Source organism: Alexandromys fortis, unplaced genomic scaffold, assembly GCF_014885135.2.
Source record: "Alexandromys fortis isolate MF-2015 unplaced genomic scaffold, M_Fortis_MF-2015_v1.1 scaffold_129, whole genome shotgun sequence".
Taxonomy (NCBI): domain Eukaryota; kingdom Metazoa; phylum Chordata; class Mammalia; order Rodentia; family Cricetidae; genus Alexandromys; species Alexandromys fortis.
In genome coordinates, this window is record NW_026068022.1 from 4070763 (window position 1) to 4132019 (window position 61257).

Here is a 61257-nt window from a genome sequence, read left to right on the forward strand (position 1 = left end):
CCACCCCTTCAGCCTTGAAAAACTATGGTATGTTAAAATAAATTAAAACTATACATTTTAGATATTTTTGTTGTACTTTGAGACAGGAACTCAAAATGATCCTCCTGTCTCAACCTCTTGAGTGCTATCACCACCAGTCAGAGGAAAGGATTATTTTTAAAAGTTGAATAGCAGTGTGCCTGGTCTCCCCCCCCCCTTTTTTTTTTTTTAACTTTTCTCTTTCCCCAGGGATGATCACGTTCAGGTCCTTTAGTTGGAAATTCTGGTGCTTTTTATAGCTTTTAAAGTTGAGCTTGAACTGGTGTTTCTCAATGCTTCCTTTTAACTCTTTTGTGGAAAGTATTTGCCCCTCTTCTCACCTTCCACTATATGCATACACTCATTTTCTATTAATCCACACTTCTCTTTTACATTTCTACTCTTCATTATAGGTAAAATCAACATTTAACCTTCATGGCAAAATTTGTAATCATACATAACTGAAATGTATAGTTTTCATGTGAGTCAAGTTAGCAGAGCAACTTTCTATATATGCATACACTTATATGTATATAGACATCTATATGCGTGTATGCACTCACAGTTAATTGTAGGAAATGACATTAATAGTTTAGTTGCAGATTATCTTCTAGCTGACTAAAAATTTTCACCAGACATTATTCACACCAGCTATCCTATGAGCTTCCTCATTTTGGAGAAGTTCCTCCAGGGGCTTTCTTCTCTTTCCACCCTCATTTGTCTGAGATGGACCTACTGTTGTGGAATAACCCTTTGTACACTGTGAAGATGCACTAAGGCTCCTTCTGATTGGTTTAATAAAGAGATGAGTGCCCAAAGGTAGTCAGGCAGAGGTTAGGTGGGACCTCCAGGAAGAGAGAAAAGAAGAGGAAATGAATCTAGGCACAGGGGAGATGCCAGAAAAGAGGGAGAGGAGGCAGGACTTGCAGGAGGAGAGGCAAAAGCCACAAGTCATGTGACAGATCATAAATGAACAGAAATGGGCTAATTTCAGTTGTAAGAGTTAGTTAGAAACAAGCCTAAACTACTGAGGCCGAGCTTTTATAATTAATAAGTCTTGGGAATGTTCTCTCCATTAGATTCATGTTTCCTGCATCTTCTGTCTTTGTCTATTGTGGTTTGCTTTCTCATTTCAGTGGACATTTTAATTTGGCTTTCTGAAAAAGGTGGTGTGAAGAGTAGAAGTTTAGAAGTTTCCAAGTACTAATTGCTTGAAAAATGTCTGCATTCTACCTTGACGTTTGGATAATTATGAAATTTCAGGTTGAAAACAGCTTTTGATTTGAATTATTCCTTGTTTTTAGTTTTCTGTGGAGTTATTTGGAGGTGTGAGATAATTATAATTACTAATAAATTGTGTTCTCATTACTTCTTAAGAATTTTACAAAATCTGTATCATGTCTTTTGTGTAGGATGAAGCAACATCATAAACCTTGATGTACTTCTGTTCTGGTCTAGACCATTGAGCACATCCTTGCCCTTTCAGTGTGACATGTATCTCTGGATATATTTCAGAAAGATAGATTGAGGATAGATTTTGGCGTTTGTGTAGCAAAAATGGATTTTAAAGCAAGTGTATTGCCTTTCTAGTTTTCATAGTTGAAAGATAATAACTGGGGCCTAGATCAACAAATCAGGATGATAATTAATGTTAGAGGTGTTGTGGTAGGCAGTAGAAATATTCAAAGGGGTGCTTATAATTTTCTTCTCTATTGTATTTCTGGAACTTCGTTATGTATGCAATTAGGGTTGGAGATAGCTCAAATGCAGCGTATTTGTCTAGCATGTGAAAGGTCTATCCCCGAGTTTAATTTCCAGAAAACTGCATGTACCCCACCCCCACAGGGGTGGTGAAGAGTAGAAGAAGAAAGAAAGAAAACAATAAAGCAAGAAAATAAGTCCTGAAAAATGACAACTCCAACTGACATCCCAATATGCCTATGAAACTTACACAAGGCTCCACCCACAATAGTTACAGGTTTTGAGAGAGAGAGAGAGACGTCTTCTCTAGGCATGAGTTCCCTGATTGATAGGTCCTCTAATCCCAGGAGTTTATCCCTAGATAGTTATGGGCAACACTAAATGAACTTAGCCGTTGTACTTAGAAATTCATATGTATGTGGCAAATATTAATTATTATTATAGGAGGCCATGAATTTGAAAAATATCAGGGGTGGCAGAGGAGAAGTTGGAGGGAGGAAAGAGAGGGGGAATGAGGCAAATGCAGTACTGATATATGAAATTCTTAATTAATAAAAAATGTACTTATAAAAAGGCAGAAAAATGTATGCATGTATATATATGATGACTATATAAATCTACATATATAGATTACATTAGTTATAATATAAAAATATATTAAATTGTATATCATATATATGTACAAAGTATAGAAGAGTTTTAGAAATATAAAACTTGGAGAACTTTTTCTATAGAGCAAATGATATGGATGAGAATTTTAAAATTTTATCCAAATGCATTAGGATATTTTAGTTTTAATATCAATGCATTTATTAATGTAAATGAAACAATTTGATAACTAAAATTGAGAAAAGTACAAGAAATATCAGTGATTGTTATTTCTTGAATAATGTCATTTTAGGACTCTTTATGCTTGTTTACTTTTCATATTTAAAGCAATAATTTTGTATGTCCTGTTATACCTCCCCAAACACTGAGAAAGCTACTGTTCTCATGCCAGGCAATAAACGGCCTCACCTGAACTGAGCTGATTGACAGCTGAGGTAGCCCTTCCTGTTTCTTACACTCTGAGAATGATTCCATTTAAATTCTGAAATTATCGTGATTTCTATGTTCTTAATTAATTAGTTATATGAACATTCTTATGCATACTTGATCTTATTTGGTGTGGATTGGGCTGTTGAATAATTACTGAATTCAAATGGCACAAAACAAACTGGAGACTTTTGTCTTTGTGTTCAAGTTCAGTGTCTACTGTATCCCTTTCCTATATCTAACATTGTGCTTTTAGATGCTGTTTTCCTCCATTAAATATTTTTGGTAAATTTCCTATTTATTGAATAATAAAACACACCAAAGTCTTTATGATTATTTATATGTTCCACCATTTTTTTTTATTTTCTAGCTAGGTATTTTCTCGTAGTTTAACTTCCTATGTGTATTTTTCTCCTTTGAGAATGAGTCTTTCTGGGTGTCTCTGGCTGGCCTGCTGTTCCCTATGTAGCCTTGAACTCGTGGCAATTCTTCTGCCTCAGCTTCCCAAGTGCCAGGCTTACAGGTATACACCACACCTGGTTATAACAGCCCATATTTGATTGTGTTTTCTAAATTTTCTGGTGGAATGTATAAGGCTTTTTATTTTATAGGTTTTGAAATAAATACGTAAGATAATAATGGCACTAACAATCATGAGGTTTTCCTGATGACACTTCTGGTGAGAGGTGTTTGTTTGTTGTTTCCTATTTCTATAATATGACTGTCTTTGCTCCAGTAGGGACTAGTAAGGGCAGAAAAGTTCAAATGCAACTTGCTTGACTTTTGTATTCATGGTAGAATTATTCTATTCTATGTGTAGTAACGTCCCATTTTGAAAAACAGCAGTAGGCATGGAGAAAGAGGAATTCGAGTTTTGTGTATTTCTTAAACATATTCTTTGAGCTAACATAAGTTTCCTCTCTTCTCATATGCTTCTACCTGGAACACTTTGAATACATGGTGGCTGCCATTAATATTATTGAGCCTTACCTGCCTCATAGCTTGCTCTCCTGTTCCCAGGGGTTTTCAAAGGAAGTCTGGATTGGACAGTAATATTTAGCATGACCCACTAAGTAGAGCTGCAAGAACAGAAACAGTTTCACACAGTATTTCTGTGTCCACCATCAAAGATGAAGTAACATGAAGCTGATTTTTTATAAGAAAATAAAAATTCCACCAGCAAAATGTGACATTTAGTCTAAAAACCTGCTAAGTAAAAGACAAATAGAAAAATGTCAGTAAAATAATCTAAAAAATTAAACATTTATTTTGTATTCAAGAAAGTGAAGGATAAGAAGTGCTGGCTATGCAAACATATGAGACTCTTCCATACGGCAGAATGTAACAAGGAAGTAACAGCAATGAGAGACAGAGGTGAGGAAAGGTGAGGAGCAAGAGTCCTGCAACCCAGCACACTCAGGAGTGGCTCCGAGGAGACAGTCATCTTCTGAGAAATCCGAACCCTGTCTTAGAGATTAAGGAAAATCCTGAGGACTGGTACAGAGCTCAACAGCAGAGCACTTGGGGCCGTATGTTCAATCCTTAGCACAACAAAGACGCTAACAAACAACCCCACAAACAGCTAATGACAACAACGACAAGAAAGAAAATCTACAAATTGAAATGATAGAATTGTGCAGAATTGACTGTTTTCTGCATTCCAGAAAATTCATGAGAAGAGACTCACATGGAGACAGACTGTAAACTTTAACAATATCCCAAGAGATAAAAATTGTCGTTCCAAAAAGTTTAGATAACTTTCTAGGAAGTGTTCATGAGCAAAGATTCAAATGATAGAGAAGAGATATGCTCTCATACACACTTCATTAAAATTATGCAGAACAGGGCCACTTGATAGCTCAGTGGGAAAAGATGCTTGCTGTCAAGCCTCAAACTTAAGTTCAATTGTTATAACTCACATGGTGGAAGGAGAGACTATTCCAGGGTTGTCCTCTGACCCGTATGCTTCCTATGGGATGCATGGCTCCCCAGTAAATAAGCAAATATAAAAGATATCCAAAGCATATTTCTTTTGATGAAGAACAGAATCTGATAGTAACTGCTTAAGCATGTAGGAATCAGTTTGGAAACCTGGATTTGAATACTGGTATTTAAGAATCTCATGCTGCACTGATTGAGCTAACCAGATGTCCCATGGCCAATAGTATTTAAACATACTATGATCACTTAGGCAGTAAACATCGGCACGATTACACTATAGTGCATGGGATTTGGAAACCATATGTATCTATTTTTCCACAACCTTTACTTTTCACAAGTACAAAGGAACTAAACAAAGAATAACAAACAAACTGTAGCACAAATTCCAACTGTTCTTAATAATAAAAACTCGGAGTCAGCTATCAGAGGATGAAAGCTGAGGGATCAGAGAAGCAGAATGGTCAGGCACTAGAGTCTTTACCCTGCCAGTACTCAGACCAAAAGAGGGATCCAACCCGTAGACTGCCTCCTCAGACTGACTGTGCTGAAGGGATGGGTCAAAGGTTCGGAGTAGCACTCCACTCTTGCAGAGGACCTCAGTTGGATGGCTCACAACCATTTGTAATTCCAGCTTCAGGTGATCCCACATCCTCTTCCAGTCTCTACAGGAATCACACTCATGGCCACAGACCCCCCCCCCCACAACACACAGTTAAAAATATAAAATCAAAGAAACCAAAATAATGGGACAGTGGTCTCTGGAACATCATAGGACAATGCCTTCACATTTCTGAGGGAAGATAATTTTTTTTAATCTATAACCGATTTTCTCCCCAAACTGTCAATAAAGAATAACATAATAGTAATGTCACTTTAAAATGTATTAGAACTCATTCGTAAGCATGGAGCTTTCGTCACGTTCAAGGGACCTGAAGAAACGCTAGAGGGAAACTGGAACTACAGGTGAGCACATTGTCCCTCATGGAAATTAGGCTTTGTGTATTCTTCTTTGTGATTCTTAAAGTCAGAAATCTATTTCAACCATATTTATTGATTATCTAACTAGGAGTCATGGAAAGAGCAAAAGAGAACACTGTGGGACAGTGGACGTAGTGGCTCAAGGAGCCAGTCTGGGAGTTCATCATTGTCCAGTGATCTGGTTTTCAGTGTTCCGTGCAGAGAGAGTTTTAGTCTTGATCTCAGAGCTGTTGTTCAGGCATTCCAAAGTACCCTGATAAAACTCACAACTGATTAATAGTTAAGGCCCGACAATTAGTCAGTTACAATATGAAATAATAGAAGTTTAAGTTCAAATGACCTTGAAACGCCTACCCACCCACTCAGTCAGGCTCTCCAGGAGTGATGTAAGCTGAACGGCAGCTGGTGCTTGCATCTTGGTGTATCCCTTTATCATGCCAATGGGGAGGGTTTGCATGTTTGGGTTGGACCCATAGGCTCCCTTTTCCATGAAGAATTCCAGGTAAAACTGAGTGCTACCTCTGCTGATCTCCTGCTTCCTCTGTTCACATGTACCTGGTCTGAATGATACTCAGATTCTGAAGATGGCATCTCTGTATACCAGGGATATAGCATGTGAGAAGAGAAAGAACTCAATACCAAGAAAAATAGGCAAAGTGGAGCATCCAGAGGATGAAGGTGCCCTTATGCCCTCAAGGAACTTAGCATATAAACAACACAGGCTGCGGGGACAGCGGGGAAGGCCTGGGAAGGACACTGTAACTTCCTTTTCTCTTGACTTAGCATCTTATTTTTGTGTTTTTTTTTTTTCCTGCTGAGTTAGTAATTTCAGGAGGACATTGTATTTAGGACTAAGAAAGATGTGCAAATGAAACTATTGGTTAGAATAAAAAGAATGGGCGAGTCATGCAGAGTTTGCACAGGAGAGGAAAGGCTGAACTGCATGTGCATGCAATGCTCCTGTGTTGTAGGGGCTGCACGTTCTGTGACTTTCCTAATAATATCCTTCCAATTTTCTCAATAGCAGGATTAGTATTAAACCCCGGGGGAAGGTCACAAGAACCCATTTTCTCAAGTTATTTAAAACCCAGACTCAACAAACTCCCCTCATTTGCAGCATGGTGCATACCTGGTAACAGACATTCGAGGTAGCAAGGACACGAGAGTAAGTGACTTTCAGCATGAACGTCTCTGGTTTCTAAAAACGTTATGTTAAGAGTAACTCTCAGGTATTGCATTCAACTTTAGTAAAACTTAACAAAATGAGACAAATACACCAGCATATGTAAGACATCTGGCAGTTTAGTTGAACTTGACCCGTTAAATGAATATTTTCCTATAATGTGCTTGAGTGTTCCAAACTTTTAACAGTATAGTAATTGAGAACTTAGCATGATGCTTTGAAGGGTCCTGATGAAAACATTCCTTCTGGATCCTGATGACGTGATGGGGATTTTATGGCATTTACAGCACCTCTACTAAGCATGCACAGGTTCGGAAGCCCGAGAGGCCTTTCTTCTCTATTTTTTATTTATATTTTATAATTTAAGCATTTATTAGGACCTCATATATCACATCTCAAAACTTAGTTTTCTCTGTAAAACTGAGAGATTCAGATGGGATTTAAATTGTCAAAAAAATTGGGTCCACTCTAATGCCTTTTAAACCATGGCAGTAACTCGATCCTGTGGCTTTAGAATATCGAGATGGAAATAAAGGAACTATAGGCTTCAGACATCCACTCTGAAGCGAATTATTCCACACACGGGAAGCAAGTTACCATTTGTCCTAAAATGCCTTAGTGTATGTTCTTTTGAGAAAAATCTAGGAAGGCTGCAGAAATATACAGAGCAGCTTTCTTTAGTTCCTTTGTATATTTTTTTTTATGGCCGAGAACAGCTTGGATAAAAGGAAGCCAGGCTTCCAGGTGCACAGGCAGGCTGTGTTTGACAGGTTCAGCTGTACTGTGACAACTCTGAGAGCAGCTGACATCTAGGTCAGCTATGCTTTCTCATGATAAAAACAACAGGAAATCAGTTCTGACCCCATGCGCACAGGAGTCAGATAAGTGGTTTGCGACCTCCACCCCCATCATAGACAGAGCTGGAAACCAAGGACTTGCACAGTATCAAGCCTCCATTCTAGCAACATGCTACTCAGGCCAATGCAATTCCTGTTCTTTCTTTTAGTCTTATTAAATATTTAACTGAAACTAGGATTTTAATGTAGCTGAGATGTGCGTATTGTTGATGTGAGTATGTATGTACCATACATAAAGTGAGGGAAAGGGAAGAGTTCATGTGAACCTGCACTTTTGGATGGAGTGACTTCACCTCTGTAAAGAAAGGCAGGGAGGCAATCCCTCCTTCTCCTTAGGTCTGAATCTGTCCTCTCTACTGCTGCACATTGCTTGGTTTAGGATATGTCACTTTAGTCTAAGTTCCGATTTGCTCATATGTTGTATAGTTAGTAATAATGATGTTTACTACTGTAAAGATTAAGGGAGATACATCCGAGGGTAAGGAGTGTTTAGTACAGCCCCAGAAGGGTCTGGAGAGCCCAAGCACACAAACTACAGAGCCTAAGACAGTTTAGAGAAGCCCAGACTGATATCTAGAAATACTTTGAGCAATTCCTTCCTGTATTCTGTATGCTAGGCAAGTCTAAAGCACAACAAAATAGTAAAAATCTGTGTGCAGCAGTCTCAGACAAGGGCAGAGACCTGCGGACTCCTGTGTACTAGCTGGATCCCTGCAATCAGAGCAGTCAGAACATTGGGCTTCTACTTCTCTCTTGTCTTGAGGCTGGGACTCATGGAAGACATTTCTGAGAATGTGATAGTCAAGTCCTTGTGCAGAGAATAAGCGGAAAGGTGAGGAACTTGCCCAGGAACTTACAGCAAGCCTAACACCACGTTGATTCTGGACTTCTCTTTACTGTTTCAAATTGCTTCTTTGGTGCCTTCTTGGAATACGTCTCACACATCTTGGGTAAGGCATGGGCACAGCTCACCTCACAGACCTTGTAGAACTTCACCTCCAGTTAAAAATTACTGAGCGATGCCTCTTCTCAGCGCGGTAAGAGGGTATTTAAAGGTCTAGGATCCTTCTGTTTTGCCTTGTTTCTTTTGGGTTTCCAGGAGAGGTAGGAAATATCAAGACTATCATCATCAGTCCTCTGCTGTCTTTTTCCCTCCTCTTCCCACAGCACTCACTCTTGATATGTCCCTAGCTCTGGCACTGGGTAGTGGGAAGAGAACTTGGAGTTGTTAGTGTGTGGTAACATTGTTGATACTGCTATGGGGTTGACTTCTTAGTTTTATTTCTAAAAATATCTGTGATACAGTCATCTAGAAATAATATATATTACCATTAAATCTATAATATTTCACCTATGTAATTAAAATAAAATGGTATCATTAGCAGAGTAGACAATTTTTGCGCATGTATTCTGAGCACTTTCAGGAAAATAAGATGTCCGTAGCATCATTTTATCTGTGACATTATATACTGCTATGTCATAAAAGTATTTTATTTAACCATTCCTTCACTGGTGCATATTTATTCCTGATGCTTTTTTAAAACTGCTGCAAAAACTATTGCAATACATTATTAAACACATAGATATTGTTACTTTCTTGGAGTATTATCATGAAATAAAGCCCTTACAAAGGAAATTACTGAATCAAATGACGTTTAACTGCAGGGCTTTAGTGACCATTATCAAATTAAACTTTGAAAATTTTATGCCAATGAACACTCCCAAAGCTTATCCACGGTGTCTCTTCTGCTTTGGTACTATCACCCCTCTGGTAAGTAATAACTGTTACTATCTTTGCCAATAAAATATGAAAAGCTGTCTCATTATTGTATTAATTTGATTACTAACAGTGTTGTACAAGTTTTACACATTTTAGGCCACTCATCTCTTTTATTTTTCACATTTGCATACTTATATCTTATTTCTATGCTTCTATTGTTAGCTGTTTTGTGACTATTAATTCTGTTGAGTATATGTTATTTTTCCACTGAATGTTTTTCTGGGTTTATAATGGAAACTTAAAACTTTGAGTTTATCAAATTTGTCACACGTTTTCTTTGCAGTTTCTGGCCTTAATGCTTCCCTTAAAATAGGCCAGAAAATATTCACATATATTCTTCTCAGATTCTTTGAGATTTCAGTTATTGCATTAAGATATGATCACTCTTGGATTTATGTGGATGTGAAGTATAAGATATGTATACATTTATATTAATATTTGTTGCTTAGTTAACTGTTAAATCCATCTTTAATTGATTTGAAATGCTGATATTATTTATTAGTGCAGATGTAACTCTACCATGTATCTTTTTGTCAGAGATTAAAAGCAGAGATGTGAGGGAGGGCCAGGCACAGAGTTACCACAGCACCATAGAAATGGAAGAGAAAAGGATTAATGTACGACTACATTATAACGTAGGTGAATAATTGAGTAATCTTGTTCTCTATTTTAAATGCCAGAGATAGAAAGAGAGGTGACTGGGGAAGGTGCGCTCCATGGAAATGGAGAGGGAAAAGCAGACTGCAAAGTAAGTGATTATCAATTATCGATTTCCATCACTTTAGCTTTTAAATTTTTGATTTTTTTTTTAAAAGGGGAGCTAGAAGGTTCAGCCAGTAAAAGCAGCTGTCTCCAAGTTTGATGATCTGAGTTCAATCCTCAGAATCTACATGGGGGAAGCAGAGAACTGACTTCCACATTGCTCTCTGACCTCCACATGTGTGGTCCCCTCCCCTTTCCTCACAGACACACACACACACACACACACAAACACACAAATAAATACATGTAAAATGAATGAATCAAAAAGTACAGCTTTGAGTTCATGGTTCCAGCAGAACATTGATATGGTGATGTGTATGAGGGAGAAAAGAGAAAGGGGCGAGGGGACACTATTTAGCTGTTTAGTTATTTTTTTCTTAAGCATCTTCTATATTTAAAAGAGAAAACTGCGTTTTCATGTATGACTCATCAACATGGGAGTTAAGCAGCGGCCAGTGCATTGGTGGAGTCACAGGGCCTATCAGATCCTCCCTGCTCCTCTCCCTGTCCTCTTACCTATTCTCTTTCCCAGCCTTGGGGCCTCACACCAGGCTCCCGTTACCCTCCTCCGAGCATCAGATGTGGGCTCGTTCTGGCTGAGGGGTGAGGGAGAGCACCGGAAGGGAAAGGCGGTGGTGGAGGGAGAGGCATTATTGACTCTTGTCAATGCTTCCAAGCCTATTGCCAGTCCCAGCGGAGATCGTGGAAAAGAAGCAGGAGAAGATGAGATGCCCTCTCTTGCTGACCTTCAAAACACCTGGACCCACCAGTGGCTCACCTCTCACTGTTCTCTCACAGGCTTGGGCGGAGCCAGCAGCTCAAAGCAGTCACAGATGGGGGAGGGGAAGGCGACCTCCCACAGCTAAGTGGCACACAGCACCTAGCGGCCCACTCTGGAACTATAGGATTTTGTCCCTGAGAACAAGTTGAGTCTTAGTGATTCAGGGTCAAAGAAAGGTCAGTAAAAAGGTATTATCGATTCATTGAGTGCAGAAAACAGTGGTGTTTCTAGGGCACAGGGTCCGTGTTGGAAATCACTGACTTAGGAACTTTGGTACAGGAGCTCCTGCGGGGAGATAAGGGGTTGCACTTCTTTCCCGAGACCCACAGGAATAAAGAAAGTCCATTAGTCAAGACATATGCAACTTCCATGCTTTGTCATACAGATAGGTATGAACTTTTTACAGACAGGGATTTTTCTGAGCAGTAGCCTCGAATCAGAGAACCTAAGGGTGCATCAGACTCCTGCAATCTGACTACCTAAAATGAAATTTTGTTCTAGTTCAGTGCTTGGGATGTAGTTTGGCGCTCTGTACCAGTTTAATCTTACCACAACTCTGTGAGATATTATTTACCTTACTTAGGCTCAGAGGGGTCAAGCAGCTTGACTGACACGGTGCAGAGCGAATCTAAGGCAGACTCTGACCACGAGGCTCTTGTACAGTCCCCTTCTTACTGCGCCATCACCGCTCCCACAGGCCTGTGCTTTAGAAGGCGGCTTTGCTAGGAAAACTATTACTCTCCTCAGCCATGCCTGGTTTTCAGGCCCACAATAATCTATTTTGCTTGTGTGGCCGCAAGTATCTATTAATGTACTCTCACACACACACTTCTCAAATGTGGATTCTCAGGAATCAGCGAGAGATCAGGTTATATAGACATAGACTTCTTTTTGATCAATGTAATGGTTGAATGTACAGAGAAATATGCATAGGAAACAAAAAACCTATTAGATAGTCTTTGGACAATTAATTTAAACAGAGAAAAGAACTGTACCCCTAGACTAAAGGTGATAGGGTCGCTAGCTTGTGCCTGTGGTCATTTCTGGATGCATTTGTGACTTGTATCAAATGTAAGAAGGAAAGATAACCTCACATTTTAAAAAGCGAACTTCAACCTTTCTCCATATAAATGACTGTTTCTCCACACAAATATCATTAACCAATTTCCTAATTGATGCATTATTATAACTGATGTTCGTTTAAACTCCACACCTGAAGGGTTTCCACAGAAAGCTAGTTGCTAGTTTTGGCAGGGAAAATGATGAATAAAATCTTATTTATCATAACAATAAAACAGAATGATGGAGACAAGAGAAAAGACACTAAGAGCAGAGTGAAAGGCTTCTATGGGGATTAGAAGATGGACCGGGCTCTTCCAGTTCCTCTTCAAAGCTGAGACACTTGAGGTGGTGGAACATCCTGAGCTTAGGTTTGCCTGAGGTCTGTAAACCGCCTGAGCCCGGCTGAGTCACAACACCCAGAACATCACCTGCAGTGAGGAGTGGAAACTGCAGGCCAGCAGGTGTCCAGGGCCAGTGGGCCACACACTCAACCGTGGAATGGAAGCTTGTGTGAACAAAATTTAATTTTTTCAGATCATACAGGTTTTTATTGGGAACTAGAGCTGCTTCAGAGGCATAAAACATACTCATGCGTTATATATACTTTTTCTCCAATTTATCCAATCTTATGTGAGATGGAAATTCTGATTATTCATAAAATGGTCACATGTTTATAGCAACCTAAATGGAAGAGCAGGCTAAGTCTGTCCCTTTCCCAGGAGCCTGAACTCGCTAAGTTCTGAGCTCCTTGGCTTCCTATCTCTGGTGGACGCACTGCTAATTGCAGGCAGAGCCACTGTCAGCACTGCGCTAGTCTTTCCTCGCTCTGCATGAGATATGCGTCCAGGGCCCAGATGACAATAGGAGCAGAGAAGCTCAAGGCGGAAGAGTGTTAGAATGTCCTCAGATCAACTGGTGTGAAGGGATGCAGAAAAGAGGAGTCGGTATTCTTGTGTTTCTTTTCGGTACTTGACTTAAAAGAAATAATTTGGACATATTTCCAGGCATGGAAACTCAATGGAGAAATAAGTGTTGATAAGTAAGAAAAATCTATCCTAACTGAAAAGTCTAGTGATTTGTGCTCAAAGGAGCAAGCATTCATATTTACGCGAGCAGATGTAACCCCTTGGTGACAGATTAGACCAGTTGGGGAAAGATGCTTGTGTGGTAAAAGGTGACAAATAAAAACCATTGGAGAATTCCCATGGGAAAAAATAAACTTCTGTTTTGTGTATATATATATATATATATATATATATATATATATATATATATATATGAGAACATTTTTATTTTCACTTTCAAGGAAACATTACACTCTTAAATCCAGGTGATTTCCATTATTTGGTCGCATTTCTATCTTCAGAAGACATTTTCTTAGGGCTTAGCACAGTCTGGGGAGGTTTCATGACCTGTCTTCAGTTTTATGAGAATTTGTTTATACAGAATATCACTTTGTAAAGCAGTGTATAATTAATTTTCTGAGAGGCATGTACTAAAACATGATAAATACTTCTTTTTTTGTAGGTTAAACTGATTTGAACATGGTTTGAGGGGAAAAATAAGTTAGGAAATAAATGTAGCTTTTGATTGAAAACACAAGTTTCCACCCAGCATTGGTACCTGTTCATCTTTATCTCAACGAGTCAGGTCCTTGTTCAGCAAAGGCCCCTTGTGTGTCATGGCCCATTGCTACAAGCAGCCCCTGGACCATCATCGTCAGCTTCTCAAGTGCTGCCCTCTCTGTGGCCAAGCTGTGTTGTTGACTCTTGTGCCTTTAATGTCTTTTTGATATTAGTCTTACTGGGGATATTGAAGACCAGTCTTCCTGACTGAACTCCAGGAACCTCCTCTTCCATCTCAATCCTCAATCATGGATTTTTTTTTAGAGTTAGGAATAAGAGCAGAACAGTTCAGGTGTAGCTCCTAGCCACGAGTGTGGTAGGCGTGAGGGTGAAAAGTAAAGATTGTCTGCTGCCTCTCTTCCAGGAGCTCCTAGCCTTCCACCCTGGCTCCCATCCCACTTTAGAACCACCAGGTGAGCCTTTCTCTCTCCTTGTCGGCCTCTGTGCTGCCTCTCATGTCTGTTTGTTTATGCCTTGCCCCTTCTCCTTGCTTTCTGTTATCATGCTAGTATTTTTTTGTAACTAGTCAACACTTTGTCTACACTTAGCAATGCAACGTGTAATTCAATTCTTCAGATAGACTTCTGAATTAAAGAAAAGCAATTTAAAATAATTAATTCTATTTTCTAAATTACTCAGGCACAAGTACAAGTGCAACAGAGATCACATATACACATTATTATCTGGGTGGTTAATTTGGGCACAACTAGGCCCCTTTGTTTCTTGATGGATTTAAAAAATTACTCATAACTAATTGGTGAGTTATTTTTAACTGTTTCACATCATAATCATCGTTGGAAACAGCTCAGGGGACCATCTACAGGTTTGTGACAGATTCATGTGTCTTAAGAATTATCTGAAACAAGTATTAGAGTTAAACTTAGAACCATCATTTTCTTGCCTAAGAAAAGACAAAATATGTCTTTTCACCTACCCCTAGACACACCAAGAGTTTACACAACTTAGCTGTAAGAAAGTGGAATTTCAGATCTGTGGAAACAAAGAATACATAAAATGTTATAAAACTATCATATTTTTCTAAATTAAGAAAATTATTTTCTCAGAAACGCGCATGCCATAATGCAGTTTCCTCAGGAAGCTTTTCTTTTCTCCTTTTTCATATACACCAACTCCCAAAGAAAGACAGAAATCTAGAAAGAAAGTGTGAAAAAAGGAAAGAGAAAGCCACTGTAGATATACTTTCCAGAGATAAGAAAAATTAAACCTTGCTTGTTAAATAATGACTACTTTCAGTATCTTTAAAAGTCTCCCGCTTTCCACCCTTATCTCCTCTAACTAGATTTTTTTTATTAAACACATTCCATATTCAGCTGAATCCCATTTTTCCTTTCCTTAGTACCACACTGATATTCATATTGTTTATTTAAAGCCCAGAAGATTACAACTACATTTGGGTTAGTAAGATTTTTGTGAGATGTTCTTTTGTAATCTAACCACGACCTACAGCAGTTTGTTGTGAAAGAGTATGTTTTAAGACTAACAAATAGCTTGTTCTGATATAGACTGCATCAAACTGGAAAATGCTTAATAACAAGATGCTCCTAAGGGCAGTTTATATCCATCATTGCTAACGCACAGCTCTGCTCAGAATATGGGCTTTGAGGATTTTCATGACTGTGGAGCTCAAATTGTTATGAAACAATAGTCAGCCACTTCATCTTTAACACACGAAGGACACACATAATTACTCACATATTTTTTCTAGCAAACAAATAAATTGTAATTAGTTCATGACAATTGCTTGGATTAAATATTACTCATGGCCATGAGGCAGTTCTTTACTTTGGGCCATGAAAATCCTCAATTGGATTAGCTCCTTCCTAACTGGGCAGCAGTTGACCTGCTCCGTTTTCATCAGCTTGGTGTGTACTGCTGTCCACAGTGCGGCATTGTAGTTCCCTACTCAGTGTGAAGCTTTGCCTTCTAGCATTCTTCTCAGGGTATCCTTTACCTCTGCATTTCTCAGGCTGTAGATGAGGGGGTTAAGCATGGGGATTACCAGGCTATAAAACACAGAGATCACTTTGCTATACCTCCATGAATTCCCTGTTTTTGGTTGCTGCAGGTACATGAAGAACAACGTCCCGTAGAAGATGGTGACCACGGTGAGGTGGGAGGCACAGGTGGAGAAGGCTTTACACCTGCCCTGGGAAGACTGGATTTTTATTATAGAGACCAGGATGCAGATGTAGGAGACGAGGACGGTCACGAGGGATCCAGTAAGATTCACTGCCGAGAAGATCAGGAGTTGCTTCTCTTTGTTGTGGGTGTTAGAGCAGGAGAGTGCGAGGAGAGGGGGGTCGGCACAGTAGAAGTGGTGGATCACGTTGGAGTTGCAGAAAGACAGCTGGAAAGTCAGTACTGTCTGTATAACAGAGTTCAGGAAACCGTAGGTGTAGACTCCTACCACCAGCTCCTTGCAGACCCTCTGTGTCATGATGGCTGTGTAGATCAGGGGGTTGCAGATGGCCATGTAGCGGTCATAGGCCATGGTAGCCAAGAGGAAGCATTCAGTAGTGGAAAAGGCACCGGAGAAGTACAGCTGAGCAAAACAGCCTGAAAAGGAGATGGTTTTTTTCTTCACCAATAAATTTTGCAGCATTTTGGGCCCAATGGAAGACGAATAACAGAGATCAATGAAAGCCAGGTGACCGAGGAAATAGTACATGGGCGTGTGAAGCCGCGAATCTGCCTTGATGAGCAGGATCATGCCAACGTTCCCCATCAGGGTGATTAGATAAATCACCAGGAACACCACAAAGAGGGGAAGCTGAAGCTCAGGGCGATCTGTGAATCCCATGAGGACAAATTCTGTCACGGTGGTGCGATTACCTCTTGCCATTTTGTTCTTCTACCTGGTGTGAAGAGAAGAAATATGACTTAAAATGATCAGATACATAAAAACACAATCTCCTTGTGTCTCCGTCCTAGCACCAGATGTTAAAAATCTGCCGTTTCATAAATACCCAAAGGGTTGGAGTTTGCTTCTTTTAAGAACCACAGCATGGAGCCGGGCGGTGGTGGCGCACGTCTTTAATCCCAGCACTTGGGAGGCAGAGGCAGGCGGATCGCTGTGAGTTCGAGACTAGCCTGGTCTACAAGAGCTAGTTCCAGGACAGGCTCCAAAACCACAGAAAAACCCTGTCTCGAAAAACCAAAAANAAAAAAAAAAAAAAAAAAAAAAAAAAAAAAAAAGAAAAGAACCACAGCATGAGTTTCCTCGGCTGTATTTTCAAGTTTACAGTGGGGATGCTTTCAGTTTAATTCTGGACTCCACCTAGGGCCAGACAGCGCATCTGATTCTGGGATGGAGAGTGAGTACCACGCCGCTCTTGCTTTTGTGGGTCTGCTGGAAGGGCTCACAAAGAAGAATGACCTACGGACAGGTAGAGGTTCACTGAGTACTTCGGACACCTGTGGAGAGACTGAGTGTGGAAGAAATGGATCACTCCTTATTGATTCTTACCCATGGGTCATATGCCCACTGCCCATCTTTGTTGTGCCAGACACTGGAAAATGAAGTGGCCATGAAGATGAAGAAAAGTATGTCTGCTGAGAGGGTGCCCACAGGCTGGTAGGAGAAACATGTATGTAAATAATTAGTTTCAATTCAGTGTGGACAGTGATTTCCTTCATTAGGATTTCTCTTGCTATCATAAAACACTATGACCAAAACAACTGGGGGAGGAAAGGGTTTATCTCATCTTACAGCCTGCAATTCATTGACAAGAGAAGTAAGGACAGTCACTCAAGGCAGGAACTCATGCAGAGGTCATGGAATAGTATTAGTCACGGACTTGCCCTCCATGGCTTGCTCAGTTTGCTTTCGTATACCGTCCAAAATCACCAGCCTAGGGATGGCACCACCCAGAGTGGGCTGGGCCCTCCACATTAATCATCAATCAAGAAAATGTCTGACAGTGCCATAAAGAGACTTATGTCTTACATCAACCTGCCTTCTGGCAGAGTGTTGTATATGGAGGGAGGATCAACAGCTTTTAAAGAGGGGATTCTGAATTGTCCCAGACATCAGGCTGAATATTAACACAACATAGCATTGAAACATTGGTGTATTCTTCATAGCAGAGAGGACTATAAATGAAACAAACAAACAGAAAAGTAAGCAAGCAAAAACCAGCCTGATTTCTGCTCTATTGTTAATATAACTGCTTAATGATGTTTATGTGTGAATCTGAACACAGATTCATCTCTGTGTATAAATGAGATCCCAGTCTTATGCTTTGCCTCTTCATAAACTCAGCAATCATGTCATGCCATTCCTTTTCATAGCCATGTTGTGGCTTATTAGTTCCCTCTTATTGGAAACATTTCACTCAATTCAGTAGATATATGCTTCTGGGCTCCACTTAGGGTTATGTACATGCTCAGTGCTCGGGTGAAGGTGCAATATACAGGTTCATCTGTCTTTTGATGGTAGCTAACAAATTAATTAAACTCTGATATTTACGTATATATTATAACTAGTTTTCAGTTTTCTGCTTGTACTTTAAAGTTGCTACATTATTTTTTCTTTGTGCTAAACAGTAGTTTTATGCTAATTTTTTCCTTTTTAAATTCTGATTTTTGTGAGATGGTTTATAAACACTTCTAAATTTAATATCACAAAATTTATCTCTTGTTTTATTCTATGTATTTATCAGATTTTATTTTTTATTTTACAATTTTTGATATGCTTGGAATTAAATTTTGGTAAATTAATTCCTCTCTTTATTTCTCTAAATGGCTGGCCAAGGATTCTAAAACAACTGATTGGCTAAGTCATTTTCCCGCTGATTCTGTTGGTTTGAAGTTCAAGCCTACGGCATACCAAACATCCTTTCAGTGTTGCATCAGTTTCTAATCTTTTTTTCCAATATCTTCTAAAGCTAAGACCAAATAAAAAATCTAATAGAGTTAATTTTCATGTCTAGTAGCATGCTTTCTGGCTTGCTCATGCTAAAATGATGTTAGCATGATTTTTATCAGTTAAAAAGTCTTGTTTGCACTCAGATTCCTTTGACTGAATGGACATGTTAATTTGGGGAGAACAGACATATTTACAAGAGGATCTTCTTTCTGTAAGTAGCCTATATATTGTACTCATGAAAGATTTTGATAATAGGTCAAACTTTCCAAATACATATTGTATACATTTCTTTAAAGTCTATTCTTAGGCATTTTATCTTTTTCATCACAATTGTAAATGAAATATTATCTTTCGTTCTGTGGCTTGTTAAAGTCTTGTTTACATATAGGAAAGCTATTGAATGTTGTGAATTAATTTTATAGGTATCTTCTTTAACATATCATTTACAAACCAATTTTAGTTGATTCTTTTGGGTTTTTCAAATACACATCCACATACTATGAACCAGATGTGGTTTTCCCCTAGCTTTCTGTGGAGTGTCTCTCCTTTCTTTCTTGTGTCTACTGGTAAAGGCTTGTACTTCCACAGTGATGCTAAGCTATGGTGACAATTGTGGTCATTTCCATCCTCTTCAAGAGTGATTCAGAATGACAGAGGAGACTCCACGGTACTGTAGACAGCAGGGATAACAGACACAGAACTGCTGAGGTAAGAGAGACTACATATTAAACAACTGCAAAGACATGTGGCTAAGAGCACACCTTGGAAGCAAGCTGGCCTTTGTCCTCTACAGGGTTAGGGCAAGCATAACAAATGCAGGCCTATATAGCTTCATGTAAGAAAACATCTGAAAGTTAAAAAGCAATACAGCAAATTAGAAAATCTGTTCTATTATTTCTCTTATGCAACTATACCTTTATAACCCCCTAGAAAACAGAATTTTTGAGATGATTGGAGTACTGGGTTAATATGCAGAGGTCTCCAGAAAACGTGCGTTCAGTTCCCACACGTAGCGGCACAGCTGATGAATAAGACTCTTTCCACACCCCGACAACCCTTAGCTCTCTATACCGCCTGTCGTGACGACACTAGTAGCATTGCTCACACCAGGAAGAGTTATCTGGAAGATCCTAGGAGCATTCTTGGAGTCATGCAAGAGTCCTGTTGCTAAGAAGGTAGTCTACAAGGAATAGATAGCATGGGTTTCATATCACAGGATGTGGTGCAGAGTAACGTGCATGAAAGTAACTCTAAAAGCAAGGATAGGGCAGTGTTCTGTTACATCCGGATCTCAGCACTGTCTGGGGTGGGAGACTGGAAATATGGCTAAAATTGCATGCTAAGCTAGATAATTGAAAGCCTGATGATCCCATTTTAAAATATCCAATTATTTATTTTAAATTTATCACTGTGTGGATATGTGTACATGAGTTTAGGTGCCTGCAGAGACCAGAGGTTTTGGGTCCTCCTGCAACTGGAGTTACATGTGGTTGTGAGCTACTTGAGTGGGTCCTGGGACTGAATTCTGGCTATCCGCAAGAGTAGTGTTCTCTCTTAATCCCCGAGCCATAATTCTAGTCATAGCATCCCGTTTTAGAGAGTTTGGTTTATAATCTGTGGGTAGTAGGCAGCTTTTAAAATTAACTGAGGTATTTACAGAAAACTACAAGGAGCCCTAGTGATTTGTAAGGAGATATAATATATTGAAACACACATACACACACGCACACACACACGCGTGTGCACACACACACCTGTCTACACAAACTCACCAACATTAACACCATTTAATTCAAAAATAGAAGATGCAATTAAGCGATGAAAGAAGGAAGCAGATATCTCAGTGTACTGCCTAATCATGTTGTGGATAATTTTAGTAGACACAGAGTCTGCACTAGCAGTGAATTCGGAGGAAAGAATGTTGGATGCAGTGTGAAGGAATGCAGGAAGATGTAGTCAATATGATGATGGTATGGGAGTCACTGAGCTTTGTGTGATGGGTTGAGATGTGCTGGTCGAAATCACACAGGAAGAGAGAAATGGGTGAAAACAAAGATTTCAGAGTTGTTTTTATTTTTAAAAACTAACCAGAAGAGTCAGCAGAGGAAAAAGCTGTCTCAAGATCTTCAGGCTAGTTCCTATCAGGGAATAGTGGAGAACCCTTAAATACAGGCATTTTTGATATCCCTGGCTTATGGTAGATGTGGGCCGTCTATGTATGGTCACAATGCTCTCAATTATAGCTTGATTCAAGATCAAATTAACCTTGGGATCTTCAGGTATTACACCTAAACTATCTTACTGTTGCTGGTTAAATGCTTGTTGAGAATTCTGTGCAGTAGCAAAAATCTGTTTGGATTTATTTTTGGAGTTGATCAAGTCTTCCCACTGGGGTCCAAACTAGGGTAGCACCTACTCCAAACAGATGTAGGGAGGTTTAGCACTCTCAGGAGATCCCGAGAGCTAGTGTGCAGACCACAGCTTTATTTAACGGCTCTTGCTTGATCAAAGATATTTACTATTAACTTCTATGGATATGATATACTGCTTGCCTGTAAAGTTTCACAAGCATGGTTAATGAATGTTAAGTTGAAGTGTTAAAATGGCTTATTAGCTAAGAACTTATCAATCATCTATCATATTGAAATATCATTCTCCATTCCTACAAACTTCTACTGGAATTAATCTTTAAGTTTTAGAATTACTGATAGTAATTCTGATAGATTTTATGTTTAGATTACAAATTTTAGGAATGAAAAAACCAATCTCTAATAGTAAATATTTGATTTTTAATTTTTATCTAGGAGAATATTTGTAGTTTCCTTTAAAAAGAAAATGTTAATGAGATTTAATTAAATCTCAAACTTGATAAAAGCTAGTGGTATGTTGAAAAGGTTTGCTCCATAAAGATTCATATTTATTTTTAATTAAATATTTTAAATTATGTGTCTGTGTTGTATGTAGTATGTGTGTCTATGTGTGTGTGTGTGCATGTTCACACACGCTTACCATGGCACATGTGTGGAGGTCAGAGGACAACTGGCTGTGGCAGGTTATTTCTACCCTGTGACTCCCATAAATTAGACTGAACTTAGGTTGGCAGGCTTGTTGGCAAGCACCGTTACCCACTTTTATCTTATTGCCCCAGGTGCAACTTATATCATTCTGTTTAGTACAGACTTGTTATCATTTCCAGTTTCCCAACAAGTAAACTGATGTAGCAATCTTTAGTAGTGTGCCTCGTTTATAAAGTGGTAGGACCAGCATTTAAAGCCAGGTTGGGTAATGAGTCCGTCTTCCTTTGCCCAAAGGATACAGTTTCTCTATTAGTGTTTCCCAGTATTTATTTATTCTGGCAAGTTTTTCTTGTAAAGTTAGATTCCTTTGATAATATTTTAAGTGTGCAGTGGTGGCTCAATGACACTTTCTAAAAGTTTGTTCAGATTTAACTATTGTATTTATACGAATAAACAACATCTGGTTATTTGGAATGTTGTTTTATTCCTTATGATAATTCATTATGTATGACCAAATAAGACAGCTATGTTGATTAACTCAGGAGATATTCTTAGCCTCTGGGGAGGGAGGGGCAGGTGAAATACTTTGGAAATCTATGAAAGCTAAATTTTCTCTTCTGAGGAAATTTTTGCTTGTGTGAAATTTTGGGATGTGATTTGGGAACCTTCTTGAGTTTGTCAGATCCCTGCCATGGTCTCCTAAAATAATGCGCTAATCAAAAGAGCAAGTGAGGCAGTGAGTAAGAGCCCACTATCTTTCCTACTCCGTTGCCGGCAGGAACAAAGCACTTGTCTTCCCTACAGTCCCAGCACCAACAACGCCCTTTCCTTGGCTGCTTCATGGCTTCTACTACATCAGTCTTAGCAGTAAGTACAACTTACCAAGCACCCAGTAGACAGTTAGGATTCCCAATGCTCTGGAAATGTCCACTAAGTGTATTTTCAGCCGGACAAACAGACCTCTTCATGTCTGTCTGCTTCTGATCCTAGGTGTCTGTATTCCACACTCAGGAGGCTGGGAGGTTTATAAAGTGCAGTGAGTCCATTGTCTCCTGTTGTTCTGGTGCTTCCTATGTCTCAAGGGAAAGTTTCTGTGATGTAGTTTGCATACGACTAAATCACCTTTGGGAACGAAAATCCATGAATCATTCTAGTAGCTAATGATGACTCAGGTTGCCATACATGGGTGCTTACCCTCGGGATGACTCCCAAATCCAGAGCCTTCGGTGTAATGTTAAGATGAAGTCTTCAGAACTCTTGCGAGGACGTCCGAAGTAGGCATCCTTGAAGTTGCTGCTGCAATGAGGTTCATCAACTGCTTTGTGGAGCGGTCGTTAAGATGAGGAAAATGTTATGTAATTAAGACAGATGCATACCCTAGACACTTTTGGCTACAAAGGAAAAACAGTCTTGGTTTCCATATTTATCATAAGAGATAATATAGGAGAAAAGCAATCTCTTCTTTTATTATTATGCATTTCTCACTGAATCAAATTAGGGAGTAATTATTAAGGAATAGAATTATACTAAAAACCACATCACACAGGTGGCTCTGGTTAAACTCATTGGGTCACAAAATAAAAGAATCAGTGCAGGAGAGAGGGCTTTATAGGAAATTGGAAAAATTGGGGGAGATTAATGAAAGTGGTCAGAATGTGTTGTATACACATATGAAATTGTCAAAGAACAAATTTACATAAATAACTTTAATAGAAAAATTCTAATAATGCCAGCAGCTAGCGCCTTTCAGTCTCAGCAGGCACTGGGCCATTCTAAAGAAAGGGAAGATGTTTTTAAGCATTCACTGATTGTGAATTTTAGTTTCAGTTTTCGGAAGGCGTTGTACTAAAGGAACGTGCATACATGGTTCTCATGTGTAACTATGGTTCCTCATTGAGAAAGAACATTCTCCAGAGCCATCCCGAGGCTTGTGGTGGAGACCACTGGACATGCCAGGCTTTATTATGCTACCACCATGAACTCATACGAATCTGACGGTTCTTGCATAGGGATGAGTTGCTGGGCTTCCTACTTACTGTATTTGCCCTGGAGTAGCGGAAGGGCTGTTGCAACTTGTTTTCAGGCACGAGTATTTTGCTATAAAATAAGAAAGTATTTTGATATGTTTTTAGTCAGGAGGTAATTCTACAAAGAATTTTTTTTTTTTATTGAGAATAGGAAAAAAAAAGTTTCCGCCTCCTCCCAGCCTCCCATTTCCCTCCCCCTCCTGCCACCCTTCTTCCCCCCCACTCTTCTTCCCCTCCCCCCACTCCTCTCCCCCTCCCTCTCCAATCCAAAGAGCAGTCAGGGTTCCCTGCCCTGTGGAAAGTCCAAGGTCCTCCCCCCTCCGTCCATGTCTAGGAAGGTGAACATCCAAACTGGCTAGGCTCCCACCAAGCCGATGAAGTAGGATCAAAACCCCTTGGCTTCTCATCAGTCCTCATTGTTCGCCATGATCAGAGAGTCCGGTTTTATCCCATGCTTTTTCAGTCACAGTCCAGCTGGCTACAAAGAATTTTTAAAAGGTGAGGTTAACAATAATTTCTTTATTGAAATAGGGAGATGATTCAGTTTTTAAGCACACAGTTACTCTTCAGAGGACCAAGTTTCAATTCCCAACATCTACATGATGTCTCAGAACAACATGTAGGTCCACTCCAGTGGAGTCCAGTGTCCTCTTCTGGACATTGAATGTTGTGCTGCAATACATACGTATGTGCATATAAAACACTCACATACAAAATAAAAACATACTTTCTTGTCTCATTCATAGTATTCTGGTTTCATTATGGTGAATCTGAATCTGTTTGCTAGAAATCTGGTCTCTATCACTTCTAGAATCTTCCAGATTTCTCACATTTGCTCGGAATGTGGGTGAACTTATCTCAAGCCTAACACTGATTTACAAATGAAATCTAATTATATGTCCCTTTCTGGGGTGGGGTAAGCTAAAGATTCAGTTGATATCCATAAAGACTCAGCAGAGAGTTTAGAAATGTAATAATGTAAGATTTGTTCAATTTAAAAGAGTCATGAAGTTCAGGCACCCAAAGGTAGAAAATTATTTTTTTAAAGTTTATAACTTCTCTCCCTCTCTTTCCCTCTCTCCCCACCCCCGTGTGTGTGTGTGTGTGTGTGTGTGTGTGTGTGTGTGTGTGTACATCTGGAGTTCATTTCCTTTATTTTTAATTTTGCACCCATGGATTTAATCAACTATAAACCGATTTTTTGGTGGTATTGGATATTGAACCTGTGGCCTTGTACATGGTAGGAAAGCACTCCACCATTGAGCTAATTGTCCCATCTTAATGAATTTAAATAAACACTTGTATTTGTTGTGCTCAAGTATAGAATTTTTCTTATTATTCTCTAAACAATAATTTATATAATATTTATATTACATTAGGTATTATGAGTAGTACAGAACTAATTTAAAGTACACAGAAGGGTATATATAGATTGTACACAAATACTACACGGTTTTATATAAGATACACAAGCATCCATGGTTTTTGGTATCCATGGGGGATCATAAAATAAACCCAAGTGGATACCAAGGGGTGACAAATATATATCTGTAGCAGCCTGACTTTTGGAAGAGAAGAGTAGAGATAACATCTCACCTATGAGTCCTCTGGGGTTTTGTCTTCAATTCTATGCTTCGTTCTCAGTTCTAAATACAGGCACTATAAACTCAAGGCCTAATCCTTTTATTTTCCTTTGGTATAGTTCCATTTTATTTTTCTAAAATTAATGAAGCTTCAGATGTGTAAGTCTCTCTCTCTCTCTCTCTCTCTCTCTCTCTCTCTCTCTCTCTCTCTCTCTCTCACACACACACACACACACTCTTATTCCCACAAATCAGTGTGCTGTTCTCAGGAGTGAACCTGACTTCTCTCAACTCTACCTACACTATAGACTATTGCTGTGGAATTGTAAAAAAAAAAATGCTTGTACATTTTAAAGATTTGTCACTCATATTGGTTTAATAAAACACTGACTGACTAGTAGCCAGGCAGAAAGTATAGATGAGGTGACCAGACTAAGAGAATTCTGGGAAGAGAGTTAGTCACAAGCCAGATGCAGAGAAAGCAAGATGAGAATGCCTTAGTGAGGAAAAAGTACCAAGCAATGTGGCTAAACATAGATAAGAATGATGGCTTAATTTAAGTTGTAAGAGATAGTTAATAATAAGCCTGAGATAATAGGTCAAGCAGTTTATAATTAATATAAGCCTCTATGTGTTTCTTTGGAACTGAATGGCTGTGGGACGGGGGGGGGGGAGAAACTTCTGTCTTGTAAGAATTTCCACATAAAGACTGAGAAAGCTTTATAAAAAAGGATTCTAGACAGACGAGAAAGAGTCAAGCACAGTTTCTTGGTAACTATCTTTACTCCAGTAGCCACTGTTTGCTTCCTGACTTAGAGTTAGCAGCACAAACCATATGGCAACTATTCTTAGAGGTTCTGCGAACAAACACTTAAACATTGTTTATGAGGAGCCAGCAGCATGCGTGTTGGTGGTGGCATGGGCCTAGAAACTCTGCAGAATTGTGGAAGTAAACATGGCTCCCACCAATACTTATGTCCTGAAGTTATACTCTCAGGAAGCCAAGGAATAGGCAGAGCCAGTCCGCAAAGCCGCTGCTTTAATCCTAGCTACATTGCTTAGCAGATTAAAGACATGTGGTCAGAAAAAGATAGAGATAATTTCAGACAAAAGAAACTCTAAGTGGCTTACAGTGTATTTAAAATATACATAGGCTTGGAAGAGAAAGGAAAAAGGATAGAGAAAATCCTTAAAAAAAGAAATAGAATAGTTAGGTGTGATGGCACATGCCTTTAATCCCAGCACTTGGGAGGCAGAGACAGGCAGATCTCTATGAGGTCAAGGCCAGCCTGGTCTACAGAGTGAGTTCCAGGACAGCCAAAGATACAGAGAATCCCTGTTTCAAAAAACCAAAAAATAAAAATAAAAGAGATAGAACTTTAAAAAAAGCCACATAAAGACGGAAAATACACAGAGAATCTGGATACTATAGGTTATTGTGTTGTCTTTGAATTGTTTGACTGCAGAGTGAGGAGCAACAGTTGCTAAAAGACATTTGATTATAAATGCTGCTGGATTATTTCAATTTATATATTTGAAAATTCCTTAACTTCAAAATTTTAGTCAAAAGATATATTACTTTGAAGAAGAGGTTTTTCTTTTATTTTCACAGGAAATGAGAGGCTGTAGATTCGTTCTGGGTTAAGAAAAATAAGGTTTTATTGAGAAAGACCCTTGAAAAATTTCCAATGGGAATGGATGGCCCAGATGATCCAACATTTCAGAGCACCTCTGTTGCAGTTTCTTCTGAGTTCTGCATCCAGAACAGCTTCAAGGCTGCTGGCAGAGATGGTCAAGTCTATGGAATACTCCAGTCAGGACTTGACCATAATCCTAAATTTTCTTTGGGCCCTCATAAGATTATTAGCACCCCCAATTAGCAAGAAGTAACATAGAAAACTACATCCATGTTTCTGCTCTGCTTGAGTTCCTGTTTGAACTTCCTTTGATGATGAACTGTGAAGTGGAAACATGAGCTGAGCAACTCCTTTCTTAGCAAGTTGCTTTGGTTATGGTGTTTCATCACAGCAACAGTAACCTTAATTAAGATACCTCCTCTCTAAGCTTAGTATCGCTCACACATTATACACACCATCCCAGTCTAGCGAGTCCGCCTGACTTTAGCCTGTATCTTCTATACCTAAACTTCAGGTTTATCCGTGGAAAGTCATACATTCTTTGCTCTGGTTCGGTCTAGTGAGTTTCTTGGATGCTAGTCGGAGAATGCCCTTCTCAATACTCAGGCATAGTTGGCTCAGCCTTGTGAGTTCTTAGTACCTCAATGCCCAGGCTATCCCCAACACTTAGGGGTAGCCTAGGTTGGACAACCTGTATGCTGGCCTAGCTTATTGAGTGCCTAAGACCCTAGCCACCCATGCCATCCTCACACTCCCAGATATAACTCAGTTAGCACAGCTTGCAATCAGCAATCAACCCAAGGATATCCATATATCCAACTATGTCTGGGAATTGTGTGTGTGTGTGTGTGTAGGGTTTAGGGAACTCACCATACTGGGTTGGTACACATGATATATAACTGGGCCAAATCTGGATATTGGTGACAGTGAAGGTGGGACTCACTAGTCTGGTCCTACTTCACTATTTGGAGTCATCAGTCTAGCAAGGACAGAAACATAAAGAAACCTGTGACAGACAACAAACATATTTAGACCACAATGAGAGGACATCAGTGTCAGTGAAGGTCTTAATGGTGGCTTTTAACTCATCCATGAAAACATACATCATCTGCTCTGGGACATCGAAATACATAAAACAACTATTGACTGACTTGCACACTTTATTATTTATTATCCATTAAGATCACCAAGAAGCATTATCCAATTTTAGTTCCTGTTTGTGTTCATCTTTGTGGAAGTTTCTCACCTCTGAAGCCAGCTCATTTCTAGGTCTACCCTAGTGACTCTTTCACTCATTAGAGGTTATAGGCTCTCTTGAAATGGATAGAAGTAAAATTCATAGTTATTTTCCAAGATGAGCTTTATACTTAGTTTTTTTGAAGATGTAGAGAAAATGATATTTCTGTTACTCTGAAATGACAATGTTGCATCTTTCAGAGGGCTGTTTCAATATTTGAGTTTTCACTTAATGTACCTAAATTCAACTCACTTCAATGTCTTACTGAAGTTTTTGTATGTAGTGCTATAGTGAATAAAAGTAGTGTTAAAAAGAGGTCATGGAAGCCGGGCGGTGGTGGCGCACGCCTTTAATCCCAGCACTCGGGAGGCAGAGGCAGGCGGATCTCTGGGAGTTTGAGGCCAGCCTGGTCTACAAGAGCTAGTTCTGGGACAGGCACCAAAGCTACAGAGAAACCTGTCTTGAAAAACCAAAAAAAAAAAAAAAAAGAGGTAATGGAAAAAAAAGAGGGTATAGTGCTATAGAGGGTGGATCTGGGAGAAGTTGGGGAAGGAGTGAAGAGACAAATATGAACAAGATATATTATATTGGGCTTATATACAATGAACAATTCATTCTACCATAGAGACACTTGCTCAACCATGCTCATTGCTGCTCTGTTAATAATAGTCAGAAGCTGAAAACCATCCAGATGTTCCTCAACAGATTAGTGGTTAAAGGCAATGTGGTACAAATACACTTGGCTATTACTCATCTGTTAAAAAGGGAAATTATGAAATTTACTGGTAAATTGATGAAGCTAGAAAAAATAATCCTGAGTGAGGTAACTCAGACTCAACAAGACCACTGCAGTATGTACTCACTTACATGTGGATGTTAGCTATTGAGTCGATGGTAACCAAGATACAATCTGTGGATAGGTGTAGTTTAAGGGACTAGCTGGGGCACAGGGACAGATAGATCTCCCTAGGAGGAGAGGGAAATAGAATAAATATGGAAAGGGGGAACTGAGATGAGAGGATCAAATCAGGAGAGGAAGAGAAGAGGGGGACAAGGAAGGAAATACAAGGAAAGATAGCTAAAATTAAGGGCCATTTGAGGTGTAGTATGGAAACTGAATACAGTAATCTAAATAAAATCATCAATTAATGAGGATACAGAGCCCCAGCTGGCTATCATTTGTCACCAAATGATCTTCTAGTATTAGGTTATCTCTAATTGAGCTTTTGTCCATAGGTGTCCCATGAAAACCCCCAAACAACTCTTTTTGGGATCCTATTCTATTTGGATGCATACCTTTTTAAGCCTGGATGTAGGGGGGAGGGCTTTGGACTTCCCACAGGGCTGGGTGCCTTGCTTTCTCTTAGGACTGGAGGGAGCATAGAGGGGAGGCTGTGTGGGGGAGCAGGAGGGAAGTGGGAGGAGGGGAGGAAGTGGAAATTTTGATTGGTATTATTTATAAAGTAATAAAAAAAGAAAATGAACTCAAAGGCATCTTTGGAGGCTATTGTCTCATAAAGCTAGTCAGGGCTTTTCTTTTTTTTAAATCTTATTTTTATTTTATTATAGATATATTATGTTTTCTCTCTCCATTTAGGTACTTTCAATATACATGATTGCTTTGGGTTATTGTTTCATGGGATGCCTGAGGGTTGGAATTCATAGCTCTCTTTTTCTATATCTTCTATGTTTCTGGTGCCTTCTCTTGGACTCTTCCTTTTTTTTGTCCTTTTCTGATGTGTTAGTTTTTGTTTTATCTTATTTTATATATTTTATTATTATCCCTTAGAAGCCTGCTTATTCTCTATGCTTATAGGAGATTAGGGAATTTGCTATAAGATGGTATATTCTAGTAATATCAGAAGGCACACCCAGAAAGTCTCACCAACATGACTGCCTAGAAGGTGGGAAGAACAATGATACCACAATGGATATGCAAACATGGGTAGGGTAGGGAAAAGCCCAGAAGGTCTCAGACCTACACAAAAGTTACTGAGGAAAGCTGGGAGTAGGAAAGGTGGTCCTCTCCAGGAAGAACGCATAAATTGTTAGTCCAGGAACACACACACACACACACACACACACACACACACACACACAGCAGCAGCAGTAGCATTAAATGGGCAGAGTGGGCTATATTTAGAAATATATATGTACTTAAACATATATGCATGCAATAACAATTAATGAAAGAAGAGGTCACAGATTTGAAGGAGAGAGGAGAAGGGTACATAGAAGGATTTGGAGGGAGACAAGGGAAAACACAAATGCTGTAATTATATTATAACCTCAAAAAATTTAAAGTATAAAAAAGAAATAAAAAGTAGGCTAGCAATACCCCCCCCAAAAGAAGCCTGCTTATTCTCTAATGAGACAGAAAAGGGAGTGGGTCTGGAGGGGAGGGGAAGTGGGGAGGTCTTGGGGGAGTAGAGGGAAGGGAAACTGTAATTAGGATATATTCTGTAAGAAAAAGAATCCATTTCCAATAAAAGGAAAAAGGGACATTATCAAAGAATAAAATAGTTTTTAAAATGGAAAATAGTTCTGTTTCAGTATCAATGATATTTTTAACTGCACAACTCTGGACTTTCCATTTTAGCAGGAGCCTCTTTAAGGAGTGAAAAATCAGTGCCACCATGGACTTGTGTTCTTCATATCTCTGTTTACTTAGGTTCCTGAGAAATGAACTGTCATAGGGTTTCCATTGCTGTGGTGGAACATCATGGTTGAGAGCAGCTTGTGGAGGAAAGGGTCTATATCAGCTCAGAACTCCCAGGTCACACTCCATCAGCAAAGGGAGGAAGTCAGGACAGGAACTGAAGCAAAAACTGTGGAGGAGCTTTGCTTACTGTCTTGCTCTCCATGCTTGCTCAGCCATTTTTCTTCTGTCATCCAAAACTACTTGCCCAAGGCTAGCACCACCCGCAGTGAGCTGTATTTTCCCACATCTATCGTAAGTCAATAAAATGCCTCATAGACTTTCTACAGAACGACTGTAGGGAAGCATTTTCTCAATTAAGAGTTCCTCTATCTTTGTCAACTTGACAAAACAAAACACAAATCAAAACCAACCAACCAACCAACCAACCAACCAACCAACCAACCAACCAACAAAAAACTAGCCAGGACATGGATCATCATGAGGTTGAAGAAGAGAACTTGTCAGACTGCAAACTGAGTATTATTAGTCATTACACAAGAAAGCCAAGAAGTTCTAACATGAGGAAGCACACTCTCTAACATTTAAGTGGGGGGTGTTCAGGAAAACAGAACGTAAAATGGTTGTACAGAGAGAACCTTTGGCAGATTGTGATTCACTGTTGAGCTAAGCTTGAGATCTGTAGTCCCCACAGGCTCTGACGTTCTTTATGCTCTGGTCCCAACCTCTGGTCCCAACCTCTGGTCCTCACAAATTCCCCTCACTGACCTTCTGTCCAGGATGGCCCCTGCCTTTTTCTCTCTAGACATTTTCTTCTTTCCTTGGATCATCCCAAAACTCTTTAATTTATTCTGAAATCTTTTCTCTTTCACACCACCTATTTTGTGCCTCTCAAACTAATTAAATCTGGGTATCTGAGCAAAGTGCACTGTCTTAAAAGTTCTGTTGAAAGGACACTGCTGCATTCCATACTCTATAAACACTAGTACCCAGTGCTGGCATTCTCGTGGCTCCTCATCCCATTTCCAAACCATTTATCGGTCATCTTCATGGCAAAGCATTGATATCAGTATTAGCTGGTACATTAGTACCACTGTCCTGAGAGTGTTACTGAACAACCATTTTCTTCTCCTCACTTATTAAAGACTTTGCCCAGGTCCAGATCTTTTACCCTGCTCAAGCCCTTTGCTCTGCTCCAGAATCAGTAGTGGTACTCATCTTGTGGAGAGCCATTAACGTGACCTACAAAAGTCTAGAATCTTAGACCTCCTCATAACATCTATTTCTTCATAATTCACTTGAGAACCTTACTGTAATATTGTTAGTAAGATTGTAGTTAAATACAGCACATCCAAACTCTCTGGGTTTTATAAATGACATGCTGTTTAGTTTTCTATGGTCTGTATCAATTTTAATAATAGGATTATTATTTTCCCAGTGCTAGGGATTGAACCTTGGACCCTCTTTCATGTAAGGCAAGAGCGAAACCATTAAGCTATATCCCTAAAACAAAATACTTGTTTGAAGATGGGAAGAAGTCAATTTTGAACCATTTAATACTTTGTAGAGGAATGGGAAGGATAGGTTTTGACAGAGTTTTCTACAGTTTTTATAGATACTAGTATATTAAAAATTCCTATCTGTCTGTCTGTTTGTCTGTCTTTCTGTCTGTCTGTCTCTCACTCTGGCACCCTGGATTCCACCATCCTAGCACCCCAGGAAACCTTGTTTTCAATTATTTAAGTTCTGTAGTCCTATGGAGCACTTGAACTTGAACCTGCCAATATACAGGTTCTGGAAGTCCTGGAAGTTTCCTGAACCTTGCAAGGAAGAGGGAGGAGAACTTGAGGGAACGGGATAGTTAGCAATGGGGGAAGAACAGAGATGGAGAGCAAGGAAAGAGATATCTTGATTGAGGGGGCCATATGGGACTATCAAGAAACCTGGCACTAGATAAATTCCCAGAAATATACAGGATAACCCCAGCTAAGACTCTAAACAATTGTGGAGAGGGTACCTGAACTGGCCTTACTCTGTAGTCAGATGAATGACTATTTTATCCCATTTCCCCTATAAGAGCATATACACTTTAGTCTTTTAGGATCTTTTATTTATCATTTTAGGAAAAAACTTGATTATGTTGCCTAGGTCCTTTCTCAGAGCTGTCTGCATGTCTTTGTTCCTTAGACTGTAAATGATGGGGTTGAGCAGAGGTGTCAGAATGGTGTATGTCATTGCCAATAGTGTGTCATCCCTGAAAGAGTCACTGTTCTTGGGTCTCAAATAGACAAAACAAGCAAACCCATAGTGTATGAAAACCACAGTGAAATGGGAGGAGCAAGTTGAAAAGGTTTTATACCTCCCCCTGGCAGAGGGCATCTTCACAACTATTGTCACAACGAAGACATAAGAAACCATGATCAAAACAAAGCTGCCCACCAACACAAAGGCAGTGAATGCAAGGAGAATCACTTTTTGATAAAATGTATAATTACAGGCAAGGGAGACCACAGGCTCGATATCACAAAAAAAGTGCTGAATGATGTTGGAGTTACAAAAAGACAAGTTGAATATTATGATGACAATGCACAGAGAAATTGCGAAGCCAACCACCCCAGAGGCCACGATGAACTGGAAGCAGATCTTCTGAGTCATCAGGATTGGATAATGCAGAGGGTTGTGGATGGCGGTGTAACGGTCATAGGACATGGCAGACAAGATGAAGCAGTTGTTGCCTCCCAACCCAAAGAAGAAAAACATCTGTGTGGCACACTCAGGGAGAGAAATGGCCTTGCTCTCTGATTGCAAGTCCACTAACATTCGGGGTAGGATCACCATAGTGGTGCAGGTTTCTGAAAAGGACAAAGCAAAGAGGAAAAAGTACATGGGAGTGTGAAGGTTGTGGTTGAGCTTGATGGCTGACATGATCAATGCATTTGCTAGGAGAATGGTCACATGGGAGAGGAGAATCACAGTGAAGAGTAGATTCTGTAGTTCTGGGAAACTGGAAAATCCCCACAGAAGGAATGTGGTCACTGTGGTGTGATTGCCCATCCTCCTGGTGGCAGCACTTTTTTGGCCAGGCAATGTGTGCTTAATGTGATTCAGAGATGACTGTGAAGAGATTCTGCAATGATGTCACCAGGATTTTCATCAAGGTCACCTGAGTTAACAAACGTAATATTGACAAGAGAGTTTGGATGCCAGTGACTGAGGGCAAAGTTAGGAGTCTAAATGATATGAATATTTCTAGTAAGTAAGATCTGTTCAAACTCCATAGGTTAGGGCAAAGGCTTGTTGGCTGTGGTCGATGTAGTCCAACAGTGGCTGGCTCACACTGAAAAGTCCAAGAATCTGAGAGTTGTTCAGTCTTTGAAGTTGGATGACTCAGTCAGTCCACAGTCTACACTGGAACTACAGAGAAGTAGGTTCTAACGCCAGTGAGGCAATGTGTCAGCAACAGGATAGATGAACTTGCTGGTGAGAATGAGAGCAAACAGGCAGAGTTTCCTTCTCCCATGTCATTTCAGATAGCCTGGACCAGAAGGTATAGCCCAGATTTAGGATGGGTCTTCCTACCTCAAATGATCCAGTCAAGAAAAATCCTCACAAGTGTGCCCAGCCACTTGGGTGTTAGTTGACAACAGATGCAGTCCAATTGACAACCAAGATTAGTCATCACAGTGACAATTTTGAAAGTAACTAGATGAGATAAGCAATTTACCAGGCAATTTCAGACTGTTTTAAATATACAACAATGATAATATCAGTAGTTCTTAGTGAGCTAGTTCAATGACTTTGTAGTTGTTGCGAACATTGCATTGAAAGCATCTGGGGTTGGAGTGAGTTTTGAGAACAATGTCATTTTAGACTGTCAGTCAAATTTAGTCATATGCATTTGATCAGTATTATTTTCCAGTTGCTATACTCCAAAGGATTTGCAGTAGAGACTTGAAGGAACCACTTTAAATTCCTGAGGTCAATTTTTAAATCATATTTCCAACTCATTTGTTTATTAAATCTCCAGTCCATACAGAAATTTATGGGCAAGAATGACATGAGGACTGTGCATATTATTTTGATTTAAATTTCAATCACTGTTAAATCATAGAAATGCAGTAATTAAAAAGGAAGAGGAGTACAGACAGTGAAAGAGATATTGGCTGGAAATCAATCTATAGAATTCACAGGGATTAATGTAAAGGATGATGTATCTTTCTGCTCTTTGAAGAGTTGCTATTTTCTAATCAGTACTGAAGATTCAGGAACAGAATATGAGTTCAGCCATGTGACCAGCATCCCCTCAACACAAACACAGAAGATGAACTACAAAGTATGCTGGGGTTAGACAGTGTTCATATAACCCTCATAAACATATGTGGTAGGTATCAGCACTCAGATTTTACAAAGAGTGGCAGAGTGACTAGTAACAGTCATGACTTTCTTCAGCTTATATTGACTAAACGCCCACCACGTGCATTTCCATTGCCCAAGACACACAGAATGGATCCAGGTGTACAGATCTATGAAGTGGTAGCACATGGCTATTGTCTGTTCGATCAGCAAAGGCCTGTGTGAAGAGGTGAGATACTTACGTGGATTGCAGCATCCCATGTGAAGAGCAGGAGAGAGGATATTACAGGTGTGCCTAACAAAGGACTTCCTCTGAGTAACAAAACGTTCTCCAGCAATCTTCCCTGAAACTCTTGTGGTTTAAGATCAGACTTTTTTTTTTCCTCTGAAGGTTTCTCAACTTATTTATCTCTAAAGGAAAGTCCTTTCCATAAAGGTTCATTCAACTACTGGTCACCTTTTGTGATTATAAATCTAACCTCTATGGAAACAGGTGTTCAGTTTTCTTTGAACATGATTCAGCACCTTCCAAGTATTGAAAGCAGAATTTTTCTGGCTAATCTGGCCACATCACGTCTCTTGTATTTTTAAAAGTTATTTATAGTCATTAGAGAGATTTATTGGCTCCATTTCAAACTTGTTTCTTATCTTTATGCCCAACTTCCTGAATTCCAAATTTAATATTCTATTTTAAATATAAGGTGTACTTTTAATTGCATTGGGCATTTCCCATAGAGTAAATTGCATCTTTTAGGTTATTAAACACACACACACACACACACACACAATTTCATTCTTCATACTGTGACCAGATGTTAGAATTCTAAAGATAGGACATATTAATCAATCTGCTGATAGTGTCAAAAACAGTATGTAGATATACACTATTCATAGAACTAGACATAAATGCCTCAGCATGAATTTCAATTTTGTTTATAAACAAATAGAAAGGTTTCTTGGTTCAGTCCTACTCTATACCAGATGATGTGCTCTGCTTTCCAAATGCAACGCAATCCTTCTGTTACTTTGCATATGGTATTGTTTCTGCCTAACTTTTCCCTCTTCATTAGCGTCCTCCATATTTTAAATTCATTTGCCATTTTCTGGGCTCTGGAATCCAAGCTAAAATGCCTCCTCCATTTTACTTTATCACTCATTTAGATTTTTGCAGTAGTTTCTAGTCTGTTTTCCCGTTCCTATACACTTCCATATCAAATCTCCCATCATGGTACTCCTCCTCTTTGTAGAAACTATTGCTTCCAAAATTTTAGTGATAGTTATCTTTCTAAAACTGGGGCCCAAATATCTCAGGGAACATCAAAGGGAAGGACTGTTTATTTGCATCACAGTTTCAGTCCGTGGTTGCCTGATTTCATTGCTTAGGGTCTGAGGTGGTGGTGACATGGGAACTCATACAAGAGGAGGCTATTTGCCTCATGAAAACAGAGAGAGAGAGAATGCCTTTGCTTTCTAGTCTCTCTTCACCTTGTGCCCTTTTTCCCCATCTATGCATGTCTAGCCTGTGGGATGATACCACAGAATCAAGGGATGCTCCTCCACCTTGCTCAATGCTCTCTGGAAATTCCTCACAGACACAGAGGTGTAAAGTGGAACTTTACCAATCTCTTAGTGACTTCCGTAATTTTTACTAAATATTTCTGTTGTCCAGTACTCTGTATCCTCACAGCTGCCATGAGAGACAAGAGCTACTGCAGTGGTCTTCCCTGTGACAAGGAAATGATGGCTCTGCACGTACTCAGTGCACCTGTGTGGCATAGTCCCAGCAGGGCGACAGGAGTCTGGGGAGTCTCTGCTTGTCTCTTTGACTGTAACGTTTCCCAGTATGAATGCATTTAAGGTCTTGCCTGTCCATCATCATTTCCTGCTGCCAAACTTCTCTTTGTGAGCAAGCTTTCAAGAATCCCAGTTGTAGCTACTTGGTTTTTGATCTTCCACTTTTGCGTGTTGTTGCTCTCACCTGCAGTGCTCTTTCTGACAGAACGGTCAAGTGTTACTTGCCTTGGGAAAGCTTTCTGAACTTCTCTACCTGTGTTAATCACTTCTTTGGGCTTTCTAAATAGTTTTTTTTAAAGGTTTGTGTGTGTGTCTGTGTGTGCATGCATGTATGTTTAAAACAAGCTTAACTTTTGCATTGGTAGGAAAGTGATTCATTTTAATGCTGTGTCCCCTCCTCCCATCCTAGAGTGTCAGTCTAGTGAATATAGGTTTTTGACCATGACTAGCTCAGTGACAGTAGGAAAAAGCTCTTTTGCTCTCCAGACACATTTCCACAACTGGCACCCATGTGCATGTGCTAATTCATTTACAACACAATCTTTAATATATTTGTATTTGCTTCATTTTGGCAATTGTCCAATGTTCTTAGGACTCTGCACACTGAATACAGTGAATGAATGTGCAGGTGTTTCACTCCTTTTTGCTTAATTGCATTCATGAATGATGAACAAGCTAGCAAGGCAACAAAAATGTCAAGTGCAGGAGTTCTTGCTTAGAGCCTGGGAGAAAGAAATTATCTTCGCATTCCTAGCCACTACCCCTACTTGAGGCAGTATGAAATCACACCTGGTGTACACAAATGGTCTTTTATTAAGGGAATGTTAAAATTGCTAGAATTTGTGAAAAACAAACAAAAACAAATAAACAAAAAACCCTACAGTGGGATAATGCTCATGTACACTGCAAAGATTTGTCACTTGTATTGGTTTAATAAAACGCTGATTGACCAGTAGCCCCTCATACTCACTACAAGTTCTTGGTGTTTTCAAGAGAGTAATACCATGGTACCAGGGCATGTCTAGTTTCTACAGACTTTGTCAATGACTTTGACTGATGGTCTCACAATGATTTTCATGTATGTGAGGATAAATTCCCCAATCTATTGAAATAGAGTGGGACAAGGACAGTGTGGTGTCATTTAATCATCCGTTATCAATGACTGCCACTAGGCAACAAGATACTTACAATATTGCATTAATTGATATTTTTCCCTCTGGACATTATCAGGACCTGCATCTGGATTTCCCATCCTGTTCTCTGTTTTCCATCCATCACTTCCCTGTGTACTTTTCTTGACTTCTCTATGAGGAACAAGAAAATGGCAACATTATTAACTTCCTTGTCATCTGTGTCCACACTTCCCCTAATACCTTCTACTAAGCAATAAACAGCCACTGGATCTTGATTTTGAAAAACAAAAGCCAAGCACATACTCATTGTAAGGAACAACAACAACGTGAAGCCCCCACAAACCCTTTACCTTCTCAAGGAGGAGAGTCACCTTCCACTCTCTTAAAACCAAGAAGTGAGAGCATCTGAAGAATTTCATCTCTCCCTTCAGGGGTGGCTTTCTCTGAGAGTTTATACATCGCATAATGCAGGGATGAGCAGCGAAGATGCTTTTGTCACGTGGATGCCTGTGACCAGTTGCAGAAATTAGTCTCTTACAATTTAAGGAGATGTCTTCCGCATTCCTTAAGGGTGGGGCTTAGAACACTCAAGGTTTTAATGAGAGTCCTGGGGCCACTGGAGATGATTATCTTGAGACTGCTTTTGATACTCGAAATTATGTGTTTATGGGGCTTTTATCCAATGTCTTATCCACCCAGGGCTTTCTAATTCTTGAGAAGTGATAGGGACTTCCTCTGTTTATTACTTTTATGAATATCTAGAAATGGTTTAAGATTAACGTGTTAATATCTTGGGGTGCAAAGGATTCTATGGGGGTCTATACCTCTTGTATAACACCATTTGTTTTATGACTTTGGAACTTTGCCAAGTCCTTCCGTCTTCTGCTACTCTATTTACATGGTAGAAGAATGAGTGTTATGAGATTATTGCTTGGGGAAACAGAAGGAGCCGGACAGGAAGAGAAGGAACATGCAATACAATCTGTGTCATTCATTTCTCATAAGGCAGCTTTGTTGAGAAGATGCTGTTTACAGAGAACATTGACTTTCATACAAATCCCTACTTAGTGCGCTGACATTGATTTTTCCTGTAAATGGCTTCTGAATGATCATCTCGGCATCTGTATCTCAAACTCTTTACCACTTATGGTAAATCACATCTTCTCTTCAATATTCACTCTCATAACTTCAGACACTACAGCAAAATAGCCAACACATTATTCTAGGGCTGAGTAGGGAACTCAGACTGTAAGGTGCCTGATGCATAAATCTGAGGACCTGGCTTTGATGCCCAGCATCTGTGAGAAGAACCATATGGTGGCCCTTTCTTGTAATTCTAGCACTGAGAAGACAGAGGCAGGGGGATCGCTAGGGTTCACTGGGCAGCTAGTCCAGTCTTCTTGGAGAGTTCCAAGCCAGTGAGAGATACCAACACCCTTCACCCAATTGGATTGCTTTTTAGCAACAGTGCCCAAGGTTGTCCTTTTTTCTACATAAGTGAACATGCACACACACATATACAAACACACTCATACAACTAAACTAGGTTTATTTTTAAACTAATACACAGCATATAAATATTTAAAGCACTTATTTTAAAAATGTAAATTGAATTAATTTTTAACAAATATGGAGAAGCAAAATAATACATGACTATGGCATATGTGATCTTTTGGTACTAATACACAATGTATATAGTAATTAGTAATTCAACATAGATAGTGCCTCAAACATCCATCATGTATTTTCCAAAAATAATTATCAACTGAAAAAATTAATAGCCTTCATGATGGAATTTGTATAATCATATGTCATGCTTTGGTCATGTCCACTTTGTGTTCTCTGATGTCTAACTTTTTTCTCCCCTACCTCAATGCTCTTTTCAGTCCCTTATGGTCCCTCTTCAATTTTCAGGCTACTTTAAAAAATAGTTTCTGAATATAAGAAATATCATTGGATGTTTTATATGATATATTTGGCTCATTAAGATTTCAATTATTGCCAGGCGGTGGTGGCACACGCCTTTAGTCCCAGCACTCAGGAGGCAGAGGCAGGTGGATCTCTGTGAGTTCGAGGCCAGCCTGGTCTACAAGAGCTAGTTCCAGGACAGGAACCAAAAGCTGCAGAGAAACCCTGTCTCGAAAAATCCGAAAAAAATTCAATTATTGCATATATTTGTCCTGCACAGCACAGGGTTTTAAATAACTGAATAACAGCATCTTTTCTCTATCCTTTCTTCTGCTGTGGCTCAATCATGCCACAAGTTCCATCCATTTTCTAATAAATTAGCTATTTTTTTCTTTACAGAGGGATAAAATTCTATTGTGCATATGTTTCATGCTTTCCTAATTCATTCATCTGTTGATAAATCTCCAGACCACTACATGTCTAGGATATTCAACAATAAACATGAGGATGCAAATTTCTCTGGGGCCTTTGGACTTAGACTCCCTTGAGTTTATACTGGAGAGTTTTATGGACAGATCATATGGTAGCTCTATCTTTTAAATATTGTGTGTGTGTGTGTTGTCTTAAAGGGAGCAGGGATAGAGAGAGAGAGAGAGAGAGAGAGAGAGAGAGAGAGAGAGAGAGAGGCTTACAAAGTATATAATAATTCCTTATCCATATCCTCTCCAACCTTTGTGGCCATTTATTTTCTTCATAATGTACTCCCAATATCATTTTAATACTTATTTCCTGAATGGATAAAACTAGTGAACACATGTTTCCTTTTTTTACATATTTATTTGCAGTTTTTATTATTATTTCAAGATTACTTAATTCATTAATGTGTGGATAGTCTTTTTTGTGTCTGTGTTTGTTTTGGTTTGCTTTTAGTTCTTTATAGATTGTAGCTATCAATCCACTGGGAGATACATGGAGCCCAGAATCACAGTACACAATTGTTTAAACTCTTTAGTCTCTTCTCTATACAATAAAAACATGAGAATAATAAAAGCATCTACGCCAAAACATACTGTGAACATTTACTATGTGTAAAGCTCTTAGCATAATTATCTGTATAAAGGGATGTTGATAGGAATATTGTTTGTAATTATTGTATTGTTTGTCAACCCAACCCTGCAGTAACAGGGCTACAAGGGATTCTGAAATTAAGGTTATCAAGAGAATTAAAGTATCATTGAGTCTTTGGGCTGAAGAGTTAGTCTTCTGCCATGACCTACCTACACAAAGGGAGTAGTCAAGAGGTGACACTTTGATTCTGTTTCCAGTTTTGAAGGCATCCAGGTCATTTTAAAATTCTAATTCTTCATGCAAGTTTAAGACATTCTTGCTCTGTCTTCTTATACAGTGATGGGAATGTGTAAAACATTTTGTTATTTAAAATTCAACTTTATGTGAAGTTCCACTTCACGCTCCCCAGAGTACTTGATGGCATATGTTAAAGAAGGAAATTAAAAATACTTATTGAAGGTCAGTCCCTGCAGTGGCTGCCACTGTCGTCTGCCCTCAGCCAGCAGCTCAGTGCCACCTTGGGCCGGCATCTGCTGTGGGTTCAACTGGGGTGGCGATGGGTTGCAGAGCGCTTTTCTGCATCTCCGTGAGGCTGGCCAGCAGCGTCAGTGAACTGTGCAAACACTGCTACCGCTCCAAGGAAACAGCGTTCAGAGTTCCTGAATAGCTTGCCTTGTGAGGAGCTGACAATAATTTAATTTCATCTCCATATTTTTTTTTCTATATTTTTTTATGGGTACATCGAGAACCATGAACAGTTTTAAGAAAGAAGAGTTTAACAGCCATATCCTTGATGACGGCTTTTCTGCCAAGGACATTCTGGACCAAAAAGTTAATGAAGTTTCTTCCTTTGATGACAAGGATGCTTTCTATGTTGCGGACCTTGGAGACATTCTGAAGGAACATTAAGATGGCTAAAAGCTCTTCCCATTTCACTCCCTTTTAAGCAGTCAAAAGTAATGACAGCAGAGCCATAGTGACCACCTTAACTGCTACTGGGACAAGTTTTGACTGTGTAAGCAAGACTGAAATCCAGTTGGTGCAGGGGCTCGGGCTGCCTCCAGAGAGGATTATCTTTGCAAATCCTTCTAAACAAGTGTCTCAGATCAAGTATGCTGCCAGTAATGGAAGTCCAGATGATGACTTTTGACAGTGAGGTTGGGTTGATGGTGGTTGCCAAAGCACATCCAAAGCAAAATTGGTTTTGTGGATTGCCACTGATAATTCCAAAGCAGTTTGTCACCTCAGTATTAGATGTGGGATTCCCTTCTGTATGCTGTGAATATGATTGGTTAATAAAGAAAGCTGACTTGAACCTATGGCAGGGTGGAGCAGAGGTAGGTGGGGAAGATAGAACTAAATGGAACTAAGGGCAGAGTAGGGAGAAGCCATGTAGCCCCTGTCAGAGTCAGATGCTGGATGTGTATCACTGCTACATGGTGATACACAGATTAGTGGAGATAGGTTAAATTAACATATAAGAGTTAGCCAATAGGACGCTAGAGCTAATGGGTCAAGCAGTGATTTAAATAATATGGTTTCTGTATGATTTAATTTGGGGCTCTGAGCAGCCGGGGACCAACAAGCAGCCTCTTCTTCCAACAAATTGGCACCCAACAAAGAGTCTGGATTATATATTATTGTGTTATCTTTGAAATTTTTACTGCAGAGAGACATTTAATTCTGGGGACTGCTAAGCTAAGCCAAAAGATATATTTCAAAAGTATCTTGAATTCAAAATTTGAGTCTAAGGCTATGTTGGTTTGGAAAAGGGGTTATTTTGTTTCCACAGAGGATAAGAACCTGTGGATTGCTTCCAGACTAATGTGCTTTGATGGACCAAGATCCTATGAAAGGTTGTCTTGAACACCCCTAAAAAATTAGTTTGCTCAATAAAGAGGAAAAAAGCAGTTTGGAGGATAACTAGGTCCATATTCCCAAATATTGTTTATTAATGTTTTTTTACATTTAAAGGAGATATGCTATAGATATTTGCATTGGTATGAATCTTGGTTTACTGATACAAACTTAAGGTCAATTTTGTTATATATATTTCTGCTCTTGATTATGGTATTGTGTTTGTGCAGTTCATTTAAAATGTAATGTATAATTAAGAAATATAGGTTAATAGATAATCATCCATAATAGTCAAGCTTCTAGTCATGTTAGTTAGGTTTTCTAGATATACAGAGATATATTTCAGTTAGGTAGGTAATCTTCAAATCTTTCAGAGACTTTCAGAATATGGCATTTAAAATGTTTTAAGAACTTAAGACTTTTCATGACAATGAGATACATCTGCTCTTGGAAACACTAAGCTACTTCAAGAGGAATATGGGCATTAAAAAGGCTCCTTGTGTAGTTGGTTAGCCAGGAACCAACAAGTGGCCTCTTCTTCCAACAACTGTTAAGTTTGGTGCCCCACTCAAAACCAGCAGGCTTCTCTTGGATCAGGCAAAAGAGCTAAATATTGATGTTATTGGTGTTATTTTCCACGTGGAGAGTAGATGTACTGATCCTGAGACCTTCATACAGTCCTGTCTGATTACTACTGTGTCTTTGCCATGGGAACAGAAGTTAGTTTCAGCATGTATCTGCCTGATATTGGTAGTGGCTTTCCTGGATCTGAGGATAGGAAGCTCAAATTTGAAGAGATCACTGGCTCTGGACACATACTTCTACCAGACTCTGGGATGAGAGTCACAACTCAGCCAGGCAAATACTCTGTCATTTCAGCTTTCACACTGGAAGTCAATATCATTGCCAAAAAATGGTATGAAAGGAGTAGACTGGCTATGACAGTGAAGATAAGTCAAATGAACAAACATTCATGCATTATGTGAGGGACAGAATGTAGGGAACATTTAATTGCATCTTTTATGATCATGCACATGTGAAGTTCCTGCTGCCGAAGAAACCCAAGTCAGATGAGACGTATTACTCATTCAACATCTGGGGACCAGCATGTGATAGCCTTGATCGGAGCATAGAGCATTGTAACCTGCCTGACATGCATGAGAGTGAGTGGCCTACACTGTTGCTGCTGCATCTACTTTCACTGGCTTTCAGAGGCCTTCTATCTGTTATGTAATGTAATGTCGAGGCTGATAGGGCAACTCATAAAACAGATCCAGGGCCTTGGCATCCCACCAGAAGTGGAGTAACAGAATGTTGGCATCCTGCCCACATCTTGTGCCCAGGAGAGCGGGATGGACTGCCTGTGCTTCTTCTAGTATCAATCTGTAGATGCCATTCTTATAGCTCTTACCTACATGTTTAGCTTGAATTAAGGGATTTGGAGAGGACAATTTAACTTAATTACCCCTAGTTATGGAATGTCTTTGTAAGAGTAGGCTTGGCACGGATGCAGCGTGGAAGGCTAGGTGATAGGTCCAATTCCCTCTGTTTCTATGGAAACTTTGAATATTTGTTTTATATGGATTTTTATCACTTTTTGAATATGATACCAAGGTGTGCCTCTCAGCTGCTGAACAAGCATTTGTAGCTCATGTATTTGGCAGAATGGGCCAAAAGCTAATGTTCTGACCCATTTTGGAAATAAATTGTCTTGAAATAGCTGGGCATCAGAAAGGTTTTCAAATGTCCCTTAAGGAAGTGCACACTTCTTGCATAGGCTGCTGTAGTCACAGCAGTGAGTTAACCCACAACACAGCAGATAAGGAAAAGGTGGATGGTACGAGACCATACCATCTATACATAGTGTCAGTCTGCTTAGCCAGCCCAGAGTTGTGCACGTGGCTGGTGCCCAGAGCCTGTTAGTGAGGAATGTCATCTGTTATCCTGGACACATCCCAGGGACCTGATGTCTTGCACACATTCCAGGGAAGGCATCTAAGATTCTTTGAACCTTGACTGTAGAAACCCTGAATGTTCCTCAACCCTTGACTTGGCCTGCATCACCACCTAGTAATGAGTTGGAAGTATCATACAGCACTTGGCAACCAACTTCCTGTAATCAATTCAACAACAACAAAAAATACTGATTGATAAAGATAATGAATTGATGAAACTGGGTTTAGCTTTTATATTTGAAGTTAGGCAGTCTTTACTTCTCACAAACATCTAAGTAAACATAAAACTAATTGCTCATAAAAAATTTGTTACATTATGATGTAGTAAATATTAAATCCTACATGGCTATACATGAACACCTAGAGAGAACAAAATAATAAATTGACCACTGGAGAATTGACATGATTTGGAAGCTTAATTGTTTTTCCTGTGAATTGAATCACTCAATATCCTTCACAGAAAAAGAATGCTCGGTGGTACTTCAGAATTCACACTTGAGTCTTTAGCATCTTCAGAGATTTGTGCCCAAAGGAGACTATAAAAGATGACTATAACAACCACAACTTTGACTCTTCACTGTAAGATGAATGGATGCTCACTTCAAGAAGTAGGACTTTGGCTATTGGTAATGAATCTGGCTGAGTGGTTTTCATTTATCATCTGAGAAGAACATGTATGTACTCAGTCAGTCACAGCACTAAAAAGGCAGGTATAATCAAGCAGTAGGCCTGTGTGCCACCTTAGCTGGCTTGATGTATTTCTACCACCAGTTTATGAGAGAGGAAGCAGTCACAATCAGAGAACCAGAGTTCCTGTTTACCCACACAAGACACAGCAAGACCTACTTTTCACCACTATCTAAATGTGTCACAATTAAAAGAGTTGAAATCTTTGGGCATTTACTGATATTTAAAGATTCAAGTAAAAGATTTAAAAACTGTGCATGAAGAGTTAACGTTGCTTAGAAAAAGCTTACTATATCTTATGTAATTGCAGATATGCTGAAAAGAACATTATGTCATCATATAAAAACCTGGTTAGAAACTAGTGTTATATCAAGAAGTCATTTGTTCTCAATAAACCTCTTTTAGTTGTGTGTTGAGTTTTAGCATGTTCTTTTCATAGTGATTACATAGATATTTTCAATTATGTGTTAAAATACTTTATATTTCAAATATATACAAAATCTAACAAATTTACAATAATTTTATTGATAATTTAAAATTCCTATCTAGAAGGTGTGTGAGTAATAATTTTATCTATGCAGGGAACTCATACAATATCTATTAAAAACCTTTTTTTACAATCAAATCTGGTTTATAGAAGTCTGAGATTTTTATAATTTAACATTCTTATTATATAGATATTAAGCAGGACAGTTCAGGCAGGTTGAGTATCTAATTCTGATTTTACTGTTATGTATCACATGCAAGTTAAGAATTCTTTCTTCAAAGTATTAAAATACAAATTTTTTAAAGTAGTATTTTATAAAAATGTAGGATTTTATGTAAAACCAAAACATATTTATGAATATATTGCAATTCCATAAATGACCCATATGCATCTATGCATAATTCTTAGATTAATACTTTTTTAAAGAAGCATTTAAAAGATTAGTTGCTATCTGAGTATTTCCTACTAAACTCTATGCATTCATCTTTCTTCACATGCCCAGGATTTATTTCTGTTATTCTCATCTTTTAATTTTATATTTCGCTGTAAGTTGTACTGGATTAAACAATATAATGTGAAGAGAAAAGGGAATATTATGTGAGGGAAAGTTTTTATGTGATTCTGCTAAAGAACTTTAATATTACAGAGTGACTCATCCCTGCAGGCAAATAAATATGGCTGCTTGGGCATCTTTAAATGCAAATGTTTGTGTATTAATGATAGTAAAACTATGCATTTATAAATCCCTTTCTGTGATGTCTTCATCACAGCCTTGTTCTGGCAGCAGCTACACTGACCCATGGCTCTCCTTGAGAGTGGAAACCACACTGCAGTGACAGAGTTCATTTTATTGGGCCTGACAGATGACCCAGTCCTTAGAGTCGTCCTCTTCATCATCATCCTGTGCATCTACCTGGTGACCGTGTCTGGGAACCTCAGCACCATCCTTCTCATCAGAGTCTCTTCCCAGCTCCATCACCCCATGTACTTTTTTCTCAGTCACTTGGCCTCTGCTGACATAGGCTACTCATCTTCTGTCACACCCAATATGCTTGTCGGCTTCCTGGTGGAGAGAAATACCATCTCCTACTTCGGATGTGCCATCCAACTGGGCTCAGCTGTTTTCTTTGGGACGGTTGAATGTTTCCTTCTGGCTGCCATGGCTTATGATCGTTTTATAGCAATCTGTAGCCCACTGCTTTATTCAACCAAAATGTCCACACAAGTCTGTGTCCAGTTGCTTGTAGTATCCTATTTTGGTGGTTTTCTTAATTCTTCCTCCTTCACTATGTCCTTTTTTTCTTTTCTCTTCTGTGGACCAAACAGAATCAATCACTTTTTCTGTGATTTTACTCCTGTAGTTGAACTCTCCTGTTCTGATAACAGCATCCTTCTAGTTCTAGATTCATTTTCTGCTGGTTCTATCATTTTGATCACAGTGTTTGTCATAGCCGTCTCCTATATATACATCCTCATCACCATCCTGAAGATGCGCTCCACTGAGGGCCGCCAGAAGGCCTTCTCCACCTGCACCTCCCACCTCACTGCAGTCACTCTGTTCTATGGAACCATCACCTTCATCTATGTGATGCCCAAGTCCAGCTACTCTACAGACCAGAACAAGGTGGTGTCTGTGTTCTACATGGTGGTGATCCCCATGTTGAACCCCCTCATCTACAGCCTTAGGAATAATGAGATCAAGGGTGCTCTGAAGAGACAGATTGGTAGGAAAATACTTTCTTAGAGATATCTGTTACTTTAAAAGACTTCATATAGTAATAATGCTTAATTGATATAATACAAAAGTTAGTGTCCTGATTGAAAAAGCTTGATGACAATGTTAGAATGTGAGAAGCTTTTCAATAAATATGGGGGTTCAAATTTCATACAGCATAGGAAACTAGACAATTCTTTAATAATGTCAAATGTTTTTAAAATTAATGACATAAATCTAATCAGACAAATAAAAACCACTAAACATACATTAGAAAATGCATTAATATATTTCAAAGTTATTCATTAACTGTGTCACAGATTGGATCTTAATTGTCCCCAGAGTCTCATGTCATTGGCCAAAGTCTATTCCCTATTTGTGGCACTCATGGGGAATGCTAGAAACATTTAGAAACTGAGAATAGTTATGATATTATTTTACTCAAGACATGCTATATACAAGTGATGTCACTCAGAACTTTGTCTATTTTCCTTATTGGTCAGGAGGTGAGCGACTTTGTTCAATCACAGATCTTTATCATGATGTATAAACAGAGACCATATTTATGGCCTCAATTCACCGGGGACTGAGGGACTGAGACCTCTAAAATTCTGTTCCAGAAAATCCTTTTCTTTCTGTAGGTTGATCAACTTAGTTATTCCTTATAGTAACAGAAAGCTGGTTAATAGAGTCTTCAGTCCTTTGGGATATGTTTTTCTATTTTTAAACACTAAGTTATCTTGAGATAAATCTGTTACATCTATCCATCCGATTGCATGATGAAAAACAACAAAAGACTAAAATATCTAGGAATATTGTAGAAAGGTTATCTGTAACATTGGACTATTTAGACCTATAAAACTTCTGATCTGTAGTCTTGGCCTCTGGTCATAGCTTAATTGTGGGGACTGTAGAGAAGAGGAGGGAATCGACCTGTAATTCATCGATGGATTTCCATTTCTAATAATATTTTTTGCTTTTGAAAGTTTCATACATTACAGTATGTATATTGATCAAATCCATTAACCACTCTCTTCCACAAACTTCACATAGTACCCCAATGCAATGCACCTCCAACTTAATAATCCTCTTCTAAATATTTTAAATTATTTCCTTTATTTGGGGGTATTATAATATTATTACACTCCTTTTTTTCCTCCAAACCTCCCATATATCCCTTCCTGTTCTTTCTAATTCATAGCTTCTGTTTTTTTTTTTTACTTTTTATTAATAACATCTGAGTTCAATTAGTGATGCACATGGGTGTGTGGATATCCACAGGGTAACTAGCATACCAGTACTTGTGTTGAGAAAAGAGAGAGACTCTACCTTCTGAAGAACAATCTACTGCCAGTAGCTCCTCTGACAGGGGTGGGACAGGGCTCTTCTTCCATTCCTGCTGGAATTTTGATTGGCCTTATCTTGCACAGGTAACTGTATTCATTGTACAACAGCTAAGTTATATCTAGAAGTCAGCATTTCATAGCACTTTTCTCAATTTGCCAGATTTTACATTCTTTCCAGTTCCCCTTCCCAAAGGCTGTCTTTCTCTTGAAGCTGTGATTACCTTTAGTAGAGATTCAGGAAATCTTCAGATGATGGTGCTATCACACAAGTTTTCTGGGACTCTTAAGATGGATATTGGTATTGATGACCCATGCTCAAGTGAACACACAGAGTACTTTGATCACCTATAACCCTCAGCAGTAACCACTACCCTCTGCATAGAGAAGCATGTCTGACCGAGGTTGGGAGCAACACAAACTTCTCTGGGATGATGATTTTTGCCTCCCTGAACTACGTCCTGTGTGCCCCTGCCCAGCTCTGGCGTCGTGCCTGGGCTAATCTGTGTTGTTCTATACCAGGTACAAAGTAGGAGTTCTTGTGCTGGAATGAGCAGGTTCCCAAGTTTCCAAGAGCCAAGAGAAACAAACCAAAAACTTTCCCAGAAGAGTCAAGCTTCTATGTTCCACCATGGGACTGAGAAAAGGAAAGTTTTAGAAAGACTTCATGGTCAGAGACACACCTTGCTCTGCATGCTAGGGCTTTCCTGGCTGTCTTTTCCTGAAGCTGTGATTACCTTCAGTAGAGATTCAGGCAATCTTCAGATGATAGTGGCTACCACACTCATTTATTCCTCTTTCCTATCTCTGCTTGAGTGTTTCAGAAGAAAATTCCATCGTTGAATACATTTTAGAATTACAGTTTAGAATTCTTACAAATAAGAGCTCTTTTCTATGTCTCTGGTGTTACAAATGAGAAACAGTCAAAATAGAACTTATAGTCTACAATAGGATTCCAAGAATGAAAATTAAAAGTAAGTGATGTTGACTATGAGTTTGGGTTGGATACTGTGAGACAAAAACTTGACAAAGCAAAACAAAAATAAAGAAGGAAAACCAACCGAGTAGAAGAGGTTGATATGCTAGGGCATAGAATGTTCACCATAGTCATCTCTCAGAGTTCAATGCCCCAGCAAGGACCACAGAGTGTCCTCCTGTTCACCTCGGATGGAGGGCTCTCTCTGATCTGTTAGTTGTGTGAAGTCAGTACTCACACATGTGAATTAGATCAACTTTAGAGTTTTCAGTTGCAACAATGGCAGCATTGGTCAGTGTAATCAAACCCATGGGACCACAACCCGAACAAGTATAAATGCTAAGTTTAATATCAAATTAGAGATTACAGGATAAGAATTCTGTGAACATCCATAGAACATATGAGATAGGGGGACCTAACATTCAAATATTCTCTTCCAACATAAGGTATTTGATAATTTAGAAGAAAGTACTACAAACATGCACTGTAGGGTTAATGAGGAGGCAAAAGACAAAACTATGGCATGTTCCTATGAGACATGCTGTTGATAGACATCACACATATGCTCAGGAGAATAGAAAATATAAGAAAGCAAGCCATGTGTAGATAGCAGCCAAGAGAGGTCTAGGATTGAACTTGTATGCAGTGTAGTCAAAACCCAGTGATATATGGAGGTAAATTGAAAATGAACAAACAACTCAAGGCTCAAATTTTCCCATCAAGTGCAGAGAAAGATTTTCAAGCCAAAAGAAATGCAGAAATACTAAATATGGAAGTTAATGAAAGCAACATATAAAAGAAATAAAACTAATACCATCTTGTGGCTATTGGGAAGAATGAACATAGTCTGTAATATATTATTTTATTAAAGATATGAGACATTTGAAATGTATATAATTACAGAAAATCAAAAGTAATGTGTATACAAGATCAGAAATATTCAGTGTGGATTTTGTATATATTGACAGTCAGGATAATATATCTCTACTGCATCCCAACAACCCTACTACAGCAGGCCTTGAGAAATGTAATATAACTGAAGCATGTGAAAAAGACCTTAAAATTGCCTTTATGAATATGATAGTTACCCTTAAAGAAGAAATTAATAAATTGTAGGGATAAGTCCCACCCCTTAGGGGGCGTGTTCGCCTCAGGCTAAAGTTCTCCTATAAAATTGGTGAGCGTGCTCCCAGCGTCCTCTTCTGCTTTCCTGGTCTCAGCGGGAACAGTGGTTCTGTAAGTCTATTCCTCCATTAAAGCTGTCTATATTTTGACAATCTGTCTGCATTCGCTTACGCCGTTACAATAAATCCTTTAAGAAATTTATGAAAAACAAACAGTGGAAAAAAGCAAATAAAATAATCCAACATCCAAAATAAAAATAGAACCAGTAAATAAAACCCAAACTAGCCTAGCAGTGGTTGTGCACATCTTTAAACCCAGTACGCAGGAGGTAGAGGTAGGCAGATCTCTCTCTTGTGAGTTCGAGGCTAGCCCTTGTTCAAGAGCTAGTTCCAGGACAGCTAGAACTGTTACACAGAGAAACCTATCTCAAAATACAAAACAAAACAAAACAAAATGGAGGGAAATTGGCAAATTAAAAATTTAGATACTTTAACTAAAGCCTCAGAGGCAAGTCTCATCACTAAAGTACAAGAGATGAAAGAGAGAATCTCAATCATTGAAGATCTGATAGAAAAAATGGGTACTTTAGTAAAAAAAATGATAAATCTGAAAATATTCCAGCATAAAATATCTGGGAAGTCTAAGATACTCTGAAAAGACAAAACCAAAGAATATTAATAGGCATAGATTAAAGACAGAGAACAAGCTCAATATTCTCAACAAAGTCTTAGAAGACAATTTCCCAAAAATACCAAACACCAAATAGACTAGATCAGAAAAGAAAGGCCCTTGGGCACATAGTAGTCAAAACACTAAGCATATAGAACAAAGGAAGAATATTAAAAGTTGAAAGGGAAAAAGACAGTAGCATATTGTACTGGCTTGTTTTGTGAATCAACTTGGCACAAATTAGAGTCATCAGAGAGGAGGGAGTATCATCATTTGAGGAAATGATATTCAGCTGTAAGGCTTTTTCTCAATTAGTGATCAAAGCAGGAGGGACCAGCCCATCTTGGGTGGGGCCATCCTGGGCTGATTGTCCTGGATTCTATAATAAAGCAGTCATAGCAAGTCATGAGAAGCAAGCCAGTAAGCAGCACCCCTCCATGGCACCTGTATCAGCTATCACCTCCAAGATCCTGCCCTGTTTGAGTTCCTGTCCTGACTTCTTTTAATATGAACAGCAATGTGTAAGTGTAAGCCAAAAAAATGCCTTTCACTCCCAAACTTGCTTTTTGGTCATGGTTTTGGTCACAGCAATAGAAACCATAACTAAGACACATATAAAGGCAGACCTTTTAGGACAACAGTCGATTTCTCAGTAGAGACTCTAAAAGTCAGAACAGTCTGTACAGATGTTCTATAGAATATGAGAAAGCACAGATATCAGCCCAGACAACTATATCCAGCAAAACTTTCAATCATAATTGGTGGAGAAAAATGAGATATTCTATGGTAAAACCAAATTCAAGCAATTATTTATTTAGATATTTTTCCCTACAAAAAGGGCTAGGAAAACTCCAACCAAAAGAGATTAATCATTCACAAGAAAATACAAGGAGGAAAAAAAATCCCAGACCAGCAAATCAAAAGAAGGAAAACACACACACACACACACACCACCACCACCACCACCACCACCACCACCACCACCACCACCACCACCATTACAACAACAATAAAGTAACAGGAACCAACAAACACTCTGCTACCACTGCCACCACTGTCACCACCACTATCACCACCCTACAACAAAATAACAGGAATCAACAAACATTCCTCACAGATAATTCTCAATGTCAATGGTAGCAGATGCCCTCTAAAAAGACAGATACTAACAGGGTGGTTTTGAAAACAGGATCCATCCTTCTGCTGCTAAGAAACATACCTTACCATCAAAGATAAATGTAAAAGGATGAAAAGAAAATTCCAAGAAAATTTACCTTAGAAGCAAGCTGGTGTAGCCAATTTAATATTTGACAAAATAGAGTTCAAACAAAACTAATCAGAAGAGAAAGGAAAGGACAGTAGGGTGAAGACCAACCAAAGAAACACACCCTGATCCTGAAACCAGAGCCAAAGAAACACACCCTGACCCTGAAACCAGAGCCAAAGGATTTAAAGGGCCAGTGAAAGAAACATACTGTTTCTGAATCCAGAGCCAAAGAAATGATCAACCAATCCCTAAGTATAAAATCCAGCCAATCTCTGATCTTGTCCAAGCTCAGGAATTGAAATTTGATCATTTTCCATTCTGAAATACTTCATCCTGGAAGAACTCCACCACTAAGAAGCCCTACATAAGTCCTCCATCAGTTCAGTTTGGGGCTACCATTTCCCACCCTGGTAGAGGCAGCCACTCTCCCGGGTTCCTCCCTAACAATAAATCTCTTGAATGAGGTTTGGGTAATGACCTTGGAGTATATCTATTAAAATGGTCAGAATTAGAGTTGAAAAGCGGGATATAACAACAAACAATGAGACAATCCAGACAAAATACTTTAAAAACCTGTACTCCATCAAGTTGGAAAATTTGAAGGAAATGATAATTTTCTGTATAGGTGCCATTTACCAAGGTGAAATAAAGATAGATAAGCATTTTAAACAGATCTACATCTGCCCTAGTGAAATAGAAGGGACCATTGAAATAAAATAGTTTATGGCCAGATGTTTATTGTAGAATTCTATTGGACTTTCAAAGATGAGTTAACATTTATACTCCTAAAATTATTCCACATATTGGTAACAGAAGGAACACTACCCAATTTGTCTTATTAGGCCAGTTGCTGATACCCAAACCAATAAAGATCCAATGAAGTAAGAGACTTGTAGACCAATTTTCGTCATGAACACAGATGTAAAACTTTACAATCAAATAATTGCAAACTGATATACTTAGGTGGCATCTTGCACTGATGTCACCACTCCATTTATTCTAATCCATGATCTTTTTATCTCCTTAAAACAGGACTTAGTTCCATTCCACTTCCTGGTTCTCTTTTCTCCTCAAATCTTACATTTTTTATTTTTTGTTCACTTTCCTTATAAGTCTTTATAAACATGCGCACTAATAACGACACAGTCGAGTGTAAACTAGACTGTTTTGAGATTTCCTCAGCAAATGGAATGTAGTCATGTCGCTTCACTTCAGTCTCAAGAAGACTCTTCAGAAAAGGGCAAAGCAGTCACATTCTTTAACAAAATATCATAAGAACAATCTCTAGGACACATAGTAATATTTACTCCTCTGAAGCCTTTTGAACCAGGCCCCCACAGTTTATCAAATCACACTCAGCACCAAAGTCTTCCATGCTCCTACTAAGATGACCCATTACACACTAAATTATTCAACTGCTTTTCTATTTCACAGTCCCAAGGTCCACGTTCCTTCAAACAGCAGCATGATCAGGTCTATCACAACACCCCAGTCCCTGGTACTAACTTCTTTCTTGGTTAGGGTTTCTTTTTCTGTGGATAGACACCATGACCACAGCAATTCTTCTACAGGAAACACATTTAATTGGGTGGTTCACATTTTCAGAGGTTTAACACATTGTCATCATGATGTACCATAGTGGTGCAAAGGTAGACATGGGTGCTGGAGGAGTTGAGAGTTCTACATCTTGGCCCGCAGGCAACAGGTGGTGGTCTTAGAACCACCTAGAGTGAAGGCTGAGAAAAGAAAACTGCAATCCAACCCCACAGTGACACACTTCCTCTAACAAGGACACTTCAACAAGATCACAGCTCTTAATAGTGCCACTTCACTTTGGGGGTCATTTTCTTTCAAATCACCACAAGGGACTTAATAATTTATTCTATAAGGACTCTGTCATATTCATAAAGGCTATTTTAAGGTTTTTGTCACATGTTTCAGCTATGTTGCAATTCTCAGAACTTGCAACAGTAGTGCTGCTGGGCCCTAGTCGACATATAACATCCTAAATACTATTATATATCCATGCAACCCTGAATACTTCTTATCTCATTTGCTCATTCTTTTTCATTTCTGTGATTATAAATATTTCAAGTAACTCCAATATTTTTAATAAAGATAATATATTATGGCTTGTGTCTAGTCATCCCAATATCAACCAAATGCTACTGGTTTTATTTCTTTCATATATTGCTTTCACTGACTTTCATTTTTAGTATTCCTTGAATCCTTTTGGCTTGGCAATATTTCTCAACACTTGATAGAAAAACTTGAGCCTTAAGGCATTTGTTTACTTATTTCATTTACTTTGAGATATAACTTGTTTTTGACTGTATTGAATACAAGTTTAAGGTGAGAGTTCTGTGACTGCTATCTTTGCATGGCTTCCTTACTTACATTTCCTATTTTCATGAGAATATGCATGATGTTTATCAATGACATGTATCCAAGGGACAGGCCCCAGTTTTTGTTTCCCTTCACCTATCCCTAAAGAGCATTAAACCTACAAATCATGTTGGTAGTACTTTCTTCTAAATTATCAAATACCTTATGTTGGAAGAGAATATTTGAATGTTAGGTCCCCCTATCTCATATGTTCTATGGATGTTCACAGAATTCTTATCCTGTAAACTCTAATTTGATATTGAACTTATTAGCACTTATACTTGTTTGGGTTGTGGTCCCATGGGTTTGATTACACTGACCAATGCTGCCATTGTTGCAACTGAAAACTCTAAAGTTGATCTAATTCACATGTGTGAGTACTGACTTCACACAACTAACAGATCAGAGAGAGCCCTCCATCCGAGGTGAACAGGAGGACACTCTGTGGTCCTTGCTGGGACATTGAACTCTGAGAGATGACTATGGTGAACATTCTATGCCCTAGCACATCAACCTCTTCTACTCAGTTGGTTTGCCTTCTTCTTTATTTTTGTTTTGCTTTGTCAAGTTTTTGTCTCACAGTATCCAACCCAAACTCATAGTCAACATCACTTACTTTTAATTTTCATTCTTGGAATCCTATTGTAGACTATAAGTTCTATTTTGACTGTTTCTCATTTGTAACACCAGAGACATAGAAAAGAGCTCTTATTTGTAAGAATTCTAAACTGTATTTCTAAAATATATTCAAAGATGGAATTTTCTTCTGAAGCACTCAAGCAGAGATAGGAAAGGGGAATAAATGAGTGTGGTAGCCACTATCATCTGAAGATTGCCTGAATCTCTACTGAAGGTAATCACAGCTTCAGGAAAAGACAGCCAGGAAAGCCCTAGCATGCAGAGCAGGGTTTGTCTCTGACCATGAAGTCTTTCTAAAACTTTCCTTTTCTCAGTCCCATGGTGGAACATAGAAGCTTGACTCTTCTGGGAAAGTTTTTTGGTTTGTTTCTCTTGGCTCTTGGAAACTTGGGAACCTGCTCATTCCAGCACAAGAACTCCTACTTTGTACCTGGTATAGAACAACACAGATTAGCCCAGGCATGACGCCAGAGCTGGGCAGGGGCACACAGGAAGGAGTTCAGTTCAGGGAGACAGGAATCATCAGCCCAGAGGAGTTTGTGTTCCTCCCAACTTTGGTCAGACATGCTTCTCTATGCAGAGGATAGTGGTTAATGCCGAGAGTTATAGTTGATCAAAGTACTCTGTGTTCACTTGAGCATGGGTCATCAACATCAATATCCACCTTTACAGTCCCAGAGAACTTTGCAGAAGGGGCATTGGAAAGAATGGAAGGAGAGCACTGTCACCCATATCAGAGGAACTACTGGCAGCAGATGGTTCCTGAGGAGGGACAGTTACTCTCTTATCTGAACACAGCCACTGGTATGTTATTTGCCCTGTGAATGTCCACACACCAATGTCTATTTGTGCAGCACTAATTGGACTCAAATATTGTTAATAAAAGTGAAAAGTAGAAGTTATAAATTTGAAAGAACAAGGATGTACATGTGGGAAGTTTTGGAGGAAAGAAAGCGGAATGAAATTATAATTCCCCAAGTAAAGGGAATAATTGTTTATGGCATGCCTTAGTAAAAACAAATATCACAACTAGCCTCAATTCCTAAATGTTTGAAGCATTCCCCACACACCACACAATAGAGAACAGGCTTTTCACAATGACATGAGAGTCTGGGGACAATTAAGATCCAATCTGTGACACAGTTAATGAATAACTTTGAAATATATTAATGCATTTTCTAATGTATGTTTAGTGGTTTTTATTTGTCTGATTAGATTTATGTCATTAATTTTAAAAACATTTGACATTATTAAAGAATTGTCTAGTTTCCTATGCTGTATGAAATTTGAACCCCCATATTTATTGAAAAGCTTCTCACATTCTAACATTGTCATCAAGCTTTTTCAATCAGGACACTAACTTTTGTATTATATCAATTAAGCATTATTACTATATGAAGTCTTTTAAAGTAACAGATATCTCTAAGAAAGTATTTTCCTACCAATCTGTCTCTTCAGAGCACCCTTGATCTCATTATTCCTTAGGCTGTAGATGAGGGGGTTCAACATGGGGATCACCACCATGTAGAACACAGATACCACCTTGTTCTGGTCTGTGGAGTAGCTGGACTTGGGCATCACATAGATGAAGGTGATGGTCCCATAGAACAGAGTGACTGCAGTGAGGTGGGAGGTGCAGGTGGAGAAGGCTTTGTAGCGGCCCTCAGTGGAGCGCATCTTCAGGATGGTGATGAGGATGTATATGTAGGAGACGGCTATGACAAATACTGTCACCACAATGATGGAGCCTGCTGTGAATGAGGGGACAACTGCAGGGACACTGACATCAGAACAGGAGAGTTTTACTAATGGGGAAAAATCACAGAAAAAGTGATTGACCCTGTTTGGTCCACAGAAGAGAAGAGAAAAGAAGGACATTGTGAAGGAGGAAGCATTAAAAAAACCACCAAAATAGGATACTACAAGCAACTGGACACAGACTTGTGTGGACATTTTGGTTGAATAAAGCAGTGGGCTACAGATTGCTATAAAACGATCATAAGCCATGGCAGCCAGAAGGAAACATTCAACCGTCCCAAAGAAAACAGCTGAGCCCAGTTGGATGGCACATCCGAAGTAGGAGATGGTATTTCTCTCCACCAGGAAGCCGACAAGCATATTGGGTGTGACAGAAGATGAGTAGCCTATGTCAGCAGAGGCCAAGTGACTGAGAAAAAAGTACATGGGGTGATGCAGCTGGGAAGAGACTCTGATGAGAAGGATGGTGCTGAGGTTCCCAGACACGGTCACCAGGTAGATGCACAGGATGATGATGAAGAGGACGACTCTAAGGACTGGGTCATCTGTCAGGCCCAATAAAATGAACTCTGTCACTGCAGTGTGGTTTCCACTCTCAAGGAGAGCCATGGGTCAGTGTAGCTGCTGCCAGAACAAGGCTGTGATGAAGACATCACAGAAAGGGATTTATAAATGCATAGTTTTACTATCATTAATACACAAACATTTGCATTTAAAGATGCCCAAGCAGCCATATTTATTTGCCTGCAGGGATGAGTCACTCTGTAATATTAAAGTTCTTTAGCAGAATCACATAAAAACTTTCCCTCACATAATATTCCCTTTTCTCTTCACATTATATTGTTTAATCCAGTACAACTTACAGCGAAATATAAAATTAAAAGATGAGAATAACAGAAATAAATCCTGGGCATGTGAAGAAAGATGAATGCATAGAGTTTAGTAGGAAATACTCAGATAGCAACTAATCTTTTAAATGCTTCTTTAAAAAAGTATTAATCTAAGAATTATGCATAGATGCATATGGGTCATTTATGGAATTGCAATATATTCATAAATATGTTTTGGTTTTACATAAAATCCTACATTTTTATAAAATACTACTTTAAAAAATTTGTATTTTAATACTTTGAAGAAAGAATTCTTAACTTGCATGTGATACATAACAGTAAAATCAGAATTAGATACTCAACCTGCCTGAACTGTCCTGCTTAATATCTATATAATAAGAATGTTAAATTATAAAAATCTCAGACTTCTATAAACCAGATTTGATTGTAAAAAAAGGTTTTTAATAGATATTGTATGAGTTCCCTGCATAGATAAAATTATTACTCACACACCTTCTAGATAGGAATTTTAAATTATCAATAAAATTATTGTAAATTTGTTAGATTTTGTATATATTTGAAATATAAAGTATTTTAACACATAATTGAAAATATCTATGTAATCACTATGAAAAGAACATGCTAAAACTCAACACACAACTAAAAGAGGTTTATTGAGAACAAATGACTTCTTGATATAACACTAGTTTCTAACCAGGTTTTTATATGATGACATAATGTTCTTTTCAGCATATCTGCAATTACATAAGATATAGTAAGCTTTTTCTAAGCAACGTTAACTCTTCATGCACAGTTTTTAAATCTTTTACTTGAATCTTTAAATATCAGTAAATGCCCAAAGATTTCAACTCTTTTAAAAGTGACACATTTAGATAGTGGTGAAAAGTAGGTCTTGCTGTGTCATGTGTGGGTAAACAGGAACACTGGTTCTCTGATTGTGACTGCTTCCTCTCTCATAAACTGGTGGTAGAAAAACATCAAGCCAGCAAAGGTGGCACACAGGCCAACTGCTTGATTATACCTGCCTTTTTAGTGCTGTGACTGACTGAGTACATACATGTTCTTCTCAGATGATAAATGAAAACCACTCAGCCAGATTCATTACCAATAGCCAAAGTCCTACATCTTGAAGTGAGCATCCATTCATCTTACAGTGAAGAGTCAAAGTTGTGGTTGTTATAGTCATCTTTTATAGTCTCCATTGGGCATAAATCTCTGAAGATGCTAAAGACTCAAGTGTGAATTCTGAAGTACCACCGAGCATTCTTTTTTTTTCTGTGAAGGATACTGAGTGATTCAATTCGCAGGAAAAACAATTAAGCTTCCAAGATCATGTCAATTCTCCAGTGGTCAATTTATTATTTTGTTTTCTTGAGGTGTTCATGTATAGCCATGTAGGATTTAATATTCACGATATCATAATGTAACAAATTTTTTATTAACAATTAATTTCATGTTTACTTGGATATTTGTGAGAAATAAATATTGCTAAATTTCCAATATAAAAGCTAAACCTAGTTTTAATTCAATACCTTTTCCAAATAGTATTTTTAGTTGCCTTCTTTAACATACGTCATCAAGAACCCTGGGGGAGTATAAAGTGGAACCTCATAGGAAGTTGAATTCTATTTTGTTTTACACATTTATATCATTGTGTAAAAAGAAAGAGCAAGAATGTCGAAAATTCCATAAAGAATCAGCATTTTTAGCCTGGTCTACAGAGCTAGTTCCAGGACAGGCTCCAAAACCACAGAGAAACCCTGTCTTGAAAAAAAAAAAAAGAATCAGCATTTTTTAATGACCTGGATGCCACTAAGAATGGAAGTAGAGGCAAAGCATCATCTCTTGGTGTAGGTAGGTCATAGCAGAACAGTAACTCTTCAGCTTTAAGACACATTGGTTTTTTAGTTCTCTTGCTTATTCTAATTTCAGAATCTTGTATAGCCTTGCTATTGCAGGGTTGTTTTGACAAACAGTGCAATAATTACAATTTTCCTATCAACATCCCTTGTTACTGATAAGTATATTAATCATTTTACACATAGTGAAATTTCATAGTATGTTGCGGTATAGATTCTTTTGCTATTCTTGTTTTTCATTAGCTAGGGCAGAGACTGAAGAGTTCAAACAACTTGTGTACTATGATACTGAGCCCTATATATCTAACAGTGGTTTGATATCTACGTTCTATAAAGAACTGAATGCAATCCAGAACAAGCAAACAAACAAAATCCAGATGATCCAGCCATTAGTGAATTAAACAGTCTTGACATAATAACGAAAACTGCAAAGAAGAACCTGGGAAAATGTGTTCAGTAATCTTAACCATTAGTTATAATAGAAATTAAAATGACTTGGGGATCTATTATGAAGAAAATAAATGATCACAAATATTGGAGATGTTATGGGAAAAGGAATTATTATACACTTTGTGGTCTTTTTCTACCCCCACTTTCTCTCTCTCTCTTCTCTCTCTCTCTCTCTCTCTCTCTCTCTCTCTCTCTCTCTCTCTCTCTC

The 61257-nt window shown here is 38.8% G+C and overlaps 4 protein-coding genes and 1 pseudogene across 4 annotated transcripts; 2 read left to right on the top strand and 3 right to left on the bottom strand.

Annotated features, from left to right (window-relative positions):
- Positions 1 to 15647: 15647 nt before the first annotated feature.
- On the bottom strand, positions 15648 to 16586 carry LOC126514451 (olfactory receptor 1030-like). The gene has a single exon (XM_050163360.1). It carries the CDS (start codon positions 16584 to 16586, stop codon positions 15648 to 15650), a length of 939 nt encoding a protein of 312 aa, XP_050019317.1.
- A 16282-nt stretch (positions 16587 to 32868) lies between these two features.
- Positions 32869 to 33825, bottom strand: LOC126514426 (olfactory receptor 10T2-like). The gene has a single exon (XM_050163341.1). It carries the CDS (start codon positions 33823 to 33825, stop codon positions 32869 to 32871), a length of 957 nt encoding a protein of 318 aa, XP_050019298.1.
- Positions 33826 to 41777: 7952 nt separating this feature from the next.
- Positions 41778 to 44273, top strand: LOC126514417 (ornithine decarboxylase-like; annotated as a pseudogene).
- A 2539-nt stretch (positions 44274 to 46812) lies between these two features.
- LOC126514429 (olfactory receptor 502-like) lies at positions 46813 to 47757 on the top strand. Its single transcript, XM_050163344.1, has one exon. The coding sequence runs from the start codon at positions 46813 to 46815 to the stop codon at positions 47755 to 47757; it is 945 nt and encodes a 314-aa protein (XP_050019301.1).
- Positions 47758 to 57553: 9796 nt separating this feature from the next.
- LOC126514436 (olfactory receptor 502) lies at positions 57554 to 58499 on the bottom strand. Its single transcript, XM_050163350.1, has one exon. It carries the CDS (start codon positions 58496 to 58498, stop codon positions 57554 to 57556), a length of 945 nt encoding a protein of 314 aa, XP_050019307.1. The 5' UTR covers position 58499.
- Positions 58500 to 61257: the final 2758 nt, after the last annotated feature.

Bases quoted from the DNA above. Each gene is read 5' to 3' on its own strand.
- LOC126514436 (XM_050163350.1), bottom strand. From the start codon at position 58,498: ATGGCTCTCCTTGAGAGTGGAAACCACACTGCAGTGACAGAGTTCATT.
- LOC126514429 (XM_050163344.1), top strand. From the start codon at position 46,813: ATGGCTCTCCTTGAGAGTGGAAACCACACTGCAGTGACAGAGTTCATT.
- LOC126514426 (XM_050163341.1), bottom strand. From the start codon at position 33,825: ATGGGCAATCACACCACAGTGACCACATTCCTTCTGTGGGGATTTTCC.
- LOC126514451 (XM_050163360.1), bottom strand. From the start codon at position 16,586: ATGGCAAGAGGTAATCGCACCACCGTGACAGAATTTGTCCTCATGGGA.